Consider the following 69,701-nt stretch of genomic DNA (forward strand, 5'->3'; position numbering starts at 1 on the left):
GCGGTTTGGCGCCTGCCTTTGGCCCAGGGCGCGATCCTGGAGACCCCGGATCGAATCTCACGTCGGGCTCCCGGTGCCTGGAGCCTGCTTCTCCCTCTGCCTGTGTCTCTGCCTCTCTCTCTCTCTCTCTGTGTGTGTGACTATCATAAAATAAATAAAAATTTAAAAAAAAAATAAATAAAGCTTCAGATGTTGGTATCTTGGATATTTTCTTCCTTTCAGGTTGGTCAGATTCCTCAGATAATGCACCTTCCTGCCAGTTTTCTGAGATTCCAGGGAGCCTGGGTATCAGAATCCACCATATGATCATTTTTCAGTAAGATATTTCTGCTCTAAGTATCCTGGGGACCCTTGTCCAAAGACATTCATTCTGTTTTCCCCTCACTAGGGAGTAAGCCTTTTGCCTCGCTGTGTGGGGTAGGGGAAGAATCTGAGGATCTGACTGCTTTTTAAAAACACCTTTGACCAGTTCTCTCTATTTACTAAATCCCTTTCGTTCCTACTTCCAGAGGGAACTGGCATCACTATTTCCTGAGCCTTCTCGAAATTCTGGGGTGTAAATTGGGTGGTTATGGTTTTCCTCACCACCTGTCCCTTCTTTCTCTCTTCCACCTGCTTTCTAGCTTTCAAAGTTTTGTTGCTGTTATCTTCTTTCCTGTTCTTCCTGTCCTTGCGGGTATATACTTTTAAAAACAAAATCGAAGTGAAAGAAACATGTAAAGAGGCTTTAACTTTGTTTTAGCAGAGTTTCAGGGAAGAGCAAAGTGGACGCAAATGTTCAGGCTGCTATCTTTTCCTAGAAGTCCCTTAATCCATTATTAGAGACTTTTATTATTGTCAATTTTATGTAATCATACTAAAATAACAGACCAGGTGTGCTTTGCTCAGGTGCTAACCTGTATATTCCAAGAGTGCAGGACCTATGTCAGTTTGCTTTACTGTGGCATTTCATTCCCCTATACCGGGCTTGACATGTAAGAAAGTATCAACAAATATTTTAAATTAATTAATTAATTAATTTGAGAGAGAGAGTAAGTGAGAGGGAGAGGTAGAGAGAATCTGAAGCAGACTCTGCACTGAGCACAGAACGTGAGGTGGGGCTCTATCCCACAAACATCAGATCATGATCTGAGCCGAAACCAGGAGTTGGACGCTTTACCGACTGAGCCACCCAGGCACCCCTGAAAGCATCAATAAATATTTAGTAAATGTATAAATCAACAAATACACAAATGAGCTGCCTTCAGAGCATTTATTACATTAAAAAACTTCCTCAGTGATGTCAAGACTTCATCTTTGGGAACTGAATAGTATGTGGAAACAGCCAAAGGTTGTTTAGTGCCAAGATGTGTAAACGAGGAGAGTGAGCAAAGTTAAGCAGATAATAACAACACCTTTTTTTTTTTTTTTTGGGTCCCAAACAGGTGTGGCACCAAGTTATGAGACTGATTTCCTTGTCTGGTATACAATGAAATCTAAGGTCAATTCACAAAAGGAAGCAAATGGTATACGATTTTAGGGCAAGCCCTTAGGTTGCAGAAGACTGCCTTCCCTTTCGGAAAAAAAATAAGGCTGAAGCAGATGAGGTATGACCACCTTCTTGGCCATGAGGTTTGGTAATTCTACGGTGCTGGGGCTGACGTATGATGAGAGGAGCAAGAGAATGCAGAAGGCCAATTCTCTGGGACATGCATCCTAGTAGGCAAGAGGGAAGAGGTGTCGGGAGAAGCAGCTTCTCTGAAGCCAAAGCGGGGTCAGGAATCTAGGCACCTTCCTCTGGCTGGAAATGACAACACCAACGGCCCCAACTGTGTATTATGCACTCACTTCACGCCAGCCACTGAACTTTACACACGTTGCCTCATTAGATCTTTGCCATAGCCTTGTGGGGTTGGTAGTCTTATTACCCTCATTTTCCAGGTAAGGAAATTAAGTCACACGGAGAAGAATGTAGTGTAGATATTTCAAGTCAATTTAGCCCCAGAATAACTAGTGGTAGATGGCAAAGGAAGATGGTGACCTGAGGGGAATATATTCTCCGTGGCCAGATTTTATTATAAAAGCTGGAGATTGATGAAGCATATGCGAAAATCAGCCAGTGAGTGGCCTTCTGGTGGTTACTCCATGAGATCTTTGCTGACCGACCAGCAAATATTGATAATTAAATATTGCCCGTTTAATGATCACAAGGATGCTGAATTGATGATCAACAAAGAGAAAAAAAAAGTTTCTCCTATGATAGTTGAAAGAGAGCTAAGGTCAACTGAAACATTCTGGTGATTGAAGAATCAATCAAGGTAAGCAATTTTTCTGATTCACTCTGGGATGAGTTTTATTTTAACCTTATTTGTGCCTCTTTCTGTGATGACTGAGGCTCTCTGGCTTTACTCTGAATAGTGTGTGATGGGACCTGACCCCATTGGACTCTGATTTGAAATCCTGAAAGCGTTTGATTGAAGTTCTCGTATCACCTTGCATTCTTGTTATTTCCATCTTTGATCACAGAAAGGAAATTCTGGTTTTGGTTCTGTCTTCTATTGAAACCATAATGATTAAGAGTGCGAGCTCTGGAAAATAGACTTGAGTTTAAATCTCAGCTTTCTTGTTTATTTGCTAGATGATCGTGGGCAAGTTACTTAAATTCTCTAAGCAGTAATTTTACAAGTATAATCTATTCCATGGGGTGAACATGGGGTTAATGAGGAAATGTAGGGTGCACAGTAGGAATGCTACCAAAGGCAGCATTTACCATGAGTATCATCTACCATCATTCAGAGTCTACATATGGATGTCTAGACCTACAGGCCCGTACAAGTCCTTAGGCTAGGATATGAGGTGTACAGATCATGGAAACATATAGTTCTTCCTATATAAGTGTACTTGGAAAGACAACACACACACACACACACACACTCCTTTGCAAAGTTAAACGTATTGATTAATCAACAATTTGAAGCTGGCTTGCAAGGGATACACAGGTAGTACTATAAGAGTTTTGGGGAGATCACTGAACAGAAGTGGTCCAGGCAGTCTTACTTGAAGAGGCGAAATTTGGGACACCTGGGTGGCTCAGCAGTTGAGGGTCTGCCTTTGACTCAGGGTGTGATCCCAGGGTCTGGGATCGAGTCTCACATTGGGCTCCTTGAGGGGAGCCTGCTACTCCCTCTGCCTATGTCTTTGCCTCTCTGTGTCTCTCAAGAATAAATAAATAAATTTTAAAAAAGAAGAATAAGAGGTGAAATTTCATGGCTGGTGATGCCTAGGTAAGGATGAAGACATAAGCATTGGAGGTTGTCAGAAGTCCTGTCTGGCTGGAATGGGATGCATGGGTAGGGAGGCAGTGGGAATAAGGTTGCAAAGTAAGCTAGGGCCACACCAGACAATATTATCGATAACAGTGGGAATAGCAATCAACCTTTATTTAGTTCTTCCTGTGGGCAGACAATGTGCATGAGCACATGTCATGTGCTACAATGTGCTACACCCTTTCCGTGTATTACCTCCTTTAATCTTTACTCCAACCCCAAGGGGTATTCTTATATGTGTAGTTATTATTATCATAAGTTTTCAAGAAAACTAAGGCTTAGAGAGGTTGGGTAACTTGCCCAAGGACACATAACTAGAAATTGGCAGAACCACAATTTGGATGCACAAATACACACAGACAGTGACACAGACAAGCACACACTGGGGTCCGGGCTCAGGCGAGACAGTCGTCTCTCTCCTCTTTCTTTGTTTCCCCTCCCCTACTGCTGAGTTAGGTGCTAGTCTTTCCTTTGGGGCATCCAGTGTGGAAAAGTAACCCCTCTGCTCACCTCAGCCACCTCTGCCTCAACTATTCCTGGGGCTTTCGTCCCCAGGACAGCTCAGAGGGCAGGAGATGGGGGAAGTGAGGTGATGGGGTGCAGGAGTTATGGAGGCGCTCAGGGTTGGGGCCAATCGGGCACTTCGTGTCCTACTTGCCTCACTTGCCTGACCCTAGCTCTGACCCTACAGAGCGGGTGTGGGGGCTTTGCAGCTTTGCCACATGGGCCAAGAAGACCTTCCTTATTCCAAGGTCAGGCAGGAACTCCCAGGGCTCGCTCAGGCCACCACTCGCCTTTCTGTTCCCCAATGAACAGTGGGCTAATCTCAGATTGGTCTCAAATCATCTTTCCACTGTTTCCACGGAACCCACTCTTGTTCAGAGTGCCCCACAGCCCAGCTGGTCCCTGCATCCTCCACGCAGCTGTCCTCCTGGGTCCAGGCCCATACTCTCCTGCACCTGGCTGCAGTCTCCAGCAAGGCGTGGCCTCCCCCAGGGACAGTGGGTGGGGGCAGCTGGTTGATCCCAGAGGCCTGTTCAGAGAGTCACTGTGCTATGCCCTGGGGGCTGGGAAGTCAAGCACTGCTCTCCCACGCCCTCTAGAGGCTTGGGGTGGCACTGGGGGAGGGACCTAGGAGGGGTCCTGATTGAGGAGGGGGCCCTGCGCTTCCAAGAATGTCTGGATGGTGTCCACAGTCACACAGCCGCTTCATATGAAGCCCATTGCTGGAAGGTGCCCAGCAAGTTTGCGGTGTCAGCTCAGGAGGAAAGGGTCAAGGCCACCCACCTCGGGGTGTGGAGGGTCTGTCCTTCTATAGACCAGAGAGGAAGCTCCCTAGCCTACGCCCAGCCAGCCTTGCAGGATAGCCCCTCTCCTCATCTTACCTCCCCCTTGGGAAGCTTCAAAGGGGCTGGAAGTTACCCCTGTCAGCCCTGGGGAAGCAAAGAGACAGCTCCTCAGATAGCCAGGGGTGCCCTGAGGAGCTTTAGGTTGGGGGGTGGTTTGCAGAGGGGTGAAGAGCATATCCCAAGGTGGCTTTGTGAGGACAGAATGCAGGAAGGTGGTGGGAGAAATCTTCAACTCCTGGTTGGGTAGGACAGACAGAAAGGGAGATGAGAGGTGATGACGTGGGGAGAACAGGGGAGGATGGGAGCCTTTCTGGCCCGGGAGACAGGGTGCTGGAGACCTGGGCCTCCAGAGGAAACTGGGCAGGGCTGACCCAGCTTCCTTGTAATACACACGCATGCATAAATCATTTGCAGAGCACTGCATCTCCTTACCTGGTCCCCATCAACGCATCCCAGGCTCACCTCAAATTGTCCCTTACGTGGCTGAGGTATTTGGGGGGCTCGGCCCTACCCTCTTGCTCATCCTCTCGTTTGCCTCATCCTCACTGCAGTAGAGGAAGGACCCTCCTTCCTGGGTGGTTCTGCAGCCTCCGTTCCCTTAGGAGACCCACAGATACCTGAGTGTGAGACAGAGGAGAAATGAGTCAGTCACACAATTGTGCCAGGCCAGCCCTAGGGAAGCAAGGGGACAGCTGGCAGTAGAGCGAGAAAAGACCTTTTTTGGGCTTTACCGGCTGGTAAAGTGAGGTGAGGGGTGGGGTGGGGGTGGGGTGACGCCCAGAAGAAAAGCTGGTCTGGCCTGAGCATCCTAGCAGTGTTGGGGAAGGAAGAGCCTTTATCCTCAGACTGCCCTGTGGACACCACCAGCCTTACCTCCCCAGTGCCTGCCTGGGTCCAGGCTAGCTGTGTGTCATCCCTACTTCTCAAACTATGGCTCTGGGCTCCTCTAGCTAAGCTGATGTCACAGTGGAGGTGCAGGACCTGCCCCAGTGAGGATGCATTGTACCTGGAGAAGGACTGGGGGTGCCCAGGGCATGGAGCTGGGGGCTGAACCTCCCTCTCATCCCCTCCAACCAGGGAAGGGTCTTTCTCTCCATTTCCCACAAACACTTGCTTTGCCACTTGACAGCCTTCTCATTCCATTCCCTTACTGCTCTGCTTCTGGCCCTACCACACCCCTGACAAATTCCTTCCCCCACTTCAGCTCAAAGATTAGAATCATGGGTACCCTTCCCACCTCCCAAGGTCCCTAAAAGCTGACGCCCTGTCTCTTCTCTTTTCTCTCCCACTCCCCAACATTTATTCCCGGCCAGAAATGGGCCTAGAAGTCTCCAGATAAACATACCCCTGCTATCATTCCCTAAATTCCCCCAGAGAAGAGGAGTTTGGGGAGCCTCTGCTTAGGTAACTTAAATCCTTCTTGTGGTCATCCCAGCTGTTTTGGTTGATGGCCAGAGGCAAACGGGGGCTGGTGGTCAGATGATGGACAGGAGAGTTTGCTCCTTGCCACCCACCTCTGTTCCAGTAATCTTTATAACATCTCTAAAAGGTGGTCCCAGACTGTGCTCCCTGGTCCTCCCTCCAGACCTTTCAGTCCCGCAGGCTACAGGTCGAGTTCACAGCTTGCTCAGCCTTGCTGCTTCTTCCCTGTTCCCTATGGCTATGGCCTGGGAGCCCTAACAGGGTTCCAGAAATCAGTCTATAGAGAGGACACTGAGGCCAGAGATGAGCAGTACCTTGCTCCAGGTCACACAGCAAGGCAGCGACACTTCCTGGTTTTGAACTCAAGTGTCGGGACCCATAGCCACAAACCCATACGTGGATATCTGATGAGCTGCTTCTTGAGCAGCAGTGCTTAGTGGCCGGGCTTTAGAGATGCTATTTGTATGAGGGGCTTTCAAGGTAACTCTTGTGGTAGTTTTGGGAGAGGCTGTTCAGGGGCCGCCCAGCCTCTGCGGCCCCAGTGGGGAGGGTGCCATGACCCAGGTCGGCTTGCCTGGAGCAGGGGGGTTCTGGGAACACTCTTCTCTTCTCTATGGGGCCCTGTCATGGGTGGTGGTGGTGGTGATGTTGGTGGTGTTGGTAGTGGTGTGTGTGTGGTTGATTAGTCTCTGCCGGCTTCAGCCTAGAGAACTGAGGAGCTATGGAGAGGAGGAGATTTCGGTGGATAAGTGACAGGGTGAAGGTCACACCGTGGGGAAGGAGCAGCTCCCCTGAGCATAAGACTCACTGCGCCTACCTCTGTCCTCTTTTGAGCCCTAGGTCATGCCAAGGGCTTGGGAGAGGGGGCTTAGCACCCCTCACTGTACTCGAGGCTCTCTCTAGAGTGGCTACTTCAACTCCCCTGGCATCCAGATAGGAAAGAGTGCATCCCACCTCCTTAGAAATCTCACTTTTGCAGGTTCTCCCTTAGTCCCTGAAGGGCCAGTGGGAATTGAAGAGATGTGAAGACCACCTTTGCCCCAGCCCGTCCCCCACTGCCCAGCCTGCTGCCCCCACAGAGGATGCGGGTTAGGGAGCAGTGGGGGTTCTTATGAAGCTGAGGCTTTAGACAGCTGAGGAACACTCAGCCAACAGGACCGTCCAAGAAGCTCCCTGGGACCATGGGGACAGGCAGGAAGGATGGAGAGAGGGATGGAGATATCCAAAGAAAGAGAGAGAAGGAGAAAAGGAGAATGTTCTGATTCCTTATAACTGTCTGTGATCTGGGCCCTTGGGGTTGGGATTCCAGCCCAGGACTGGGGCTGGCCGTGTCTGCTATTTTTTTCAACAGTTGGAAGGAACCCATGAACGGTGAGGTCCCTGCCATGTTGGATGGACTCTATTTATGTATGGAGAGGTGGGGAGTCCTGGCCTGGTCTTCCTAGGAGTGGAGGAGACATGGAGGCATGTATGTAGACCAGACAGGCCTCATTCTCAGGTGGGAGCTATACATTCCAGCCTAGAGTTGAGAGCAGACTGGGGCAGGGCAGACATTTAGCTGGTGCACCCCAGCAAGGCCACCTCATTGGTAAATAGCTACTGTTCTAGCACCTGGTCTCCCCTACCTCCACAGCTCTGTGTGCCTCTCTGGCCACCCTGGTCCCTTCCTGGGTCCCCTCGACCTCCCCACAGTCCAGAACCTTTGGGGTTTATGCATGGTGAGGCCTCTACCCCCAGCTCTGTGTGAACTCGTGCCTGAGCCATAATGGATGTTCAATATTTTGGCCATCACTTTCAGTTGGGCAGTGGGGACTAGTCCCCATGGAGTCGAGCAGGGGGCCAGGTCCTGGGACTTGGGAAAGCTGGCGGCAGACATGACAGTCCAGAGTGTGCCCTACCTCCCTCTCCTGATGCCTCCAGCTACGTTTTGGAAGGACTGAGTGGGCTGACATCCAGGGAGCTATAGGCAGAACCATATCTCCAGAGGACCTCCGGGGGCCATGGTTCACACCAGCTGTGCCCTCTGCCCGTGGGCTGCCTGGAATGAGGGAATGCTGAGCCCCTCCACATGGGAAGGAAAAGCAAACAGCAAAGTCTTGGATGCAGCAGCCGACCTGCTTCAGATGCACAGGACACCTAGTGCCAGCACCCCTCTCTAGTGCTGCCTCACGTCCCAGTTGGCCAGTTGACTCCTGGGGGGCAGATGTCCTATTTCCTCCCAAGGTGCCTGGCTCAGTGCTGAGCCCCAATTAAGAGATTAAGCGGCCCTTGGAGAAACAGAAAGGGCACCAAGCTCTGAGTCAAGAGATCTGAGTTGAGGTCTTGCCTCTAGATAGCATATGGCTTCGGACAACCCTGGACCTCATTCTGCTCATCTGGCTGGTGAAGGGATTTCCAAACTTCTTTAGTCATGGAGCCTTTTCATCAAAGGAAATCTCAAATGAAACTCTGATAAGTAAGGCAGATAAAACTGAGTGTGCTGTGCCTGCCCATTCCTACAGCCTCCCCCCACCTGCCCTGCCTCTTGGGACCTCCCTAGGCTCCCAGGAACCTGGTCTGATGTTCTCCTGACATGGATACCTCTTCACTAATTGCTTCACTAATTTTCTTGAGGATATTAGGCCAGGCTGCTCCTGAAGCGGAGGGGAGGTGTCCCCCACTCCCTGCACTTCTAGGTCTGGGAAGACAGGCAGGATGGTGGGCCTGACCAATCATTAACTAACTTAATCTCTGTGAACTGTCCTGGGGGGCCTGGGTCATGGGCCAAGCTCCCGGCTCAGGCCCTGGGGGTCCCTGGGGGAGGAGGGTAGAGACCCTCTTGCTAATAGGCAAGGGCACTTTGGGTACCTGCCTCTTTTTTCCCCCCCTAGGATTTCCCCGAAGGAAAACATGAGTCTAACCTATTTCCCTAATCCTTTCTGTTTGACTTGAGCCAGATGCTTGTGGGTTTATATTCTCTGAGAGTTTGCTCACTCATGGGGGGGTTGAAACAGAGAAAGGGGAGGGAAGTAACATGTATCTGACACTCTAGACCAGGAGCTTCACTTGTATTGATAGTCTCCATTTATCTTCTCACACCACAACTCCCATTTTACAGATGAGGAAACCGAGGCTCAAGCAGATAATATGATTTGTCCAAAGTCTCTTGGCCGGGACATGGAGACTCCAAGATAGAGTTCAGCCTGCTGGGCTTTTTCTATCACATACCTCGGGGGTGGTGGGATGGGGCAGGGTAGCTGGTGGGGGCTTTTCACAGTATGGATTCACCAAGCCAGTATCTTTTCAAAAAAGACAGAGGTTCTGGTCTCCCAGGTGAGAGAGGAAGCTGTTCTGACCTGCTGGGATTTGAGGGGTTCCCCGAAACCATCTCTCCCCTCCACCACTTGGCACCATGCCCTAGATTTCACCCATCTTTGAATTAGGCATTGTCTTCTCCAGGGGCCTTTCAAAATACGAAGACCCCTGGAAGATGTGACAGCTTATATCAATGATCTGAGCTGGAGTGTTTGATGGGGTGTTACAAAGTCTTAAAGCTTAGGGAGTGTAACCTCGGGCTCTTACCTAGGAGGATCCTGAGGTCCAGAAAGGGGAGTGACTTGGCCAAGGTGACATGGCATGCAGCAGACTTGACCGCCGCTCCCCTCTGCTGTTTCCTGGTTTTCACACATCTGTGACACACAGATGGAGACCTCAGGGCACCTGTTGGGGGATAGGGAAGGAAGAAAGCTTTGTGCCCCGCCCCAGCTGAGTGGCCCTGCCCTGGTCACAGGCTGGTGTCCTCTGCCCTCTCTCTCGCTCATGGGCAAACAACAGCGCTGCTCACTGTTGCAAGCTAGGCCTATCTCTAGTGTCTGCTTGTTTGTTTAATTCTCCAGCAGAGACATGCTGTCCCAGAGGGCGGGGAAACCAGTGCTGGGGCTCACCCCCCGGAGGGAGCAGCATTGTCCCTCTGGGCTTCAGCTGGTGATGTTTCTGAAGAAGCCCTAATCCCCCCCCCCCCCCCCCCCCCCCCCCCCCCCCCCGGCTTCCAAGTCTCTATCACCCCCAGAGGAGTACTGGGAGAACTGTGTGAGCCATCAGAATCCTCCAGATCTCACTTCCCTGGCCTGTTCTTTATCCCTGTCCACTCCTCCCTCTATCCTCAAGTGTCACCTCCTCCAGGAAGCCCTCCTCTACTCCCAGCAATTGTATGGCCTCCTCAGAGTTCCAATTTTCAGTTTGCTCTTTGGCTCCTCCAGATCAGAAACCCCGTCCACATCGTGGCAGCCCCAGGGCCCAGCCAAAACAGAGCTTACTGGCTGAGTTTGATACTTGCTTATGGGATAAATGTCCTCTGCTACCTCCTGCAGAAAGCCCTTCTTGCGGCCCATCGCAGCCAGTCTGACTGCTTGCCTTGGTATTTTCACAGCACCTTGGGCTTCTCTAGGGTCGCTTTCCTGCCTCGCTTTCCAGTGTAGCTGTGCGCATAACAGTCTGCATGCGGCAATGCTCCAAGGCAGGCATTTTCACTCCTGCCTTACAGAAGAGGAGAACTGCGGGTCAGAGAGGTTGAGTAACTGGCCTGAGCTCACTCAGCAAAAGAGTGGCAGCCAGGAGTGCCATTTGTGTCCACTGGAGCCAAAGCCCCTGCACTTTCCGGTGCCCTACTTCAGGGTCCCTGTATCTCCTATAATATCAGTACAGCGCCTGATGCCTGGTAGGGGAAGTCCCGGGAAAGATCCACAGTTGGAAGGAGGCTCAGCTCCCAGGCAGGCCCAGGTCTGAAGGGAGAATACAACTTTAGGACCTTAGCTGCCACCTTGTGCCACCACTCTTCCCAGAGGAGGGCCTCCCTCCAAGACTGGGTGGGGGAGTGTGAACAGGGGCAGCAGTGGGCAGGATGGGGGTCAGACTTTGAGGGGTAGCAAGGACCGGGGTGTCAAGGAGTGAACACATCTAGGGCTGTCAGGGAGAAGCAATCCAGGGAGACAGACTGGCATTAGGGGATTAAACTGAGCTCTGTAAAGGACGGGCAGAGATTTGGCTGATAGGGCCTAGGGACGGTATGTGCAGCTGTGCTCCCCCAGTGACCCTGCCTTGCCCCTCTGCCTCTTCTCCTGCTTGCTTGCCATCCCTCTTCCCTCTGCTTTTCCTGACTGGCTTCTCTGGGAGAGGCATCCTCTGCTCCAGTCTCACTACCAATCAGCATCATTGCCTATCATCACCCCAAGTCGAACCTCCAGATCCAGATGGGAATGTGAAGCTGGCACGAGAAAAAGAGGCCTTCCTTCCTTACTTTTGCTTTGTCTTTCCACGGCTTCGTTGCAAAGACCTAGTGGTAGAGAAGACCTAGTGGTGGAGAGAGGAGGGAGGGAGAGACGCCAGCGGGAGGTTGGAGGGGTTGGCCTGGGAGACAGAGACAGAGAGGGAGAGACTGACCCTTAGCCAGAGACAGTGAATTGAGAGGAGCCAACCCAGTTCTCCCCCCTTCAATTCAACAGGTTTGTATTCCTGCTTTTCCAGTGGATCAGATCTGTGTCCGGCTAGGTGCCCGGGAGTCAGGGGATGGCATGAGGGAGGAGACATTTCTTCCATCACAGCGAAACCACTTGGAGAAATGCTTAGCCAACACAGCAAGAGTAAGCAACTCTCTCCTCACCTTTTCTTCTCCACTTCGGAGGGGCTTTGTCCCTTCATCCATGGGTTTGGAGGTTAACTGCCCACACCCACACAGGCAAGAGCTTCCCTGAACATCAGAGTGACAGGACGTTAGGACAAAGTACAACTATTGTGCCCTAGGCCTCATCACTACTTCCTTTGTCTTGGGCCACTGCTGGCTCTTGGCTACCTTTCATGCTCTTCTCTCCACTCTCCCCTCCCCAACGCTCTCCCCTCTTCCCCCTCCTCTGGAACACCTTCCCCTTCCTCCTTGGCTCCTTCTGAACTGCTTCAGAGCTATAGGCTGAGGCTGCCCTGGTCCGGAGCCCTCTGAATGGGGCCAAGGATGCCCTTGGAGGGGACCCAGCATGACCTCTGTCTGAGCGGTTGTCTGCTCCATGCCCCGCCCTCCATGTTGCTAGGAGACCTTGGGTCCTTCCTTGCACTTGGGATTCTTTGGGGGTTCAGTTTGTTCTGACACTCCCTGCCCTGCAGCGACCTGTGGAGGGAGGATGGTGGAATTGAGTCTGGTGGAGGGGAGTAAGTGTGTGGGAGGAGACAGTGCTAAAGAGACTTGATGTGGTCTTATGATTGTTGATTAGTGGTTCTGACTTCCCTTTTTTCAAGACCTAGGTATGTTCGGCTCTCAGTTTGATGGTAATGGGGGCATTGGCCGGGGGTTGTACATCAGGATAGTGTGTTGTTGGCAAAGCTGGTGACATCACCCTGGGGGTAACATGCAGAGTCAACCCTGTTCTGAGTCACCAAACTTGTCTCTGAAATGAAGGGTGGGGGTGAGAGACTCCTCCCCACCCTAGTGAAGGTGGTCCAAAGCCCCTCACGCAAGGAAGCAATTCTGCTCCTTCATTTCCTTGGTTCTCTGGGCCAAGTGCACAGAGGGAGACTCGAATAGGTAGCTGCAACACACCTTACTTAATACTACCATGGGGGATGTTTGGCTCAGGTTGGGGAAAGCTCTCGGTGGTTGTGACCATTGACGACCACCCATCTTTGGAACTTCAGGATCTTTATCTAAGACACCCTCTTCTGGCCTCTTTCAGGGCCAGGAAAGGCAGGGTTGAGGAGGGATGCAGTGCAGGGTGGCAGAGCAAGCCCCTTCTCATGCTGCTGGGAGCCTCGGTCCAGGGCTCTCTTTGCCGCAGGGCAGGGATGAGGGAGGGGAGCTCTGCCAAAGCACCAACATCTTGTGCTCTGGCGGTGCTAGACGCGGACCAGGTTGGAAGGAGGAAGTTTAATGGCTTTCCTTCCGTATCCCATACGGCAGTTTGGAGCATGGAGCCTAGGTAAGGAGGCTGGCCCGAGAGGGGCCCTGAGCCAGCAAACAAACGTTTACTAAATGGAAAAAGACCTTGTCACTGTCGCTGGGGAGCTTGCCAGGTGATGCAGGCAGGATGGGAGGCATGAATGATGGAAAGGGTAAGATGGGGTGGGGTTGGGCAGCCCCTCTGCTCATAGGGCCCTCAGGACACCAGTCCTATGGAATTGGCTATAAAAGAGGTAACCCAGCACCCTCTGCAAACCGCAGTACCATGCGCCGAGGCAAGGGGTGAGCTGAGTAACCTCCCTGGGTCGTCTGGGTCCATTTGGGGAAAGTTGCTGCGCTCGTGGCCCAGGCACTCACAGAGGCTACATCAGCCCTGGGCCAGGCCCTGGCCAGATCTGGATGAAAAATGAGACTGGTTTGGTCCCTCTCTCCCCTCAGGTATCAGAGCCCCCTCCTTGTTCTCTGGGGGAACCTGGGAGCTGCTGGGTCAAAGCCCAACCAGGAATTTTTCTAGGCTGGTTCCTATATGCCAGGGTGGGGTAGGGGGCCTTGGGGAGCACTCAGGGAAGAGCAGGGCAGTTGGGGAGAGGGGGCTTTGAAGGGAGTGGTGGTGGGGGGTTGCTGGAGGAAAGAGGAGAGGGGTTGCCAGTCAGGAGAAGTAGGCAAGGGATCCTGTGGGGGATGGGGGTCCTGAGAAGAAACCTCAACTCTGTACATACAGAAGATGAGCTGAAAGCCTGGGCTGGGGCCGATAGAAGCCTTGGCCCCCAGCCTGGTGGGAGCTCCGGGCAGCTGGCCTACAGACGTTCCTCAGTGTTGGTAAGTAGGTTTGAATCATCACTCAGGCCCTGGCCTCCATCCGCCCCCACCAGCCCCCTGGCCTCAGTTCCCTGGCAACATCTGGGGTGGGGGGGGAGAGCAGGAACAAGGGCTTCTGTCTGCCTGGCTGCCTCTCCCTTTGGGCTCTGCCAGACTCCACAGTGCATACGTGGGCTCCAACAGGTCCTCTTCCCTCTGGGCCACTGACTAACCCCAGAACCACACGGCTTCCCATTTTCAGCCCTACAAACCTGGTGCCAAATAATTTTCCCCAAGGAAGCTTTCCTGGACACTTCCCAAAGGACCCCAGTCACCCCAGTCCATTGGCTGTAGCTCACTCTGATGTCAGCAGGCCAGATGAGGTCTCCAGATGGGCACACTGTCCGCACGGGTACATCACGCCTCCTGCACCCAGCATCGGGCTCTCTGCACTTGTGTCCATTGAGTCCCTAACATGCCACTGTTTGGGGGGTCAGGAGTTCCCGCGACGAGGGGGTAGCCTCCCTCTACCCTCCTCCCCAAGCCCATTCCCTCTTGAGCCAGAGCTGGGGTGTGCAGGCAGCAGTCACTAGGGGGCGCTCGGCCACCACAAGGTTGCTGGGTGAACTTGGGAGAGCCGCGTCTGCGTGAGAGTGAGGACGCGTGTGTCAGTGTGAGTGTGTGTGTGTGGGGGGGCGGGCTGAGAGTGCTGGAGTGGGGAGAAGGCCAGGGGTCACGCCAGGATTCCAATAGGTCTGTGCGTCCTTCCTCCCAGCCGTCCCCGTCCGACTCCTTGCCCGCCCCGGCCCCCCGCCCCTCCAATGTTCCCAGTAAGGAAGGAATAGCTCGGGAGCCCTGTCCGCACATAACCTCACTTTCCTGTTCCCTTCCCCCCAAGACCGCGCGGGCGTGTATATGTCTGGGCGGGGGGGGGGGCGGATGGGCAATTTTCAGGCTGTGAACCGGGGAGGGGGTCGAGGTCCCCTTCGCTCGGGAGGGAGGGCAGGCTTCGCGACACGTCCCCGGGGAAGGCCCGAGGGGCGCGCGGGGCAGTTGGAGGAGAGGCTGCGGCCCGGGCCTGTCCCCGCCCCCAGGGCGTGCCAAGGGCGGGTCCGGGCGGGGCCTGCCTTGGTTTTAAGCGGCCGCTAGTGGTAGGAGCGCAGAGGCTTGGGGCAGCCGGGCTGCGAGGAGGCCGCGGCGCGGGGGGCGAGTGGAGCCGGCGGCAGCGGCGCTGGGTCGGGAGGCGCAGCGGCTAGGCGGACGAGCCGGCGGGGTCACCGGCCAGGGGTCTCCGCACTGGAATCTGAATTCATTTATCCAGGGTTTACCCTCCTCCTTTTTTTCTTAAGCAATTTTAAGATCCACATTCTTTCCCGTTTTAATTTATTTTTTGCTTCCCATTCCCCGCTTAAATCGGGCCGACCGTTTGGGGGAGATTGCTCCTTTACTTCCCCAAACCACTTCGGATTTTGGAAACCAGCAGAGAGAAGAAAGAGGTAGCAAGAGCTCCAGAGAGAAGTCGAGGAAGAGAGAGAGAGAGAGAGAGAGAGAGAGAGAGAGAGAGAGAGGAGAGAGAGACGGGGTCAGAGAGCGCGCGCGGGCGAGCGAGCAACGACAGGACAGGGGCAAAGTGAGTGACCTGCTTTTGGGGGTGACCGCCAGAGCGCGGCGTGAGCCCTCCCCCTCGGGATCCCGCACCGGACCAGCCGCGCTGACGGACAGACCGACAGACACCGCCCCCCGCCCCAGCGCCCACCTCCTCCCCGGCCGGCGGCCGAGGGTGGACGCGGCGGCGAGCCGCGGGCAGGAGCCGGAGCCCGAGCCCGCGCCTGGAGGCGGGGTGGAGGGGGTCGGGGCTCGCGGCGTTGCAGTGAAACTTTTCGTCCAACTTCTGGGCTGTTCTCGCTCCGGAGGAGCCGTGGTCCGCGCCGGGGCGGCAGAGCCGAGCGGAACCGGGAGAAGTGCGAGCCCGGGCCGGGAGGAGCCGCAGTCGGAGGAGGGGGAGGAGGAAGAAGAGAAGGAAGAGGAGAGGGGGCCGCGGTGGCGACTCGGCGCTCGGAAGCCGGGCTCATGGACGGGTGAGGCGGCTGTGTGCGCAGACAGTGCTCCAGCCGCGCGCGCGCCCCAGGCCCTGGCCCGGGCCTCGGCTCCGGGAGGAAGAGGAGCCCGCCTAGGCGCCGCGGAGAGCGGGCCGCCCCGCAGCCCGAGCGGGAGAGGGAGCGCGAGCCGCGCCGGCTCCGGCCGGGCCTCCGAAACCATGAACTTTCTGCTCTCCTGGGTGCATTGGAGCCTTGCCTTGCTGCTCTACCTCCACCATGCCAAGGTAAGCGGCCGTGCCCACCAGGCGTCGCGGGCCGCTGCGAGCGCCTCTCCCGGCTGGGGACGTGCGTGCGAGCGAGCGCGCGCGTGGGGGCTCCGAACCCCACGCGGGTCCTTGCGCTCCGGGCGCGCGGCTGCCCCCTAGATCCTCGTTCGCGTGGGGGGAGGGGGCGCGCGCTAGGTGGGAGGGCACCGGGGAGAATCTCACCGCCCACGCGGGCCCTGCCCACCCACTAGAGTCACCGCACGTACGATCTGGGCCGACCGGCGGAGGGCGGGAGCCGGAGGAGGAGGCCGAGGGGGCTGGGCTTGCGCTGCCGCGGGCGGCCGAAGTTTGCTCCTGGCCGCTGGTCCCCGACGAACTGGAAGCCCGGGCAGCGGGGGCGGGAGCCGGAGCCCAGTGGGCAGGGGGGTGCCCGGACCTTGGACCAAGGGAGGGCAGAGAGCGTGGAGGGGGCAGGGCGCGGGCCAGAGAGGGGGTTGCTGTCACTGCCGCTCGCCCTCTTAGGCCCTCGCCACGAGTTTGAGAAAAGTTTCGGGGTGGATCGCCGAGGGGACCCCCGGTCTCCGCCGGGCCACCTGCGCGGAGGCACCCCCGCCCGTCCCCGCTAGCGTCCCGCTCGGTGCCCGCCCTCCCCCGCCCGGCCGGGCGCGCGCGGCGCGGAGCCGATTACATCAGCCCGGGCCTGGCCGGCCGCGTGTTCCCGGAGCCTCGGCGGCCCCGAGCCGGGAGCCCCCGGGCGGCGAGCGGCGCCCCTCCCCCCGCGGGCCCTCCGCGGGAAGGTGACCTCCCGAGGTATCCCTAGCCGGAGGTCTCGGAGAAGCACCCCGCACCCCTCCCCGCCGTCCCCAGCCGCTAGCCCCTTCCTGGGCGAGGGCGGATTTCTTGACGCCCCTTCCCCACTTCCTCCCTACCGCGGAGAGAAGCCCCTGCCACCCTTCTGTTTTTCTTCCCTCCCCTCTGCCGAGAAGAGCCGTGTAGCCCCTCTCCGACCCCAGAGGCCGGGGCAAGGATGATCGCTGTCAGGGGTCAGGGTGCAGGGGCCCACTCCGGGGCTTTGTCAGACTGCCTAAAGTCCCGACTTGGTGACAGTCTGCTGTGCTCCCCTCCCCCACACTTCCGAGCCCTGCTTTAGCCTTTATGGGGGGTGGGCTAAGGGAGGATTCAAGAGCCTCCTCAGTCCACTTTACACTTTTTGGAAAAATGGCTTAAAATTTGCCGTGGCATGGGCATTGTGGGACTAGCTTCCTCCCCCCCTACCCCCACTTTAGGAAGGAGCTCCTGCCAGCCTTGCAAACACTTTGTCCTGGTGAAATGGGGTGTTGGAGCGGGAGCAGGTGGTTTTCTGGAACTCCAAAACTTGCCCACCCAACTTGCTTTTCAGAGCCACTAAGGGGTCCTTCATGCTCTTCCCTTATGCCTTCCCTCAGCCACGGAGTCCCCCCTTGAAGAGAGGTAGAAGGGAAATGGGCCGGGGTCCCTGCTGCCACTCTGAGTGCCTCAGACCCTGGCACAAAGGCCTTGGCTCCCGGCCTCCAAGGGGAGGGGGGGAGGGGGGGAGGGAGGAGTGGCCGCCTGGCCACAGTGTGACCTTCAGAGGCCCCCAGAGAAGGGCACCTGGCCCCTCCCTGCCCTGAACAGCCTCTCCCAGTGCCCCCTGGCCTTGGAGGGGTTTATATTTCTGTCCCCTTTCCTCGTTGGGGCCCAGGAGGAGTGGAGGGCATAGGGAGAATTTTGGCATTAGGCAGCCAAGGGGTATCCTGGAGATGGGCCAGGGCCTAAGGTGGAGACCCCCCGGGGGTCCCCGAGGGAGCCACAGTGGGAGGCTGCCCAGCTGGGATCCTGGAAACTGTTATCTGACCTTGGCCCTAAGGGGCAAGGCTGGGGGATCCGGCATCCGGTATTGGGGGTGTGTGGGAAGGAGACAGACAGACTTTGGGGCCGGTGTACAGTTCTGCTGCGCAGGATCTGCCCCCAATGAGGGGCAGGTGGGGTGGGCAGCTGGTAAGAACCGAAGGCCCTCTGGAAGGCCTGGGAGAAGCTGTTGCCTGCTAGGAGCTGTCAGGTCCACATGGTTGGGCATGTTGACCTTCACAGCTTCTGGGGAGGGGAGAAATGATCTGGTGGGGGTGGGGAGGGATAGGAGGGAGAGGGGAGGCCTCAGGCCTGGGTAGTGCAGGGGGCCCCCTAGGGGCTAGGCAGTGCTAAGGCATAAAGGCTTTCCTGGTTGAATTTGCGGAAAGTGCCCAGCTCCCTGAGAGGGGCTTGGGATCCCCGCAGTCTGGGCAGGTGAAGAAACTAGGGAACAGGGAAGGAGCTCAGTGAGGCTCAGGGCTTTGGAGATACATTCGGGCTCCTGGGAGGTCTGCGTGCTGGGAGACAAGGGGTTCTCGCCTCCCAGAGGGTTTTCTCCCTGGTTTTACCTTCTAGGCAACCTGTGGGGTTTGCTGAATATACCTGAGGATATTTGCTGAGTATTCCGGAGGCCAGAGGAGTTTGGGTGGGGGAGGGTGGTTGGTGTCCTTCGGTCCTCCGCACCCCCCTCGTTCCCTAGCACCAGCTCACCCTGGTATTTGTCATGTCAGCAGGAGAAGGTCACCATGTTGTTCTTCTCGCCCCCTGTCCTTCCTTCCTGCCCCAGTCCAAATCTGTCCTCCTATGTGACCTTACTACTTACCCGTGGCTTTGGACCAGGGAGTCAGGGGAGCTGAGAAAATTCACTTAACTCAGCAATGGGCTGGTGGGGGGTGGGGAGGAAACTGTGGGGAAGGGGTGGGCACCTGGACAGCACAGCCTTCTAGTATTTTCTTCCTGTGCTTTCGGTTCTCCAACCCCCAACATCTGGTCATTCTTTCTCTTCCTTCACAACTGGAGCAGCACAGGGGTGGTGGGCATGCTCTCTGCTGTGGGGAGCTGGGCAGGTGCCTTGTTCCACTCAGAAGTCTTGGAGAAGCCACAGGCTGCTGGTCAGTGGGTGGCCGGGCCTCTGCACCCCTGCTCATGCCCATACCTTGCTCTTTGTTTTGTCCTCAGTGGTCCCAGGCTGCACCTATGGCAGGAGGAGAGCACAAACCCCACGAAGGTGAGTCCCTGTAGCTCTGGGATAGGTACCCTGTCTCCCCAGGGCATGGGTGGGGAGGCCTGATTCCTTTCTTTCAGGTCTGTGGGGGTAGGGGGTGGGGGAGGAAGGGTACCGGAATGGAAATCAAGAATGGAAGAGGGGAGCACCATGAGAGTAACCCTTCATTCTGGAGGACTCTCTTTCCTACTCAGGCCTCTGCTAGAATTAAAACTTGTTGCCTTTTCCTTCTGCTCTTTCCAGTAAAATTTTAGTTGGACAGGGAGCCATGAGCACAGACCAGGAAGACAGTGTTCAAGATCCCAGGTGTCGAGGGCGGTGTCTCTTGTCCCATCTGCCCCCAGGGGAGGATGGATATTCTGTGTCACATCCAGCCCAGCTCTGTCGTACCTGTGGGGTCTGTGTGGAGGGGGCCGTGACCCTTGCCTGTTCAGCACACTGGCTGTACATGAGCTGGAGGTGCAGAGGGCCCAACCTCCTGAGACCCCTCCCTCCCCACAGTATGTACTCCTTTAGGAGGTAGGAGAGAAGGCCCTGCAGGCTCCCTCTGCCCTCTGGGTGGGATAGGTTTGGGTGCTATGAACTTCCCTTCTGGACCAGCAAAGCTGTAGCTCCCAGGTGCCCTGCCCCCTGCCCAACTAAGAGTCCACCTGCCTTTTGTTCCTCTGTGGTTTGCAGTAGGGATCCTCCCATTTCTCTAGGGAAGGAAGCCCTGGCTCCCCACCCACCCACCCAAATGAATTTGACCTCTGCTCCAAAGTAGGGGAGGAGTGCCCAATGCCACTCCCCTAGCTCCCCACCTTTGAGGAGGCAAGGGCCTGGTCTTCCCTCCAGGCCAGTTTTCCAGACCCAAACCCAGTGTGGCCCAGGGTAGTGACCAAGGGCAGTGTTTACACTCCTGGGCCAGTGGTGATGCCCAGCTGGTTCTGCTTCCCTACGCCCTAGAGCCCTTTCCTTGGCCCCGGGGCCTGGCTTCCCAGCCGCTCCACAGCCTGTACCACCCATAGGCTCCTGGATCCCAGGATATGATCAGCCCTCATCAGCCTCCTGGTGGTCTCTGTGGTCTGGGAGAGGCAAGACAAATGTTTTTTTTGTTTGCTGGGGAAGGATTGTCTTCAAGAAATAAGGAAAAGCAAAAAAACTTGCTGTGGTAGATGCATGTCCATGGCCTGAGCAAAAGCAGGCCAGCTTTCCTTGGAGGCAGTGGCTGGGGTACAAAGGGTATAGGGGAAGTTGTCCCCTCACCTTCCTTCCTATGGCCTTGGGAATTGCAGGCAGCTTTTCAAGGGAATTCCTAGTCTGTGTCTTTTTACCCTTAGCTACCAACTGCCACGGCCCAGGCCCATACCTCTCTGCTTTCCTGTCCTGGGCTGGGCCTTGTGCCTCCGAAGCCTAGGTCACCTCTGTCCCCAGCCATGACAAAATGTCAGGTCAAGAATTCTTGATTAGTCATCTTTGATATAGACTTGGCTTGAAAAAGGGCTTCTTCATCATTTGTACTCTTTTTGACAGAGCTTTACCGTAACCCTTTTGAGGGTGGAGGAGAATTCTGTGCCTGTTGTCTGCATAGGGGACGTAGACCTCAGGCAAGGCCAGGGACTGGCTTGGGAGCTGCCCCCTGCTCTCCTTGCTGTTTTCACACCTATGGCCTTCCCCTCCCTTGCCCTCAGCTCCCCAAATTCTCCTCAACCCACCAATTGTATACATGCCCACTCCCCCCAGGATCGTCTTCCTTCACCCTCTGGAGGGAGGAGGAGACTCAGCTATAGTTTCTGGGGAGAGGTAGGCTAGGGGGTTGCACTTCAGATGCCTTGGTGAGGTTCCAAACTTTGTGTTGCCTGGGCTGAGAAAGAGCGCTTATTCTCGGGGGGCCGGAAACAGAGACAAAACCCCAAATTTCGGTCTCAGTTTCTGTAGCGATCTTTAGAGATCCACCCAACCCACTACTACAGATGTGCAGTGTGAGGCTAGAGAGGGAGGGACTGGCCCAAGGTCACACCAAGTCATGGCCAGGTTCTGGACCTCTTCATGGGCTGGATGCTGCCTCTTTCTGCTGTGTGGAGGAAAAGCATTTCAGGGAGAGGATTACTATGTGGTAGTGGTTGTGTGTGTGTGTGTGTGTGTGTGTGTGTGTGTGTGTGTGTGTGTGTGTTCATGCGCACACGTGCTTGTGTGCACCCTGGAGTGGGACAGGCTGGGCCATAATTTAGAGTCATCACCCCAGGTCCTGAGTGTCTCTTCCCAGGAGCCCCGCCTCTGTGGCCTAGAATTACCCCTTCATGCTCCAGTGCACCCCGGGCTCCACGGCCAGCCTGGGAAGCTGTCTTTACCCTGCCCTCCCTCCAGATCAGCTTCTAGAAATGCTCCGTGGCTGCAGTGGCAGCACCGTTTTTTCCATGATGCAAGCAGTTTGCCCTCTTGGGCGGGGTTATCGGTGGCTGGCAGGGCCTGCATAGTGTGCCCACCCACTGCCACCTGCTGATGCCAGGCAGGCCCAGCCCCTGTGCTGGTGTTCACTGTCTCCCCAGCCCGTGTCTGGGGAGGGGTCTGGCAGGTGGCGAAGTGTCCCCCCCACCCCCACCATGCTTCCACATGATTTGCCTTGGGAAGACTTTGATGTCAGGACCGATTTTAACTGTACCACTTAGTGGAAGTGCAGCCTTGGGGCAAATTCCTCAGCCTCTCTGAACCTCCAGTTCCCCCTTTGTAAAATGAGGTTCCTACTGGAATGTCATAGTGTCATGTGGGGAGAACTGTTGGCGACGAAAACTGGACTCCTGTACACAATGCCCAGCAGATACTAAGTCCTCATTAAATGGTTGTTGGTATAGTGGATGGTATGGCAGAGGTTGTAGGGAAACCGGGAGTAGGTTTACCAAGCGGGCTCTTCTACCTTTCATGGGAAACTCAGACCACCCCCCAGCAAGGGTACTGATACCTGAATTGTCCTCTGGCCTCAAGGTTGACCTGGGAGTTGGCTCAGCTGTCATGACAATGCAGGGGGATCAGATGTGACTGACCATCTCCCCCAGAACCTGACAGCCTCATGTGATCTTTGGAATAAAACCAGACCTTCATCAGTGCCAGTAGTGGAAAGCTTAGGGAAGGCTGTCAACCACAGCTGGACGGACTTGAGCTAGAGTTTTGGAAGGACTGACTGGCCCAGTAGTGGGTACCTCTCCCAGGGAACCCTGAGTGGTTGCCCTACAAAGCTGGGTGGAGAGAGGGGCTGGCCATCTCTCACGTGACCTGCTGGCCTCATGTCTCACCCCATCCCATGCAGTGGTGAAGTTCATGGACGTCTACCAGCGCAGCTACTGCCGTCCCATTGAGACCCTGGTGGACATCTTCCAGGAGTACCCCGACGAGATCGAGTACATCTTCAAGCCATCCTGCGTGCCCCTGATGCGGTGTGGGGGCTGCTGTAATGATGAGGGCCTAGAGTGTGTGCCCACTGAGGAGTTCAACATCACCATGCAGGTGGGCATCTGTGGGGAGAGGGGGTGGGAGCGGGCTGAGATGTGGGGAAACAGGTGGTCCCCAGCCCTTTCCTGGGCAACTCTTCAGAGAAGGAACCAGGCTTGCCTTTGCTCAGCTCCTGTCCCTGAGTCAGTCAGGGGGAGGCATGAGGAGTCTTGCCCTCTTGGGAGAAAAAGATGCCTGCATTTCCTGATCTGGGGTTCCCCACAAGTCCCTACTGCCACAGTCCCCTCTGTGACCTTTCCCCCTGGGCTCAGAAGGAGCTGACACCTGTGACAGGAGTCCTTCTCTTCTTCTCTTGGAAGAGGAGGGCCCTTACTCTTAGGGGCTCTGTTTGGGGTGCCAGATGAGCCTGGTACATGGAAAGTTTTAAAAGCCAGTCATTTGGTGCTGCCCAGTGACGGGACCCATCTCAGCCTGGATAGGGTGGGAGGGAGCTCTGACACCCCAGGGAAGATGGCTCTTGGGTAGCTGCTAGGGGTCAGGGGAAGGCCTAAAGGGGATAAAAGGAGGGGAGGGATGGGGACTGGCAAGAACCCAGGACCTGAATTCCCAGCCTGGCCAACCCGTGCAGAAGAGCAGGGGCTCCTTGAGGTCAGCAGGGTTGGGAGTTGGGGTGGACCTGAGGCTCTTTCTGGGAGAGCCCCTGGTCCCTTCTGCTTCTACCACCCTCCTCTGCTCAGTAGAACCCCTGGGTGCTGAGTGGCAAGAGCCACAGGGTGTCCCATCTGGGTATGGCTGGCTGGGTCACTAACCTCTGTGATCTGCTTCCTTTCCCTCTAGATTATGCGGATCAAACCTCATCAAGGCCAGCACATAGGGGAGATGAGTTTCCTGCAGCATAGCAAATGTGAATGCAGGTGAGGATGGTGTCACAGATTCATTGGTTCAGCAGAGCGGCGGGAGGGTTAAACATGCCCCACTTGTTAGCCATTTCTGCCTTCCGTCTGTCTTCCAGCTGACTTTGGGCATTTTAATTTTACTGCACCGTGCCTCAGTTTCTACATCTGTCATATGGGCACAATAGTAGTACATATCTCATAGCACTGCTGGAGGGATTAAATGATTTATGTTACATTAAGGGGATTGATACTGCATTGATAAGTCATAAATAGTATGGTGCTACTCCTGTTAGCATTGCCATCTGAACATCTTTCTGTTTTGTTCTTTTTCTCTACCTGCTGCAGACCAAAGAAAGATAGAGCAAGGCAAGAAAAGTAAGTGGCCATGACTTTAGCTCCTCTCCCTCTCCTTGGCCAGTTATCTTGGTTTGGGGCTCTTGGCTTCTTCTGTCAGGGGATCTGATGGCTTCATTGGGTGGGGGAATTGGCCTCATGAAGAACTGGTGGTGGTAGTAGTGGGATGGAGCAAACTCAAGGATTATGGCTCTTGAATTAGGGGCAAAACCCAGCCTGGAGCCCGGAGCTTCCTTTGGAAGAGACGATGCATTCCAGGTCTCCAGGTCATTCCTGTCCAGGATTTGCAGTTTTAGTGTGCCAGAGGGGGTGGGGGGCAGGTGGCTCCCTGGCTTGGTCTAGTCTCCCGTCACCCACAGCAGGGAGAGGGTGAGGGTGGCAGAGAGGCCAGCTTTTGCGTGTCAGAGGAAACGGCCTCTTGTGGTGGTTGCTGTGGTGGTGCAAATTGGACTCGGGACTGGCTGAGGTGTTTTCTTGATGATACCCTCCTGCAGGGGTGAGGCAGGCCCAAGCCACTCAGCCCTCCTGGCCAGGGAGGAAGGAGTTGACTGTTGGTCCATTTCTGAGGCTTCTAGTTGCTTAGTGTGGCCAGTTGGGTCAGAATGGAGCAGGGGGTGCCGTCTGGGGGCAGTGAGCCTTCAGGACCTGGTGAGCAGCTGGCCGGGGTAGGGGTGTGTGGGGGACAAGCCTGCAGGGAAAGAGAATGAGAGAGAGCACCTGTGTCCTTTCCTCCCCCTCACCATCCTGTCTGTTCCCAGACCTCTGGGGGACAGAGAAGCCCTAACCCCTTGCCTCTTCCCTAAGTCCCCAGCTTCCAAGATTGCTATGGCTCCCAGAGAAGTGATTTGGGACAGTAGGCTCAGAGAGAGAGAGAGAGAGAGAGAGAGAGAGAGAGAGAGAGAGCGCGAGCGCACACCCGCACAGGCACAGACCTTTCTCCCTCCAGTGCTTTCTCCTAGAGAGAGAGCAGACTTGCCCCTCTCACTCCCTCCCCTCTTATTTCTTCCCCTGTGGCACACATTCTGGGCATCCTCTGGCCTGGCAGGTGTGGAGAGTGCTGGTTCCCTGGAGGAGAACAGGCTTCAGCCTGCCCCCCCTTGCCTGTTTCCCAAATGCCTGCTTTGCCCACAGGGAGAGTGGGGGGCTCGCCTGGGCTCGGAAGAGAGTCTGGTGAGATGGTGTAGCAGGCTTTGACAGGCTGGGGAGGGAACTCCCTGCCAAGTGACGCCCAGGCCCCTCCTCCCGTGCCTCCCTAACTCCCACCCCACCCTACCGCCTGCCTGGGGCTCTGAGGACACCCATCTCCACCTCTCAGCCCAGGTTATGGCCAGGCAGGCTGACGCCTTTCATGTGCCGCCCCTGGTTCTGTGCCAGCTCCCAGTGTAGCTGCTCTCCCACCCCGGGATTGGCAGAGGCAGGAGCCCAGAAGGGACCCCTTTGCTACTATACTTGGAAATGAAGGTGGAAGGTGCCCGAAGCACAGCCTGGACGCCCTCCCGCCCCCTGCCCCGCTCTCACCCCCATTTAGTCAGGTCTCTCCAAACTCTGGCCTGCCTTTTACAGCCCCCGGCCTTCAGGGTCAGACTTTTACAGGGTTGCTGGCCAAAGAGCCTGCCGACAGGGCTTTACCCCCTGCCTGGGCCCGGGAGCTGCTGCAAGCACCCTGAGCAGGCCTTTGGGTCCTGTGTCCCCCACTCACCCTCTGCTCCCCAGCCAAAGCATTGTCAGTGGCTGGGTGGGCTACCCCAGGGTGGCCGAAGGGAGAAGAGGGAGCCGTTGAGCGCCTGCTGCCCCGGCCTGCGCATTTTCCTTGAGTCCGCCAGCCTCCTGATGCCTCGTTGCAGGGAGTGTGCCCTGAACCCTATCCTCCTCACTGCTTCTTGTCCTTTCCCCTTCCCCCTTGCTCTCTCTTTGTCTGTCTCTGTTTTTTTATTTTCCAGAAAATCAATTCGAGGAAAGGGGAAGGGGCAAAAAAGAAAGCGCAAGAAATCCCGGTATAAACCCTGGAGCGTGTACGTGGTGCCTCCGCTGTTTCATTGCCTGGAGCCTCCCTGGCCCCCAGTCAGACTCCCACCGGCGGGACCCCCTAACCCTCCCCCCCCGCCCCCCCAGCTCTTCTGGCTCTCCCCACCGCCCCAGTGTCTCTCTCTCACTCTCACTCCACTAATTGGCACCAGTGGCTAGATTTGGTGATGGCGTGGCTGGTCCAGGGTCGGGTGGGGTGGGTGGACAGAGTGGACCTGGAGGATTCGGGGTGGGGACTCTGGCTTGGCTGGGCACCGCCTTTCTCTCACCTACTGGGCACTGGTGGCGGGCCCATTTGGCACGGGTGCCGGGCACTGGTGCCTGCTCGCCCGACTGGTTTCCACTGCTCTGGGCTTTTGCACTTGTCTGGAAGCAGAGGGTGGTGGGGAGGGCAGACGTGGCGTGAGGAAAGGGTGCGAAGGATGCGAGGCAGTGTGTTGTCAGCGGAAGGAGGAGAGATTGGGTGGGGTCAGGCACTGTATGGCAGTCCCTCCTCGTGGCCCTGGGGCCTCTGGAGGGGAGCCTGCAACTCTGGTTCAATCCCCGGCCCCCACATAAACCTCCCCTGAGGTCTGGAGGCTCTTCCTCTGGGTTGGAGGCTGTGCTGGGCGTTCTGGTCACCAGTGGCCTAGCTGTGGACACCACCTTTGGGCTTGGCTGACTGTGATGCCCTACTTCAGTCTGTCCCTGGTGGTGGGGCCTGGGCGCGAGCCCTTGCCCATGGGGAAGGTGGCCCTGATTGCCATCCCAGCAGGTGAAGGAGAGTCTGGGTGTGCTCTCTCTGGGGTGATAGCTGTTGGGGCCCTGTGGCCCAAGACTTGTTCTTGTTCCCACGGGACAGCTCTCCCCCTTCCAGTGGTCCTCTCCTTGCACTCTGCCCCTGTGTCTGCCTCTTCCTGCAGGCAGGCTTCCTAGCCAGTGCTGCCTTTTCCTGCCGCGCGCTCTGTCTTCCGCTGCAGCACTTGGATCCTTCCAGGGCATGGAAGGGTAGGGGGAGCAGCCAATGAGCTGGGGGGGTGCAGCTGCGGACTGTTAGGGGGTGTTGCATGTTTTTTTTTTTTTTTTTCTCTCTCTCTGCTGACGCTCTAGCTTAGATGTCTTTCCTTTTGCCTTTTTGCAGTCCCTGTGGGCCTTGCTCAGAGCGGAGAAAGCATTTGTTTGTACAAGATCCGCAGACGTGTAAATGTTCCTGCAAAAACACAGACTCGCGTTGCAAGGCGAGGCAGCTTGAGTTAAACGAACGTACTTGCAGGTTGGTTCCCAGAGGGCAAGTGAGTCAGAGAGGGGCTTCACACAGAGATGGGGAGAGAGAGAGAGAAAAAGAGAGAGAGAGAACGAGCTCTTGTGCACGCGCATCCGAGAGGGGCCAGCTGCTTGCTCGGCTTCTAGCTACCTGCCTGGTGATTGATGGCTGCCTTCTCTGCTCGCGAGGCCCCTGCGGTGGGCGGCAGGCGCTGGCCTGGCCTGGCGGTGCCTGTTCAGAGGTTTCCCTGGTTGCCTGAGGGGGTAGACTGGTGTGGCTTCATGTGATGGTGTGGACGCAGGCTGAGTGTTGTGTCCTGTGGTCCCGCGGTGTCCTGTGGTGGCTGTTGGTCCTGACGTTGTTATTACTACCTTGCTACTAATATCGAGGGCCCTTCTCAGTGTGGGGGGTGCTGCCATCTATAAAGCTTGAACACCCTTGGGGGCCTGGCCACCACTCTCTGACGTCTGCACCGCTTGGGATTCTCTTCCCCTCAGGGTCTCTCATGGGGGCAGGGGGTGTGTCCCTCTTAGGCTGGGGTCCCCCAGGGCCTGGGCTCCTGCTGTTGGTTTAGGGCGAGTAGGAGATTTAACATTTGGGGACACTAGATACTTTTAATACTCCAGTACCCATGGTGACAACCCCAGATGGCTCACATAATTCCAGATGCCTCCAGGATGGACGGGTTGGGGGACATGCCCTCTTTCCTGACATTAGATTGTGAACTCCTCCAGCAGAGCCTGGCTTTTATTCACCCGTGTGACCCTCCAGGCATCTGTACCTCTGTCCTTTGACCACAGCGAGGCCTCAGAAAGTGTCGAGTATGTAAGTGAATACATGACTGAGGTCAGGGGATGAGGTCAGGAGCACAGAGCCGTGACAGGTTGGCTGGCAATCTTTTGATGCCTTGAATGGTGTTTATACCCGCCTGGCCTTTGCTCAAAGACTGGAAGCCCTCTGGGCCAGCCTGTTTCAGCCAGGGAGGGGGGCTTATATGGGGATTCCCAGGCAGGATCAGGGTGCCCCCAGCTAGTCCGGATGCTCCATTAACAAAGTCCTTGGAATGTGGCTGCCTTCCCCACCCCCACGATCCTGTGCCTCTTGATGTTCAAGGGATACTGGGGACCAGGCCCTGGGGTGTTGGCGTGGGCTTCTGTCTGTCTTGGTGGTACGTGCAGATAGGAAGTGTATGTGAATGCTGGGCTTGGGCTCTGCCTAACACTAGGGCCCAGTGAGGGGTCTCCACGTGTCCTGGGGGCTTCGGGGAAGGTCAAGGATTTATCATTCTGGGATTTATGTGGTGATTATTTTGCAGAGAGACTGGGACGGGGTGTGTGAAGTGATCTTGGGGCTTCTAGAAGTTACCCCAACCTCAAGAAACCGCCCCCCGTATGGAGGAGTTTCAATACCCCAAATTGGGGGCTTAGGATCCCCATTCCCAGGCTCTCAGAAGGGCAGGGCCTGCTCTGACCTCTCACAGTAGAGAAGGTAAAAGGCCATCAGTCCCAGGGGCTGGGGCATGACAAGACAGTTATTGGAGTCCCCTCTGCTCCAAGAGGAGCAGCACAGTGAGTGATCGCCTCTCCCCACCGCAAATGACACAGCACATGTAAGAGGCAGCCTGGTACCCGGGGCCAGCCTCTGCCAGCCTGTTGGAGAAAGACGAGGCCCTAGCCAGGGCCTGGAGGGAGGGCATGGTGACGGGAGACGTGTCCTTCAGCGCCTTGCTGCCTTCCACTCCCTGCCCCGGGAGCAGCCCCTCCCTTTCAGCCGGCCGGAGCCCTGGGTCAGGGTGCTTTCCCCACTCTCTTCCCCATGCCTGTCCCACAGGCAGAGCTGAAGCATGCCTTTCTGCAGGGGCTCTTGCCTAACTAACTCGGCTCAACTCTGGTCACCATCAGCTCTTAAGTGTCAAGTTCTTTAGTACGTGTTCATTTGTCGCCTATGATGACATGTCCCCACGTCCTCATCTTGTCTCAACTAGACTGTAAGCTCTAAATGGCAGTGGGAACCCTGAATGCAGCTCCTGCTCTGGCGCCTTAATCAACCCCCCATCCCTGCTGCCACCCATGGGCAGGGGCCGGCTGTCCCCTCACATTGGGCTTCTTGAGGCAGGGCCATGCTTTTGCTGTCATCTCTGCAGCAGGGATTCACAGCAGGGACTCGGGCCCCCAAGATGGGGAGGCTACCTGCCTCACCACTGTGTCCCCGTGCCTGGACCTAACCCCTGGCCTCTGATTCCCACAGATGTGACAAGCCCAGGCGGTGAGCCGGGCTGGAAGAAGGAGCCTCCCTCAGGGTTTCGGGAACCAGACCTCTCACCAGGAAAGCCTGATTCAGAATGACCGCTACAGAAACCACGCCGCCGCCACCACCACCACACCACCATCACCAGAACAATCCTTAATCCAGAAACCTGAAATGAAGGAAGAGGAGACTCTGCGCAGAGCACTTTGGGTCCGGAGGGCGCAACTCCGGCAGAAGCATTCCCGGGCAGGTGACCAAGCACGGTCCCTCTTGGAATTGGATCGCCATTGTATTTTTCTTGCTGCTAAATCACCGAGCCCGGAAGATTAGAGAGTTTTATTTCTGGGATTCCTGTAGACACACCCACCCACATACATACTTTTATATATATATATAAAATATATATATAAAAATAAATATATATATTTTATATATACGTAAAATATATATATTCTTTTTTTTTAAATTAACATTGCTAATGTTATTGGTGTCTTCACTGGATATATTTGACTGCTGTGGACTTAAGTTGGGAGGAGGCTGTCCCCACCCAGATCCCAACAGGGAAGAGGATGGGAGGGGAGACTCTGGCATTATCTTTTGGTCCCTCGTAGGAAGGCCAGGGTCCCCTTTCCTTCCCAGGAACGTGCTTGGCCAGGGCACGGGGGCAAATTTGGCCTGCTTTTGGGGACACTGACAAACCCAGCCCTGGCCCCAAGCCTCTACCCCGAGTCAAATGGACAGACGACAGGTACAGGGACGAGGACACTGGCTCTGACTAGGAGTTCGGGGAGCCTCAGGACACTGCTGTACTTTGAGGATCCTCTCCACATGCTGCACGGGCATCTTGCCCCCAGGGGCACTGCCTGGAAGATTCAGGAGACTGGGCAGCCTTCACCTACTCTTCACTTGCTCCTGACAAGCCCAGGGTGCCGTCAACAGAGGTCTTGGCGAAAAGAAGAGAGACATTGGTGGAGGAAGGGCCGCCTGGTGGCAGCTTGTCCTCCGAGGGAAGGGCCCCCTGCCTTGGCCATCTCCCAGCTCTACTTCCCTGGTGCAGCCCAAGAGGGCCTGACGTCCTCAGACCATTGAAACCACTAGTTCTGTCCCCCCAGGAGACCTGGCTGCGTGTGTGTGAGTGGTTCACCCTCCTCTGTCCCCAGACCCGACCCTTCCCGCGGCACAGAGAGACAGGGCAGGATCCACGTGCCCACCATGGAGGCAGAGAAAGTGTTTTATATACGATAATTATTTAATATCCCTTTTTAATTAGAAATTAAAACAGTTAATTTAATTAAAGAGTAGGGTTTTTTTCAGTATTCTTGGTTAATATTTAATTTCAACTATTTATGAGATGTATCTCTCTATTGCTCTCTCTTGCGCTCTTATATGTACCGGTCTTTGTGTTTAAGATTCATGTTTCCAATCTCTCTCTCCCTGATCGGTGACAGTCACTAGCTTGTCCTGAGCAGATATTTAATTTTGCTAACACTCAGCTCTGCCCTCCCCTTGCCCCCGGCTCCCCACCACACATTCCTTTGAAATAAGGTTTCAATATACATCTACAGACTATATATATATTTGGCAACTTGCGTTTGTGTGTATATATATATATATATATATATATATATGTTTATGTATATATGTGATTCTGATAAAATAGACATTGCTATTCTGTTTTTTATATGTAAAAACAAAACAAGAAAAAATAGAGAATTCTACATACTAAATCTCTCTCCTTTTTTAATTTTAATATTTGTTATCATTTATTTATTGGTGCTACTGTTTATCCGTAATAATTGTGGGGGAAAAAGATATTAACATCACATCTTTGTCTCTAGTACAGTTTTTCGAGATATTCCGTAGTACATATTTATTTTTAAACAACAACAAAGAAATACAGATATATCTTAAAAAAAAAAAAGCATTTTGTATTAAAGAATTTAATTCTGATCTCAAAGCTCCTCCTGGTTTCTCCTTCTCCATTGGGTCTTTGTTCCAGACTCCTTCCTGCTGCCCCCTTTCCTTCCTCCCTTTGGGGAAAAAATGGCATTTTTCTTAGGTTCGGGAAAGGAGTCCCAGGTATGTAGGCAATGGAGCAGCCCACCTTATGTGTTGGGGTCCACAGTGCTCCAGTTCTGGCTGAACTGATCCTGGGGGACCCCATCTACCCTCTGCCATGACATGGGGGAGGGGCTCTGAAATGGGGGAGGGAGTGTCTTAGGAGCCAGGGCCTGCCATGAGCAGTTCTGCCTTCAAGAATCACGTGATCCAGGCCCTGTCCCTTGGTAGAGAAAGGAACCGGCCACACGTACTGGAGAGGGTACTGGAGAGGGCTGGGTCTGGCTATGGGGCCTTGGCTGCAGCAGGCTGGGAGTGGTAAGGGGGTGCTTATGGGGACCTGTGTCCTCAGGGTGTAATTAAGTTTTACATAGTGGGTCCTGGAGTTCCTTGAGCCCTTGGAAGATGGATGCACAGCTCTGGTTGCCCCTGAGAGGGTTCCCTGCCCCTCCTTGTTGGGTAGGCCCTTCTCTCCTGTGGTCCTAGTGAGGGTAGAAGCTATCTAGGTCTTTGGCATTTGTGAGCAATGCTTCCAAATCCACTTCCTCTTGCCTTTTACTCCCTCAAACCATATTTATTGGGCCAGCCACCACGTTAGGGCAAAGGATGCTGTTATATATAAGACGATTTCGCTCCTCAAGGATCTGGTGAGGGTGGGTGGCTGAGGAATCACAGAAATGATAAATCCATGAATAGAAAGATACGTAAAATGTGAGGGAGCATCTGTTCATCCTGAGATGTATCGGGGGTGGCGGAGTCGGGGGTTCTTGACATTACCTCTTGGTAGCCCCTTAAAGAATGGGTAGGAGAAGATAGAACTGGGAGGAGGGGGTGGTTGAAGCAGATATTCCAGGCAGAAGGGGCGGTATGAGCAAAGGTATAAGGGGGACTCTCTAGTGGGTGGTGGTGAGGAGTAGAGGCAGGAGAGAGGCAGGGTTAGCTCACAGGGAGCTTGCAATGCCATGTCAAGAGCTTCTGGCCTATCAGAGATGAGCAACAATTGAGAGGTTTTAAAAGGAGCACCTAGTAGTGTGGCAGGCAGGAGGCAGCGAGGCCAAAAGGAGGCTGTTGCATCCCTCCAGGTGGAGGTGCTGTGGGTGTGGTGGCGACTTCTGCCTCTCCTGGCTACACTGTGGGGAGGGGAGGCAAGGTCCCTGACCCTGACTGAGCATTTGGTCTAGTAGGCACTTTGCACCTGCTGGCTCTTCCATTGGTTAACACGGAATCCACACCACAGCCCTGTGTAGTAAGGACTCTTGTCATCCCAATTGGGTATTTGCTGGAGCCTCCGAACTGGCCTCCCAATTCTCTTACCCTCACCACCCCCCTTAAGTTGATTCTCACACCATAGCCAGAGTGAGCCTGTGAATCTGTGGGCCAAATCATGTCACCATTTGGCTCAAAACAATGCAGAGACTCTATTTTACTCAGAGGAAAAACAAAAGTTTATACGATGGCCTGGAAAGGCCTGGAACCATCTGGGCTGTCTACCTCCCTGGCTCTATGACTTCTGACCACTCCCTTGGTCACTCAGCAACAGTCACTATGGCCTCTCTGTTCCCAGGCTGTGGGCTCTCTCCCACCTCAGGGCCTTTGCACTGGTGGTCTCCTCTTCCTGGAGCACTCTTCTAGACATGGCAACGTGGGGCTCTCTTACCTTCAAGTCCTGTTACCTTCTCAGGGCAGCTACCTTGGCCAGTGCGTTTACAATTGACACTGCTTCCTCACTCTGCACTTGGATCTTCCTTCTCACCTCCCTTCTTTTTCCCCATAATATGTGCCATCATCTTCTCACCCGTTCTAGAATAGCGGTGTCCAGTAGAGCTGTCGTGTGAGCCACACATGTAATTTGAAATTTTCTAGGAGTCAGATTTAGGGAGATAAAAAGAAACAAGTGAAAATAATTTTAATAATACATTTTACTTAACCCCAACATATCTAAAAATACCATTCCAGCCTCTAATCTCTATAAAAATTATTAAGGAGAGATTTTCCTTTTGTTTGAAATCTTTGAATCTGATGCATTTTTTAAAAGATTTTATTTATTTATTTGACAGAGAGAGCACAAGCAGGGGGAGAGGGAGAAGCAGACCCCTGCTAAGCAGGGAGCCTGATGTGGGGCTCGATCCCGGGACTCTGGGATCAGGACCTGAGCTGAAGCCTTAACTGACTGAGCCACCCAGGTGCCGCATGTGTTTTGTTCTTATGGTGCCTCTCAGTTGGGAGCAGCCACATTACAAGTGCTTGGTATACACATGTAGCTAGTGGCTAATATTTTGGACAATGTAGCTCTAAAGCTTACTTTCCCTTTTGTCTGTCTCTCTGCCCTCTACCTCTGACCCCACTAGAATGCTGGCAAGGTGTGGGCAGGCAGAGATTTTTTCTGTTTCCTTCATTGCTGTACCTCCAGCTCCTAGAACAGTGCCTGGAACATAATACGTGCTTAATTAACGTTTGTCAAATGATTGAAATTGAGAACCTGAGGCCTGGTGACTGAAGGGTTCATCCCAAGGTCATGGAGGTGGGTGAGGCCAGCAGTGGCAGTGGGGGTTGGAGGGGGCTCACTGACAGGTGGAGACACTTGAACAGGCTTGGACAAAGAGGGGACTCAGAGCCAGCAGTAGGGATTAGGGACAGAGAGGCCTCTCGGTCAGTGCCAGGCACCATTTCCCCCTGCGGATGGGGCTCATGGTTTCTGCTTGCCAGTTGGGAAGTAGGAGGCTCAGAGAGGGCAAATAACGAGCCCGAATTTATGCACAGCCAGGAAATGGCCAAGCCAGAATTTAAACCAGCTTTCCAGACTGCAGTTCTAGTGCTTGGTCCACCATACCGTGGTTGCCCCGGGGCTAGGGCAGAGCATCAACAAGTAAAAATGAATTGTCTAGACTGAATACAAACAGCCAGAAGAAAAGTGGGACAGGGGGAGGATGTGGTGGTGGCCAAACCCAAGGCTGAAATCCAGAGTCCCCAAGTGTGGTAAGGCAAGGCAAGAGATGTCTCCAGGGGCTGGGGCTTGTCAGTGGAAGATCCGAAACCTAAGCATGAAAGAAATTGCAACATGCAGCCTTGGAGGAGAGAAACAGTCTTTAAATAGACTATGGGGAAAAGAAGGATAAAATGAAAACGTTGCATCCTCTGGTTGTATAAGACCTGCTCATCCCCCACCCTGGAGGGAGGCCCAGCGCCGAGCTGTCCCAGCTCATCTCTCCCTCTGTGGGACTCACACCCTCCCCTCTGGCCTGGCCACTTTCCCCCCCTGGAGATACACAGTGCTCCTTCTCAACTCCGATCTGCCCGGCCTGAGTCCCTTTCTTTTTTTCCTAAGCAGGGAAAGATCCTGGCCCTAGCCCCAAAGGCCTTGGGAGTACTTGCTTCTCCAAGGAACCTGCCAGCCGACTCTTTTCCCTCCTGCAGTGAAGCTGGGCAGATCCACACAGACCTTGGTGGTGCTGGATCTGTTTAATATGTGAGGACCATTGTGGTGGCCTGTGGGCAGCCACGGCTGCCAACTGTTCTTCCCATCCCTGGGCACACGTGCCATCCTCTCATCAAGAAGTAGAGTCTATTTTTCCTCCTTTGCATCTGGGCTGGCAGGAGAACCTGCTTTGACTAAGAGAACATGGCAGAAGGGCTGTTCTGGGACTTCTTGGCCTGCATCTTCAGGGACAATGTGGTTTCCATTTTGCCCTCCTGAAAGGCAGCTGCCATGTTGTAAGGAAGTCCAACTTCCCTTGGAGAGAGCCATGCAGAGAGAAGGAGAGAGGCTCAGGGCAGGAACAGCTCCCAGCTGTTCCAATCATCCCGGGTTGAGGCACCAGATGTGCGAGTGAGGTCATTTTGGATTCTCTAGGCCCAATGGATCTGCTCTTGCCAACAACACATAGAATGAGAAGCTATCTGTTGCCCAAACACACACAGTCATGAGCAAATGCACCAACTATTGCTGTTTCAAGCTATGAAGTTTTGGGAAGATTGTTACCTAGCAATCATAACTAAATCACCGAACTAAGTGGTCACTTCCCTGGGGCTAGGACCTTTGTCTCTTCTCAACCATAGTGTTTTATTGGCATGTGGGGGGTAGAGTGAAGTTTGAAGAAGGAAGGACATGTATATTATAGACTCAAAGACCAGGGGTCTGTCTTGGTGGGAAGTCTGGTGGGAAGATCAGGACAAGGCAGTATTGTCCAAAGTTTTGGAGTGAGGAAAGCAAGTCAGTTCTATGGAGGTCTCATCAGGAGAAAGTGGGCCTTACCTACAGCATGAGTCGGGGAGGCTAGAAGCTAAGAAGAACTGGCCGAGAGAGAAGTGTAAGGAATTTGGAGGAAAAACCTATGGAATCTTTTTCCCCTCCCTTCCTCCTCTCTTCCTCCCATCCTCCAGCATTTATGGACTACCAGCTATATGTGCCGTGCCCTGGTATAGAATGACTTCTCCTTTTATAGGGGTGGCTTTAGCACACCCCAGCCTAGAGACGGGGACGGGGGGGGGGGGGGGGGGCGTGGCTAGTGGAGGAGGTAATCTCCAAGCCCTCTGGGTTGGCCTCAGAATTGTTGGGGGAGAGAATATGCAGCCACCTGCACAGGCCACCACCCATCAGGACTTGGGGAGTAGGGGAGGGGAACCGGTAAATATTTATAATCTGCTTGGAAAGGGAAAAGGCAGAGATAGGGCCTGGCGGAGGGCTGCAGAGGAGGGGATGGAAGCCACTCAGAAGGGGGAAGAGCTGGAAGGGAGGGGAGCGGGAGTTCATGGGAAAAGGACCCCTCAGGCTGAGGTGCCTATGGGTGGAGGGCGGGGTCTGGGTCTCCTCAGGACGAGGGGGCTGGGATCCCAAACAGCTTTTAAAAGCTTGCATCTGCCTTTGGTGGTGGTGGGATGCAGGGGAGGTAGTCTGTTAACAAAAGAAATAAAGTCCTGCCCTCAGGTGGCTCCCCCCTGAGGGGGTGATGTAGCCTCTGCCCTCAGGTTGTTCCCTGTCCTCACAGAGGCTCTAGTCTGAGGGAGGAGCCAGAAGCCTGGCCAGCAGATATCTCTTTGTTGATTAAGATGGAAACCACTCTTAAGAAAGCACTCCCTTGCCTTCATTTGGCTCTGGCAGATGTTTAGAATCACAGGGTACGGGTGCTTGACGAGCCCTGTTGGGGGCCTGCACCCCCATCCTTCCCTCTTCTTCCAGCACACATTTACAGGCCCTGCAGGGCTTCTCACTCCATTTGTTAAGAGCTGAGCACAGCTCATCAGTCTGAGCCTTGACACACATCCCCTGACGGCCTCTGGGTCTGGCTCCAAGTGGGACAAAAGCCAATATGTGTCCCCCTCCTGGGGCCCTGCCTGTTCCCTCTGCTGGGGAGGTCTGAGCGCCCCATTCATCACCTCCTCAGGCTCCCTGCAGGGAGACCATGTCCCCACTCCCCACCCTGTGTTGGCTAAGCCATCAGCCTAGGACTGGGAGTCTCCCAGGCAACGGGGTGACGGCCTGCAGGGCCCTGCCTGGTGCCTCTGCAGAGCCAGTCTGGGCTGCCCTGAGCCCCACCAAGGTTGCAAAGGCAGATTTCTGACAGATCTAGGCTAGGACCCCGGGTCAGCCACTGGCTAAATTCCCTCTCTGGGCCTTGACTTTCTCTTCTCTGAAATGGGGACAATCACACTAGCATTGTGAGCTTGTGGGGAAGAGGTGATGTTGACATGTGGAGGTACCTAATACAGTGCCTGGTACGTAGGATGTACTCAAAACCAGTCTTTATAATTATGTTGTTATGTCTAGTCCCCACATCAATGTCTTTTTCTTCTCTGAATTCCTCCTTTGGTATAATTTGGTTGGTTTTTTGCCGCCTCAGTTAAAAAAATTTTTTTTTAAGACTTCATCTATTTATTTGTGAGAGAGAGCACACACATGCACATACATGCATGCACATAAACACAAGGGTGGGGTGGAAGGAGGGGCAGAGTGGAAGGCAGGTTGGGGACATGCAGACTCTGCAGTGAGGCCAGAGCCCCACAAGGGGCTCAATCCCACACCCCTGAGACCGTGACCTGAGCTGAAATCAAGAGTCTGCTCCTTAACCGACTGAGCCATCCAGGCACCCCCCTCACTTTAAAAATTTTAAACTGAAATACCATGACTGGGTTTTATACAGAACTTTGTGAGGGTAGATCCTTCCTCTCTTGCCGAGAAGTAAGGCAAGCCACGGTAGGTTCAGCCTTGGAGCCCAGGAGTGAGGAAGAGGGGTCAAATTGAGGGGAGGGGTTGTGGAGAGAGCCCTCTTGGTCAGGGATGATGCCCTGTGGCTCTTAACCCAGGGTCGGGCACAAGGCATGCCATGAGCATTTGAGAAATTAATGAACAAATGAGCAGGGCCAGAACACGAGGCTATTCTCTTCTCCTAGTCCCCCCAAACACACCGGGAGTCCCCAGTCTGAAAGAGGAGGCCTTGCATCTACCCTTCTATACACAGCTGGGCCTTGGACAGAAAACCTAGAGACCTGAGACAGGGCTGCCTGGGCCAGCTGCTCTCAGACAGTTCCCAGCTTCCATCTGATGCACCCAGAGTGGAGGAAGCTCTCAGGGGGTCCATCTCAGAAGTCTCCCAGGACTGAAGTCCTATTGTTTGGCAGAGAAGTTTTGTGGTATAGGTCTAGTCCTCTGGGACTGGGGCAGGGAGAAGGAGGCTTTCCCTGGAAATTTGACAGCTGGAAGTTTCCATTTCGGTGGCAGGGGTGGGGGGGTGTCTTCTGGGGAAATATTCTGGGAGGGTGTTTACATATATTTTTCTTCTGGTACAGGAATCCCCATGTCTACTTTAGCTCTCTCTGCTTCACTCCCCATGGCTTCTTCTCTGGTTGATCCACACTCACTCCCCTCCATCCAGCTTGAGAAAGAGAGAAGGTGGCCGGGCCTCCATTTAGGGCTGGGCTCCTGAAGCTGGGATCCTTGGGGGAAAGCCTGCCCCTAGCAGTCACCCTTGAGGCCTCCCCTCACCCAGGGCAAGACAGGTCTTCTTTCACACGAGCACACCCACAGGCTTGCACACATGCAAGTATGACAGGGGTCACTGCTCCCAGTCACGGGGCTGCCTCCTGGTTGGGTAAGGGCTCCCAGGGCAGGGGCTGTGAGGCTCAGCTGAGGGCTCCATCTTCTCAGGATGACCCCCCATGGGGCTTGGGGCAGGGGGTGGGTGCTGACCTGGCTATTGCCCATGACCCAGAGCTGCCCTCTGGGAGCTGCGGATTATTCTGCAATAACCACCTCATGGATATTAATAACCCTCTGTCTGGCAGCCACAGGCTTGATAACACCAGGTCACTTCTGGTCTGGCCTGGCCTAACGGCCTGGGTTCAAATCCCAGCTGCTAATTCTGGGTCCCCGATGTCTAAAACCCAAACCTACAACACAGCTCCAACCATGACAGCTTCTAAACCACGTCTTAGGGCAAAATTAGCTTTTTGAGTCTTAGTCGTTGTTTGTTAAACGGGTACCATGACACCCAAGGATGCGGGAAATTAGGATGGGCCTAATGTGGTGACTGGCATGTAGTAAGTAAGTGCCCAGAAAAGGTCAGCAATTGTCTCTGTTGTGACTGGGCACAGGGTGGTGGGAAGAGAGGATTTGGGATCCAACAGAGCTGGGCTCTACTTTTCACATAAGTAGAGTTTTCTGGCTCTCTGAACCCCGGGGCAAGTTACTTGACCTCTCTGTGCCTCATTGCCTTTATCTGTGAAATGGGTGTGATAACACCTATCTCCCAGGTGTTAATGTGGATTAAGTTAGATAATGAATATAAAATCATTGCCACCTAAGAGAGGGGCTCAATAAATATAGTATATGTTGCAGGAAAGAATGAACGTTAGCCACATCCCTCTGTCAGGGTCTCTAGGGGCTGGGACAGAGTCTCTGTCATTGGTCTGGGTGCTCCCTGAGGATGGGGGTGCAACTCCAGGCTTGCTTCCTTGAGGCCGATCTACAGAGCCCAACAAAGCCTCAGCATCTCAGATGATTTATTCCCATGGTCGGTATGGAATGTGGAAACAGCCAGTGTAGAAACCCACAAGGGAAGACAGAAAAAGCTTTTCCTTTCCTTTCAGTAATGGGAGACAGGCAGGGCCTGGGACCCAGCACTAAGCCCTGCTCCTGGGCCTGGGAGAGGGGATGTTTGTGCCCACAGAGGTTACGAGAACTCAGAGAAGGCCCTCTGGTGAGGCCAGTGGGCTTACCCCCACCCCCCATCCTTCTGGCTATGGCCACCCTTGGCCCTACCCAACTCTGGAGGCCAAAACAAAAGCCCAATCTGTGGGTTTGTGTGTTGGGGGGTGCAGGGAGAAAGGAGAGCAGAAGAGACATCAGTTGGGGGAAGACCTCTGCTTGATGCTAGTAAAACCCTCCCCCAGGCCCCATGACTTCAGAGAAACTGCCCACAGATGTCAGTGGTGTGCCAGGCCCAGCCGTTGGTTTTTGTCTAAAAGGAAGTTTGCATGAAGACTCTCTTATCTCAACCGGCCTGATGTGGCTGCTGAGGAGTGAAGGAAGCCATCGGCTCCCTTGCCCACCACCACGTGCCCACTCCAAAGGCTTTTCCCAGCCATCTCCATCCTGGCCACACTTCTGGGGGAAGGAGGGGAGGTGGTTCCTCAAGCTAGGGGTGTCTGTGGATCTGAGGGGGTGCCTGCTGGGGCTCAGGGGGTTTTAGAGACTCTCATTTCTGCCCCCCTCCCCTGCCCCTGTCCTGGGTATTTGGATACCTGAGCTTCTGCTGCTATTAGTTCATGTGAGCCTCCTGGTCAGCCTGACCCTTATAGGTATGAAGAGGAAATGTCCTGGAGGTAAGGTTGACAGGCACAGCAAATAAAAATACAGGACACCCAGTTAAATTTTCATTGTTTGTCTGAAATTTGAATCTAGCTAAGCATCCTGGTAACCCTACCTGAAAGGAGTGATTCCTACGTGATTCCTTAAGGTGCTTTGAAGATTTATTTATTTATTTCAGAAAGACAGAAAGAGAGAGACAGATAGAGAGTGTGTGCACATGTGCCTGCGTGGGGTGGGAGGGGCAGAAGGAGAGGGAGAGAGAGAATCTGAAGCAGACTCCTCTCCGAGTACAGAGCTCCACTCAGGGCTTGATATCACGACCCTGAGATCATGACTCAAGGGGAAATCAATAGTCCAACGCTTAACCAACTGAGCCACCCAGGCACCCCCCTTCAGGTGCTCTGAGGCTTCTCTCCCTTCTCCTCATCCTTCTTGCTGCCCTGCCAGTGAGGTTCCCAGTGTAGATACTGCATTTGGCCCCCTGCTCCAGGTATGTCCATAATTTCTGGCTGCAGCAGAAATGTGAAACAAATTAGGAGCCTTCTGAGAGCACAGGCAAGGTCTCCCTGCCCAAGACTGGGGGCTTCCTGAGGGGAGGTGCTTTGTTCCTCACCACCCCAAGACTGGAACCTCTGTTTCTCCTCCCAGTCATGATTGAGACCATTCTCTGGAGGAAATGAACCTGACCCCCAAGCCTGACCTTTTCCATAGGCTCAAAAAAGTCTTGAGTGCTGGGACCTGGGGGAGTCCTAGAAGAGCCTGCTTCTCAGCAAACCTCCTTCTCCTCTTTTCTGATGGTCAGCCAGTGTGGGAGCCACCTGAACTCTGGATGGGGCTCAGTCCCCGATCAGCCCTGTGACCCTAGGCAGGCTCTGGGTCCCCTCCGGGCCTCAGTGTCCCTCTACGTACAATGGCAACACATCCAGCTTACTGATCTTGCAGCAGTGTTTTCCAAACTGCAAACTGTGACGTGTCAGTGGGTCAGGGGGTCAGATCAGTGGTCTGCAGCCAGCATGATGCTTTGTCTTAATTATGAAAGAGAACAGAAAATATTAGGAGAGGCTTACATGTAGTGCAGGTAAATATGATTTCTTGCAGCTCTCGGGGTATGTGTTCATATGTGTTCAGCGGTCATAGGGCAGGATGTACTTTTTTCACATGAGTTATGGTAAAACAAAAATGTCAGGAAGAAGCTATCTCAGAATCGGTGCCAAAAGGTGGCAGGGGCTGCTGGAGACCCTGAAATCGGTGTCTGCTACTTCTCTACCTGATGGATGCCAGGCCCTCTCAGGGGTTCTCCTTCACTCTCCCAGGTGGTGTAGTCCTGTCTTCCTGCCCTGCTTCTGTGGGTGCGGACAGACCCTTCACAGAGACCAGGTCTCACCCCGCTGACAGCCCTCAGGAGCTGGGGCCCGTTCCTCAGCCAGTGCAGCAAAAGAAGGTGCTGGGATCCTCAGCTCTGCAGTGCCAGCCTGCCCAGCCGCCTGACTCTGCCCGACAGTAATGCTGTATTGGGAAACCGGAGCCCCGGCCAAGTGGAGAAGCACTGCTGCCTCCCTAGCTTTCCCAACTGCCCTCCACCCTGCCAGCGCTAAAGCTTATTAACCCCTTCGTGGGGCCTGGGGGAGGGGCCCTCTCTAGGAGTTGTGGGGTCTGGGTGGGTGGACATGACGGAGAGGGTGAGGGCCTGGGGACCCTCTGCTGGGTGACCTGACGAGTTTCTGGCTTTCTGAAACTCACTGCCCTGTCTTTCCTCTGGAGAATAAGATCCAGGTGTGACCCACATTCTGGGGAGGATTTGAGGATAAAATGGGAGGAAGTTGGGAAAGACCTGGTGGATTGCTAGATTGTTCTATCACTACTTGCCTCTATCTCTGTGGGTGCTGTCATCTTGCGGTCCAACTCATGTGTGGTAAAACAGGCGGAAGGGGAATAGGCCCTGGAGTTGGGTCAGACTCACTCAGGGAGGGGAAGATTTCGTGTGGGGAGAAAAAGGTAAAGTCAAAAGTTCTTGATCTGTTTGCTTGCAGTCTGAGGGAAAGAATAGCCTTGTCTCAGAAACCCCCGTCTGAGGGAGAGAGACACAGCCCTGTCCTCAGGGAGCCCCAGTCTGAGGGGAGGCCTGTGGGAGCCTACCTCCTTGACCCTTTTCCTTGGGGTGGTGGCTACAGTAGGGCCCTAGAGGCGCTGAGCAGCTGGTTTGTGAGAGTTGGCCAGGGCATTACCATCCCTTTCCCTGCAGCTTTTGCCTGTAGCCCTAGGTATAGTATGGTCTGGAGAGTACCAGGGAAGAGTCCTTTCCCTCAGCCATGCCAACCTTCACCCTGCTAGCTCTCTCTCTCTCTCTCTCTCTCTCTCTCTCTCTCTGGCTGACCATAGGTCTGAAATCACTTCCTTAAATCCCTCTTTAGATTTAGGGCTAGAAGGGATGTTAGAGGTCTGTGAGTCCCAGATCAGAGGAGCAAGTGGAGGCCTGGAAAGAGAAAGAATCCTACCTGAGGTCATACAGGGACATAAGTGCAGACCCTAACTCCCAGACCTGTGCTCTGGGCCAGCTGGAGATGTGGGTCAACTCAACACATGTGTAACTGAGAAGTCACTGTGAGGGAGTGGAGGGAGCGCGTGTGTGCATATGTGTGCATGCATGTGTGTGCATGTGTACAGGGGTGGTGGGAGGGCTCCGGTACAAGGCACTCTGGGTCCTGTGTGAGCAGATGTGTGTTGACGTGGTGTCCTCTGTGAGGGGTCTGACTATCTCTGTCTCAGTGCCGGGAGGACAGGGACAAGCCTGCCTGTACCAGGGATATTGGACAGGTCTTATTCCATCCCCATGCCAAGTCCACCCGGCCCATCCCTCTTGGGACCGAGGGCAGAGGGCAATGAGTCACAGATGACTCAGGTGCTGGAGGCCACAGCCACGCGTGGCACATGATAGCCAAGAAGAGCTGGGCCTGTTCCTGGACAGATGAGTGACCCGGGAAGATGACACTATGAGTCTTCTTTCCTAGAGGACAAAAGGGTTCCATTCAGAGCTTTGAACCTGGGCCCTTGTGGTGGGGCTTTCCTTTCTCCCTGCATCTTTGATCCACCGGCTGGCTAAGCGGTCCTCTTCATCCTGTCCTCTCCCGGGGCAGAGGTGGAGCTGTGCTGAGCCATCCCCGCTCCCTCAGAGGTGTGGGATCAGGTTCACTCACAATGGGAAAGAGTTTTCCTCGGTCCTTTGGAGATAGCATCCAGCAGCACACTGCCCTGCCCTGCCCTGCCCTGCCCTGCCCTTAGACAGTGTCTGATAGCCCTGTCTTCTTTGCCTGAGGCAAAAACACCAAAGCCTTGACCTGCTGCTTGATCCTAAAGCCTGGCCCACAGGATGAGCCATTCTGGGGTGTGGACAGCGTTCTGGGTTTGAATCTTACTATGCAACCTGGAGCTGCACTGTTTCAAAAGCTTGGATGTTTCTTTTAGCTTCTCTCCCTATCGAGGCTTGCGGGCTGGGTTGAGGGAAGACCTGGAAGATGCCCCCTCTCTTTCCCCTCTGCTGGAGGTGGGGGATTGGAAAGGAGTGGACTCGGGATGGGAAGCCCCGGCCTGGCAGGCCGTGCTCCATCCAGGGTCCCTGTCCACCTGAGACACCCTGATGATTACAGGGTGAGCAGCCACGACCAGACACTGTAATCTGCCATCCTCCCTCCTGCCAAGGGCCTGCTGCAGTCTTTCCCAGTGCTTTTTACATCTGTTTCCTACCAACCCTGGGAAGGGGGAAGCCCTTATCCCCATGGGGTGAGCTGAAGACCCAAAGAGGGGAGGAGAAGGAGGGAGATGAGAAGAGAAGGAGGCGGGGAGACACTGAGGGGGCAGAAAGGAGATGTGAGGGGAGAAGGGTGAGGTGTCGTTTGACAGCAGAAGCCTTTTCCTGGTTGACAGACTGAGGAAGAGGAGGGGGAGGAAGGGTTGGCATTCAATCTCTGTCCCTCAGACCCCAGCTTGGATGCTCTTCCTCAGAGACCCACTGACCTCATTACTTCAAGCAGCGGCCTCCTCCTTCATCACCTTCTACGATTATGCTATTTGGTGAGGAAAAAGGGTAGTTCAGATCATGTCACTTTCGGGCTCAAATCCCTGCAGCAGCTCCTCATTTCCCTCAGAATAAAAACCAAAGCCCTCACACGGCCCACAGGCCTCCATGATGCCTTCCCAGTCTGGCCACCTCCCTGACTTCCATCTCGAGCTCTCCCCCTCCACTGCATTAACCCCACTGGCCTTCTTGCTGTCCTTCAAACATATGCGGCCTGATCCTGCACCGGGGCCTTTGTGTGACCTTTCTCCTTGTTCCTGGAATGTTCTTTCTCCAGGTATCTACTCTCTCACTTTCTTTGAGTTTTTACTCAAATACCACCTTCAAAATTGAGGCCTCCCCTGAGCTCCCTGTTTAAGATGGCAACACTGGCCCCGCACTCTCATCTCTTACCTTACTCTTTTCCTAAATGCTGATCACTTTCTAATGCCCTCACCTTATACAATGCACTTATTTGTTATGAGCGCTATGTATGGGTGGTTTCCCCGCCACCAACTAGAATTTAACTTCCACACGAGCAAGTGTCTTTGTTGTGTTCACTGATATATCGTAAGTCTCTGGAACAGCATCCAATGCGTAGCAGGTGCCCATTTTGTTGAGAGAGGTATTAGCACCTATCCCTGTTGGAGAGACCTCTCCTCTCTACTTCTCTCTACTACTTACCCACTCCCAATGCCTCCATCAATGTCTCTGTTTATAATCTGTCCCCCCACCTAAAAAATAACAGTTCTATGACAGCTGGGGCTTTGTTTACCTTCTTCACTGGTGTGTTCCCAGCACTTCTCTGGCTCAGAGTAGGCTTTCAGTAAATATTTGTTGGCTGGATATAAGGGACCTGAGGCAGAGACCAGGAAGAGTAGGAAGGCAGGACAGTGGCCAGGAAAAGGCCTATATGGGGGGTTCCTGCAGAGGAAGATTAGAGGGTGTCTGCTGGTCACTCTGAGGCCCCTTAAGATTCCCCAGTCTGGGTGGGAGACATGCTCATCCAAGCCTCAGTACAGAGCAGAGAGGGAAAGAAAAGGCCAGAAACTGTCCTGCCAGGTTGATGATGGCATCAGCTTAACCACTTAACCTCCTTTCTGGAGGAGGTAGCCTAGTGCTAGAGCGGTACAATGAGGAAGACCATCTGACCCCACCAGTCAGAAGTAGCAAGGACCATGTGGAGGGACTGGGATGAGGTGGAAAGATGAAGGATGTGGTAGGGGTCAGCAGAGGCCCAGATGAGAGGCAGGGCTGAGCTGGCCAGTCAAGACCTCAAGGGCTTGGCGGGGTGGAGGGGGAGGTGGGGGCATCCAATGGGATCTTATAGGATACAGGAAGGAAGAGGCTGGGTTTCTCACCCGGAATCCCTAGAGGAAGAATCTGTCGCCTTTCTCTGGGGGTCTGCAGTAACAGACACAGGGGAGATGGTCAGTGTCACCCCACAGCCCAGGAGGCCCCTAGTGGGAGCTCTGGCTGCAGGGTCTAATGGCTGTGCTTCCCTTAGAAGGTGGCACTGAGAGTGTGGTTTTATATTTGCTCCCAGCTGGTAGTTTTTTTTTCCAACAAAAAGAAACTCTTGGCTTATGAAAAAGAACCATGCCCAAATCCAATGATTGCATTTGTGTAACATGAAAATGGGCTGAGAGAATGAACAAAAGTTAAAGAACCACAAACAGCAGGCACGAGGCCACCCTGCCAGCCCCACTGTCCCTGGCCACACAACCCTGTCCTTTGGCCCAAGGGAGAGGCCTGGCCGCCTGCCGCACGGTGTAGAAAACCCAGAAGGAAAACCATTTTGAAATTCTACCGTGATGGATACACTTCTAGATGTTTGGGCCATTTTCAGAGCTGGGCCTCCGCTTTTCTCCATCCTCTGTCACAACCTCCTTTGAATTCTTTAAAAGGCTCTATCTTTTGTTGTCAGGTGAGCACACTGTTATATAGGACATTAAACGGAAAGGTCGTGAGCAAAGGACATTAAGCTTTTTTCCTGAAATACCACTGGTAACCCTTGGCTTCTCTTGTAACCTGTTACTTTCCTATACCCGTGAGTGGTAGTGCTGCTCCCATGGTTGCTCAGGCCCTACGCCTGGCTTTCCTATTTGATCTCCACTTTTGCTTAAGCCCCACATCCAAATCCATTAGCAATCCTGGGGCCTGTTCTACTTCAAAAATATTTCCATCCCTTGCCCTGCTCTTCCCACCATCTCTCCTGGGATCTATGGCTTCCTCCTTCCTCTCCTGTCCCTTCCATTTGTGTGTGCTCCTCCCGGCAGCCAGGATGAGCTCTGACACCGATCATGCTGCCTCTCAGCCTAAACCCTCCCTATTTGCAGCATAAAGCCTGCCCTCCTTACCTGCCTCTTGACCACCTCTTCTGCCTCCTGAAGTCCCCTCTCACCCCCTGGACACACTGATCTCTCCGTTCCTTGAACAGTTTCATGTTTGCCATAAGAATTCTGAACTTGCTATTCCCCTCCTTCTAGAACATTCTAGCTCCACGCCTTTGCATGGATGCCTCCTCCTCACCTTTTAGGACTTGGCTCAAACATCATCTCCTCCAAGAGGCCACCCTTGGGCACCTCCCGTTGACAATATCAGTCACATCAACAATTACATCATGTTTTATTTTCTTCACAGTATTCATCACTAGCTAAATTTATTTTATTTGTTTACATGTTGATTGTCTTTCTCCCTTTCTAGGATTCCAGGAGAGCAGGGACTTTGGGTGGTTTACCACTTCATGCCCATGCCTAGTGTTTGGGGTTTGATCCATATTTGAATGAGTGGATGGATGGGTGGATGGATGTTCCAACTCTGCCTTTGCTAAACTTATAGAGGTTTTGCAACTTCTCTTACATAATCAGGAGCTTGGTAACCTGTTTGCACTCTCATTCCAAGGATTTTAGGCTTGGTTGGCCAATCGAGTTGCAGCTCATCAATTCTTGGCGGCCCCACCCCTGCCAGCAGGGCCCAGAACACACAGTAGGTTCTTGGTGCACACCTGGGGGACTGAGCTGGTTAGTTCAGCTTGGCTCCTGTGCTGATTATCCAGGTGACTTCAAGCAAGTCCGTCTATCTTTTGTTGTTTATATTCCCCATCTGGAAAGATAAAGAGGTTTGCACAGAGTGTCTCTAAGATTCTGTTTGACTTTCCAGGACCAGAATGGAATGAACTAGTTCAGGGGCTTTTTGTGGATTGGGAGTGTGTGAGGGGAGGGAAGGATAGCTAGTGGTTTGGGGGGGGGGTCAGATAGAACTTCTTTCCCAGGGCCTTGAGGACTGTTTTGGGGGGATCCTTTGGCTGACGTTTGCTCCCCAAAGTTTAGGATTTGCCCCTTGTCGTTTCTTGCTTCCTCAGAGTTGTGACCATGGGAGCATGGCCTGAGGACTGTGGCAGCCTCTCTTTCTGGTCTGTCACAGAGGAAGCATCCCCAACCTGAAGCAAATGAAGTGCCTGAAATTACTCACATGGACTTGGGGGTATGCCAATGACTGCATCTGGGGGAGAGAAAGTTCTTTGCTTTTGTGTTCTCCAACAGATCCGTGCCCCCTAAAGTTGAGGAACCCATATTTAGAAGGCCAGGCTGACTAAGATGAGTAATAAAAGGAAGAGGAGGAGGAAGAAGAGAGAGCACCCTCTTCCTCAATTTTTCCATGTCTTTTCTGGACCTGTTCCCTCCCCAGTAAATTAGAAGTTTGGATGATGCTAGAGTACCATCCAGCATTTAGAATAATGATGCTTACTTCATGTGCATTATCTCATTTATTTTTTCTGAAAGCATTCCCTGCCAGCATCTCTGTTTTCCAGATGACAAAGCCAGAGTTTGGGGAGGTTAGGTGACTTGCCCGAGGTCATACAGCCTGTGGGAGGCAGAGTGGGCCTGGAACCCAGCTGTTGGCTCTAGGGTTCTCCCACTGGGCCCCCGTCTGGGCCAAGGGGAGTAAAGAGAAAAGAGGAGGAGATCCAGGGGGATCTGGATCATGCCCAGACAGAAATCCTCAGTTTCTTCCGTTGAATTCAGAAGGCTTCCCTGCAAAGGGGGCGCTTGGTGAGCTGGGGAGCTGGGTTGTGGAGTTGGGGAGGGGAGGAAGTCCCAGGCAGCTGAAAGCATCTTTTCTGGTGGGTGCTCAGGTATTTATGGCCTCCTCGGCTGGCTGGAATGCAGGTGTGAGTTTGCTCTCGGACTTTGGGCTCTGCCACAGGCCTCCGGTTGGGGAGACTTTTCGGAATGTGCCCCTTGCCTTCCTGAGCCACCTTTGGCCTCACCTGCTATTTACCCTCCTCTTCCTCCCCCTCTACCCCCCCCTTGGCAGCCTGAACCAGTGCCAGGAAATTGTTGGTCAAAGGTGAGGTCACCAAGAACCTGGAAAAACAACAGGTCCTCATTAACCTTGTTTATCTGACAGGTACCTGTTGCCTTATAAGCTTCCTCCTGCCCCTTCTCATTAACTGTGTGTCCTGCTCCCTTAGAAGCTCAGATTCTCCCAGCAGATTTGGGTATTTCTTCTGGGCTGACCCTATCGAGGTGCTCTCCACTCTTCCCGTTTCTGGTATGTGGTATCTATATCTGTCAGGTCACATCCCAGATGGTGTGGTCACCTGGGTTTAGATGCTGGCTTCTTAGTGAGACCGTGAGCTGCTGGAAGGAAGGACAGTGTTTGTGTACCATTGTATCCTCAAAGCCTGGTGACAATGTCTGTTCCACAGATGGGTGAATGGAAGAATGACACTCATGTGCTGGTCTACAGTTCAGAGCTCACCTCCTCTAGGAGACCTCCTGGGATTACTTCCACCCTGCTCTCATCATCTTCTCCTTTCTATCTTTGGTCTGCCTGTCTATCCTGTCCTGACTTCTGCTGTTGCTCTTATTTTTTTTTTAATTTTTATTTATTTATGATAGTCACACACACACACACACACACAGAGAGAGAGAGAGAGGCAGAGACATAGGCAGAGGGAGAAGCAGGCTCCATGCACCGGGAGCCCGACGTGGGATTCGATCCCGGGTCTCCAGGATCGCGCCCTGGGCCAAAGGCAGGCGCTAAACCGCTGTGCCACCCAGGGATCCCTGTTGCTCTTATTTTTGATGTGCGTTTTACCACAAGTGAGCTCTGTGAAGGCAGAAACAGTGTCTTCTAATTCTCTTGTGTGGCTCCCTGACCCCACTCCCACTCCAGTGCCGTGCACACAGCAGATCCCTAATTGATGCTTACTAACTGACCCATGGGATCTGGGCCGGGTAGGGGGGGCAGGAAGATTAGATTATTTCTCAAGGTCTCCCAGCTTTTTAGTGAAAGAGCTTGGGCCTGGGACACCTGGGTGGCTCAGCGGTTGAGCATCTGCCTTCCTCTTAGGTTGTGATCCTGGGGTCCGGGATCAAGTCCTACATCAGGCTCCCTGTGAGGGGCCCGCTTCTCCCTCTGCCTATGTCTCTGCCTCTCTCTGTGTGTCTCTCATAAATAAATAAAATAATAAAATAAAAATCTTTTAAAAAGAAAGAAAGAAAAAGAAACAAAGAAAGAAAGAAAGAAAAAGAAAAAAAAAAGAAGAAAGAAAGAAAGAAAGAAAGAAAGAAAGAAAGAAAGAAAGAAAACGAACGAGCTTGAGCCTGTCCTGGCCCAACCTGTGCATCATTCCTCAGACCCAGGGCTCCTTTTGTGTGCAGTGCTGGTATTTTAAAACCATCGACGTTTATCCATTTTTTCACTCAAAAGACATTTGGCCAGAGCTTTCAATGTGCCAGGCACAGTGCTCATTGTGGTTCTCAGAGTTGGAGGTGGTATGGTTCCTGACCTCAAGGAGGTGAGATTATTTACCAGAGGAGGCCTCAGCATTGGAGCCAAACAATGGGGGCAGTCAGAAAGCTTCCCTGAGGAGCGGCACATGAGACCCTTACAATATTTTTACACAACCATTCATTTGGTGCAAGCTGGCTAAGAGAAGTCTTGCCCAGCTCCGTTAGTCCTAGGTATGCCAGTGGCCCACCTGTGGGCCTGGTTCATGGAGAGGGGGAGAATGCAGGCCATCCCTAGTACCAGCAAGGCCTGGAGCCACAGACACCAGTAAGCAGCAGGGAGAGGGACTGTTGCCTGCCTGCTAGCAGACATGCTGACTCAGAGGTGAGCAGAGATACTCCCGAGGCCCTGCAGTGACTCGGGGCAGATCTGGGTCCAGTATCCAAGTGTCCACACTCCCACCCCTGTGCTGTTTCCCGGAGATTGCCCACGTCCCTTCGCCTTCACAAGGCCAGTGCCTCTGGGGGGAAGCACCCCAGGCTCTGGTCTGGGTGCCACTCGTGGATAGAGTGCTCCTTACCAGGGTCCCCTCCTCTCCCAGTGGCAGATGGGCATTGACAAGATGGCCCAGGCCGGGATACCTGTTGGAAGAAGGTGGGTGTGAAGGAAGCCTAGCAATCAGGGGCAGAGAGGATGGCCATCAGAGAGAGTAGGCCTCCTGGAGACATGTGTGCACAGCAGAGGCCCCATTTCTCACAAGCAGGGCAAACCCATCAGAGGAAGGGAGAAGGCAAAGGACTTGTTGGCCACCAGCCTTCAGGAGCAGGCTGCACACACGCAGCTCCCAGGCCTTGTTTTCCCCAGCAGCTCCAGGGCACAAAGTCCAGTGGGGTGATTTTGTCATCTCTTCCCAGGGTAGCCTTAAAGGGCCAGCACCTTCACTTGGGGTTAATAGGTCACCAATAGCCCGGGATGTGAGTGTGCATAACAATGGGTGGGAGAGGTGGTGACAGAGGGGCTGGGAAGACACCTGCAGGGGAGGAGAGTGGCTCCTTTAAACACCTCTTCTCAGGGGCTGCCTCCTCTCCCGGCTGGGTCATGTGTGTCTTTAAGGGCAGACAGCCCAGGGAACTTGTGAGTGCAAAAGGGAGGGTAAAGTCCGGGGTGCAGCTCCCCTCAGCTCTGACAGGAGAGCAGTTTGGGAGAGGAAAAAAAAACCTGGCTTAGATTCCCACAGTAGGGTTGGGAGGTCTTCTAGCCAAACGAGAGGGAAGAGCAGGTCTTGGGACCTCAGGAGGTCAGGCCTTGGCTAGGCAGGTCCCCGGGGCCCCTCACGCCCACTCCCCATGAGACAGACTCCTATCCCATACACTCTGAAGGTACACCAACATCACCCCATCCTGACCCGGCAGCTCCCTGGTCCTTCCATTCTCCATCTCGGTCCTGCCTCCCAGTTTGGGAAGCAGAATAATTGTAATAATATTGATAATAAGGGCCACCCTTTGTTGGGCCCTGAGGCTATATATAGATTCTTTTGTAATCCTTCCATCAGTCCTGTGTGAGGGTACAAATTTCACCCCCATGTCTAACAGAGTGTAAAAGGGAGCCTTGAGCTATGTAACTGCTCAAGATCATGCAAAGAGCCCGGGGCAGAGTGGGTCTTGACCCCTGGTCTGTGCTGCATCAAAGTTTCGTGCTTTTTACCACTGTGGGTGATAGACTGTGGCCCTTCTGTTTGTCCAGCAGACTGGCTCAGCCAAGCCTTCAGAAGGCTTTTATGATTTGCCCCATCCAGCCTGGGAATGGATGAATGAATGAGTAAAATGCAGTCTGTACATACAACGGAATATTATTCAGCCCTCCAAAGGAAGGAAGTGCTAACGTACACCACAACATGGTTCAAACCTGAGGACGTTTTTCTAAGGGCAATAAGCCAGTCACAAAAAAAACAAATCCACGGGAAGAGCAGGATTGGGTCACAATAGTCCCTGATGTCAGTCTGTGTGAGCATCGGTGCAAAGAGGTGGGAATCTAGGGCTCTCGAGTTTGGCTGTGTTGGATCGTCTGTCACTGCCTCAGCCTCTGTGGCTGCAAGTGGCTGTGGCCTCCCTGTAACCTGGGGGCTCCCCAGGGGCAGAGCCAGAGGCTCTGGGGGGCTTGTCCAGTAGCAGAGGCCTGGAGGAGGCAGAGAGAAGGACAAGGTGACCCTTCCAGGAAAGCCTGCTGTGGCCAGGCTGTCCCTACTTCTGCGAAGGCTTTATCTCAAGCTTGCTCTGCTTTCCTACTCGCGGGTCACAGAGCAATTCATGACCACTTTTGTCTGTTTTCAGGCATTTAAATCTAATGACTTCCACCAGATTCCTGCCTGTGGCTTTTAACTCTTATCATCTGGCTCAGAGACCACACGCCGGCTGCTTATCCTTTCTTAAGCCCTTTGCACACACAATTTCTTGGGGGCTTGGGAGAGCGGGTTTTATTAACCCCACTAGACAGATGAGATCACTGAGCCGTGGAGAGGAAGTGCCTCATCTGGAGCCTAGCAAGGCCTGGCGGCAGAGCCCATCCAGGCCCTCAGCCTGGGCCTCAAGCAGCTTCCCTTAGCCTGGGCCTCACGCAGCTTCCTGCTGTGCTGCTTCTCTGGGCCCTGTGCCTCAGAGAACTTTCTCATCTCAGGCTTGGCATGCTCTGGAGTTACACTTTGCTTCTAATTCTTTTACTTAATTTTTGTTTATTGTGGTAAAGTACACTTCACATAAAATTTACTGTTGCAACCACTTTAAAGTGTACAGTTCAGTGGCATTAAGTATATTCATACTGTTGTGTAACCATCTCCACCATCCTTCTCTAGAGCTTTCTCCTCTTTTCCAACAGCAACTCTTCACCCATTAAGCACTCACAGCCGACCCCTCACCCCCCCACACACTGAGCTTAGCCCCTGGCGGCCGCCATCCTACTTCCTGTTTCTATGAACTGGACTACCCTAGGTACCTCACGTAAGTGGAGTATTTGTCTTTTTGTGACTGGCTTATTGCACTTAGCAAAATGTCCTCAAGTTTCATCCATGTTGTGGCGTTATGTTAGGGTTTCCTCCCTTTTGAAGGCTGAGTGATACTCCCCTGTATGTGGAGACTACATTTGGCTTATCCATTCATCCATTAAATAGGCACTTGGGTTGCTTCCACGTTTTAACTAGTGGGAATAATGTTCACCGTGTCCCTGCTATGAACTCGGGTATACAAATATCTCTTTGAAATCCTGCTTTCAATTCTCTGGGGTAATATAACCAGATGTGAAGTTGCTGGATCATGCAGTAAGTCCATTTTTAATTTTCTGAGGAGCCATCAAACTGTTTTCCACAAAGGCTGCATCATTTCCTGTTCCCACCAGCAGTGCCAATTTCTCCGAATCCTGGTCAGCACTTGTGATTTTCAGGTTTTCTGATAGTGGCCATCCTGATGGGTATGGTGTGGTACCTCATTCTAGTTTTGATTTGCATTTCTCTGATGGTAGGTGATGTTGAGCATCTTCTTATGTGCCTATTGGCCATCCGTATGTCTTCTTTGGGGAAATGTCTCTTCAAGTCCTTTGCCTGTTTTTGAATTGGGTTATTTTGTTTTGTTGTTGCGTTTTGGGAGTTCTCTCTATATTCTGGGTATTAATCCCTTATTGGGTATCAGATACATGATTTGTAAATATTTTCTCCCATTCTGGGGGTGGCCTTTTTATTCTGTTGATAGTATCTTTTTTAAAAAAAGATCTTTTTAAATTTATTTTTTTAAGCAATCTCTGCACCCAACGTGGGCCTTGAACTCAGCACCCTGCGATCAGGAGCCGCATGCTCTACTGACTGAGCCCACCAGGTGTCCCGATGCACAAAAGATTATAAGTTTTACAAACATATAGGACTCTTCTTCCTGATGCTGTCATGCTCGAAGCTGGCTACTTCACCTGAGATACCAGAGTCACGTACCTATGTCCCCTCTAGACCTGTCTCCTCAAGTTCACAGCTGGACCACCTGGCTGACCTCACTGACCAACCACATAGCTCCTTAGAGGTCGGGCCCTGGCCTGGTTGAGGTCTATTTGAGTAGCACCAGCACAGGGTGGGCACACAGCAGGTGCTCTGTGTGTGTTTGGTGAAAGGATGAAGGTGATCTTTAGTGACACGTGATTTGGACTGGGGTAGCATGGTGGAAGAGATGGAGGGCTTCTGGTGCGTGGAGAATGGGTGTGAGATGACCATCCAGGAGGCGGAAAGCAAGATGGAAGGGAGCACAGACTCTGGAGCCTGAGTGCCTAGTTCAAATCCTCTTCTTGGCTGTGCAGGCTTGAGCAGGTTACTTAACCTCTAGGCCTCAATTTCTTTGTCATCTTTGAAATGGAAGTCATAACAGTATCTAGCTTAGAAGGTTAGTTATGAGAATCAGATGACTCATAAAACACTTAGGGCTTAACATATCATCAACATGATACAGATGCTGGCTGCTATTATTATTGCTTTATTATAGTCTCAGCTCTTTGAGGTCAGAGAACACATTGGTGTGTTCTCAGGTCTTGGTGTCTCTAGCACCTAGCACAGTGCCCAGTGGTACTTGGTCGCTCTTTATGAATTGAATGAAAGTGTCTTTTGTCAACAAGGCAGTCTTTTCCTCTTTCTTTGGTTTCTCCTACTGTGGTTCTCTGGCAAGTTTTGTCTTGTTCTCAAGTGTTCTGCTTCACAGTTAGGTCTTGGTATCCCTGATAGGCCTCTTCTGATGGCCTCCTCAGCATTGTTGTTACTCCCAGAGGTCCCTGGGAGCCAAGTCTTGGAGGGAGGGTGAAGGATGATCCCTGATCCTTCCCTGGGTCCACTGGCATTGGGGCAATGGCTCCTCTGTGGACTGCCCTGCTACCCTCCATTTATGGGCACTGATGCCCTGACCAGCTGAGGTCCAGGGGTGCCAGAGCTCTGTGCTCTGCCCAGGGTTCATCCCTCCCTGGGTTCTTGATGTCCCAAGTCCCCTGACGTCACCTTAGGTCCTATGACTTGCCCCGCCCCACTCAGGAGGGACCTTGTCCCTGAAGACTTTGGCCTTTCTTCGGGTATTCCTGGGCAGTGTGGCAGGTAGGTCAGGTGCCAGTGGACAGTGGGGAGACTTGGAGGTTGGCTTGGGGCTGGGGTGGGGGTACCACTTTGCCCTGCATGGCTGGCTCTGGGTGTAAGAGCAGTGAGTCACACCTTTCAGACAGTGGTGAGGAGAGAGAGCAGGGCATGAGCACTGGGTATGTGTGGGTGTGGAGGGTGGGGAGCCCAGGTTGTTCCCATCTCCTGAGAACCCTGGTAGCTGCCTTGCTTCTCTGTGCGTGTGAGGTGGGCTTATGTAGGAAGGTGTGATTTGTGAGTGTGAGTGCAGGGACCCAGGAAGGGGGTCACATGAGGTGTGGGTACAGTGAGGGTGTGTGTATGTGTGTGTGTGTGCATATGCAGTGAGTGAGGTGGGCTGTGTTGTCGATGGAGTGAGTACTGAGTGTGCTGCTGGGCTTGGGGGCTGTATGGAGGCCAGAGTAGAGAGTGACCACAAAATTACAATGTACCTTGATCTCTCTTTATTTTAATTTAACCTCAGCCTCTGCCAGGGGTCAGGTTGCTGGGTAACTGTTGGCAGTGAGGGGAGAATTTAGGGCCTCCTGTTGCCACCCCAGCTGCTGATTATCATCTGATGATGTCTTAGAAGAAGAGGGACTTGGGCAGCCCAGGTGGCTCAGCAGTTTAGTGCTGCCTTCAGTCCAGGGCGTGATCCTGGGGACCCACGATCGAGTCCCATGTCGAGCTCCCTGCATGGAGCCTGCTTCTCCTCCTGCCTGTGTCTCTGCCTCTCTCTCTCTCTCTCTGTGTCTTTCATGAATAAATAAATAAAATCTTAAAAAAAAAAAAAAAGGAGAAGAGGGACTTGCCACTCTCAGCAATCACACCTCTAGTGGGAGGGCCAACTTTCGTGGGGGGTGCTCACACCTTGACCCCGGCCTCTGTGTGTTTATGACTCTGTTTGTGTATGATGTGTATGCGTCTGGTGTATCTTTGTGTATGTACATATGTGAGTCTGTGACCTGTGATGGGCTCTGCATGTCAGTTTTGAGGTATGTGTGTTTATGGGTGTGTATGTAAGAGCGGTGCCATTGTATATGATTGTACTGTTTGAGTGGGGGGAACACATCAGAATCACATTTTCAAAATTATGCAAACGGAAACAACATCTAGAACTAAATTTTAGGGATCCCTGGGTGGCTCAGCGGTTTAGTGCCTGCCTTTGGCCCAGGGCATGATCCTGGAGACCCGGGATCAAATCCCTCATCAGGCTCCCTGCATAGAGCCTGCTTCTCCCTCTGCCTGTGTCTCTGCCTCTCTCTCTCTCTGTGTGTGTGTGTCTATCATGAATAAATAAATAAATAATATCTTTAAAAAAAATAAACAAAAATATTGAAAAAGAAAAAAAAGAACTAAATTTTAACAGTCATTGTGAAATTACTATATGTATAATGCCTTTGATATATTGTTGAAACTTAGTTTTCTTAAACAAATAAAAAATATAATTTTTTCTAACAGTTTGTTTCTCCTGATAATAAAATGAATCTTGTTTTGATCAGATGCATTTATTATCACTACCTGAAAATATTATTTAGTTGTTTATTATCTTTCTTTCACATTAGAATATCATCTTTATGAGGGCAGGGATTTTTGTCTGCCTTGCTCATGTTGTATTCCCAATAGCCAGAACAGTGCCTTACACGTAGGAGGTGCTGAATAAACATTTTTTGTGTAAGTGAAAGAGAAAGTATTCCCAAGAATATGGAATTTAAGTGGAAGCCTGAAGGGTAAGGAGGTATTTATCAGGTCAAGAAGGGGTAAGGACTGTTCTAGGTGGCAGGCAGTATGTACAAAGGTCCTGAGGCAGGAGGGGGCAGAGTGCATTTCTGAGGAGCAGACCCGTGGCTGGTGCAGCTGGAGTGCTCTGCGCGTGCTTGCATGCGTGTGCATACATACACGCCTGCATGAGTATGTGTAGGGCTTTCTCAGCCATTTGAAGGAGTTTGGAAAGTCACTTATGGTTTAAGTGAAGGAGCGATGTGGTCAGATTTGTGTTTTAAAAACAGCCCTTTCGTTGCTGTAGGAGGCTGGAATCTGAGGTGGGGAGAATGGAAGCAGCAGGACTCGGTGGGGACCCGGTGTTGTCCTTTGGGGCAGAGATGGTGCAGATTCCATGCTGGTAGTTGCAGTGGGGATGGGGCCCCTAGGACAGGGTCAGGAGGTTTTCAGCAGCAGACGGCGTGGGGTAGCCAGGGTCAGCTGGGTGGCGTTGGGATGTGTGGGAGAGGGAGCTGCCTGGAGTGGGTCTGAGATTTCTCGCTTGCTTAATTGGTTCGCTGGTGTGCTGAGTGCTTACTATGTGCTGGGTGCTCCACTAACCGCTTCACTCTCCCAGTTAATCTTCCTAGCCTTCTGAGGCGGGTCAGATATCATCCACGGGGGAAACGAAGGCTCAGAGTAATAAGTCCTCTGCTGTAGGGTTTGTGCTTGGCACAGGGAAGCCCTCCTAAGCCTCATACCATCAAGGCTGGCAGTTGGCTGGATAGCACGGGGATCATAGACATATCTGGGGTAAATATTTCATTTTAACTGGAGACCTATGGATGTGCTAACATCTGCTAGCTTTTTGGTGTGTGGCAGAGGCCTCCCCAGGGCATAGGCCCACCGCGTCCCTGAATGTTCTCTCTTGTATAAACCACCCTGTGACGCTCTATCTTCTCTGGATTCCAGTTTTGGTTTAAAGTAGAGCAAGGACTTCATACTCTTAAGAGCCACTCAAAGGCAGGGTTCCTCCAGATTTTTAGCATGCCCAGCCACCTGGCCTGCCGGCCCCACTCTTTACACTCTGCCTTTTTCACATCCAACCCAATGGCAATGTTTTCAGTGGTTTACTGTTACCAGATTCTTCCAAACATTCAACTTGGATTTTTGAGAAGACAAGAAAACTCTTCTCTTCACAGTCATATTTCATTGTTTTATGTTGTATTGAACTAAATTGTGTAATTAGAGTAACAAGTGCCACAAACAGGTTTGGGGATGAACACAGTGGCTCCTGGGGCACATGTGGTTTGGCTGTGGGAGCAGAAGTGGGCGGGCACATTGGTGATCTCCCAGGGTGGGCAGTGGTCTGCAGGCTTCTCAGAGAGAGTGAAGGGGTATCACATGAAGCCCTGGGCTAGGTCAGTTACCCGACAAGAATGTGGGCAAGGTGGAGAACTGACCTGGAGTGATGCTCTCTGTTATGTTTTACCAAAAGACGAAGTCCATATTCAGTATTCAGTACACATAGCTGGAGCCCTTGGGAATCAACAGGAAATGCTATCAGTGGTTTAAATGTTCAGCATCTGGGGATGCCTGGTAGCTCAGTGGTTTAGTGCCTGCCTTTGGCCCAGGGCGTGATCCTGGAGACCCGGGATCAGTCGGGCTCCCTGCATGGAACCTGCTTCTCCCTCTGCCTGTGTCTCTGCCCCCCTCTCTCTCTCTGTGTGTGTCTTTCATGAATAAATAAATAAAAATTAAAAAAAATAATAAATGTTCAGCATCAATTTTTATTTTTTATTTTTATTTTTTTTAGCATCAATTAGTTTTTAAAAAGTATGCTTCATACCTTAAATAATTGATCCCCTTAAGAATGAGCCAGACTGGGGCACTGGACTGGCAGTTTATTCTGGAACTCATATTTTCCTGAGCTCTGTGCGAGGCAGTAGGTAGTGCAGTTGGGGGTGGTGGATGCAGTGTCCTCTTTGTGTATCTACACTTTTGTCGGCTGGGGTCCATCTTGAAAGCCAGGCTTCAGGGTTCGAAGAACTTCTGTTCCTAAAGAGAGTGAAGAGGAGGGCAGCCTGGGTGGCTCAGTGTTTAGCGCCTGACTTCAGCCCAGGGTGTGATCCTGGAGACCCAGGATCGAGTCCCATGCTGGGCTCCCTACATCTGGCTCCCTGCATGGAGCCTGCTTCTCCCTCTGCCTGTGTCTCTGCCTCTCTCTCTGTGTCTCTCACGAATAAATAAATAAAATTTAAAAAAAGAGAAAGAGAGAGAGAGAGTGAAGAGGAGATATCCTGAGCTGGTCAAGATCTGGAACAGGAGGCCAGGAAGGAGTGACCTCCTGGTCAGAGCTGACAGGGTGAGTCCTGCCTACCTGTAAGGGCAGCAGGAGGACAGAGATGGTGCTTTCTTGATACATGGTGACCCCTTGGCCCAGGGCAGGACCCAGTGGGTTAGACACCTAATCTGTGAAGACTTGCCAGGCATCTGACTAGTTTTTGACTGGTTCTGGGGATCATTTCATATCTCAGAGGATCAGGGGAAGTGAGTGAAGGAAACAGAATTGGTTGAAAGAATGGATCAGCAGAGTGGCAGTGATCAGGGAAACGTGGGATAAAGTGAACCTGTTTCCTTATTCAGAATCGTCAGGGAAGGGAATTTGATCCAATTCAGTTGAACTGTCATTTCTTGAGTCATTGTGTTAGGTTCCGGAAATGCCAAGAGGAATAAGACACCATTCCTATCCTCAAGAGCTTATCATACAGCTGTGGAGGCCGACTCCAACAAGATCATCTCCTATAACATGTTATGGCTCCAGATTTGATGAAAGAACTCAGTGAAGTTATCAAAAACTCAGGCTTTTCCTATCTTTCTGCTCTGCTCTCCTGAACACATTAGCTTATTGTCCACATGCTTATTGCCCCAGGGTTACAAGATGGTGGCCACGGAGCCTCCTACAATTGTATTCAAGGCAGAAAACAAAAAGGCCAAGGAGAAAATGGGGCTGCATTTTTTAAAAAAGATTTTATTTATTTATTCATCACACACACACACAGAGGCAGAGGGAGAAGCAGGCTCCATGCAGGAAGCTGTGGGACTCCATTCCAGGACTCTGGGATCATGCCCTGAGCCAAAGGCAGACGCTCAACCGCTGAGCCACCCAGGCGTCCCTGCAATTTTTTAAAAATATTTTATTTATTTATTCATGAGAGACACAGAGAGAGAGGCAGAGACACAGGCAGAGGGAGAAGCAGGCTCCCCACAAGGAACCCAGTGCCAGACTTGATCCCAGGATCCCAGGATCATGACCTGATGATCAACTACTGAGCCAACCAGGCGTCCTTGAGGCTGCATTTTTATCAGGGAGGAAAAGTGTTTCCCAGAACCTCCGTCAGAAAATGACCTCTTGTGTCTCATTGGCCAGGACTGAAAGGCGGTGCTGCAAGGGAGACTGGGAAAGTAAGGGTCAGGTGGTGAGCAGAGGGTAGGGGAAAGGGGGGAGGGGATGCTCGAGATAGCTTGGATGAGCCCTGATTCATCTCCGGGGCCTGGATACATGGCCACCTGAAAGGTGGGGGTTCTGGAGGAAGGGGTGGGGCAGAATGGCTGTTAGGTAGAAGGAAAACAGTGTTCGCCACATGCAATAAGAACTAAGATCAGGTCTGGGATGTGGAGAGAAACCAGAGGAGGCTTCCTGGGGGTAGGGGGCTGGTGGGAGTCAGAGAAAGTTTCCTGGAAGAGGCGATCCTTGAGCGAGGCCTCGAGCACCCCTGTCAAGACCAGCTGGAAGGGGGACCTAGGTAGATGAATAGATAGCAGGAGAAGCACAGAGATGTGCAATAGTACAGTGCTTCCAGGGACGTGTGCACAGTTAGATAATTAGTTGAAGGATGAAGTTAGAGAGGTAGAGGTGGATGCAGGTGGAGACGTGACAAGAAACCAGACCACAGTGGGCCTTGCAAGTCCTGCTAACTTGGCTTCTACCCTGCAGGGTCTTGAATGGCTTTCGGCAGAGGAGGGGCATGATGAACTGGGATTTTGGAAAGGTGCTGGCACAGAGAATGGATGGGAGAGGCTGGGAGAAGCTCAGACTGCAGCAGGGAGGTTCTTGCGCCATCCAGACAAGAGCTGCCCAGGGCCTGTAGTAAGATTTTCCAAATCCGCCTGCCAATATTTCAGCGACAAGATAGGAAGGATTCCATGGCACGAATCTCTGGAGGGACAGATGTCTCAAGAGGGCTGGGAAGCTCCCAGAAATGTACATCAGATTGTGCAATCGCACACAGGGTAGTCTGTGTCCCGGTGCCGAAGGAAGAGGAGCAGTGGCTGAGGAGATCAGTGGGCGGCATGGCAGCTCTTCCGGGGGTGCTGTTTTAGGAAGGCTTGAGCAGAGGAGGGAAGGGCAAATACGAGACAGGGCTACGAGCCGCGAACACAGTGCCTGGAAGACAAAAATAGGCAGAACTTTGTGAGAGATACTAGGGGCAACAGAGGCTCGTACAGCCAGGGATCAGCCTGTGCAGACCAGGCCGGGAGGGGGCTGTGTCTGCGCCTGCGCAATGGGGAGTGGAGAAAGGGGTGCTCCTGGGGTTGTGTTGTCGCTGCCCTTCTGCCAGAGACCAGCAAGGGGCCCACATTGGGAGAGGAAGGAGAAGCCTGGGGCCCCTGGAGGTGGGAGGAGCCCACCTGAGGGCTGCTCCTCGACGAGGTGTGCAGGGGGGGGGCCTCTCCCCATAACACCACAGTTCAGGCACAAAGGAAGCTTCTGGATAGGACCACTGGGTCTTCTCGGTCCCCTCTGAGGAAGCTCGGAGCAAGACGCTGGGTGCAAGGAAAATGTGGCTCTGAGTTTCAGAGAGAGGAGGAGTTTGGAATCTGTAACCACACAGCTGAGGGCAGTCCTGGGCCAGGATCCCTGCAGCCTGGGAAAGGCATGGCTCATGAGCATTTAGTGAAGGGAAGGGGGGCGTCTGGGAGCCAGCATGGCGAGCACGTCAGGCCCATTAAAAACAAGAGTATTGTGAAATAGATAAGAAGCGCCCATGGAATAAAATTCAAAAAGCACCCAAGAATATACAGTGGAAAGTCCGCCTCTCACTCCTGCCTACTAGCCCCCCAGATGCGCTCTTGAAAGGGAACCGGTGTTACCGCTGTTCATGTATATGATCCATCTATCCATCTACCCTTTAAAAAAAAGGCAAATCTGGTGTATTTCACTTGCCACGTTTTATTCTAACTTTCTTTTCCTCTAATTATTAGATTTCAGAGATTTTTATAACAGTGAAAATGGGGCTACCTTATTTTTTTTCCGCTCTGGGAGTATCATAATACAATGCCCTGTCATTTATTACACCAGCCCCCCACAGTCCCCAGGCTTCCTTTCTCATCGTTGTCATATCTACAATGAATAACTTTGCATGCATAGCACTTTCTGCATGTTTGATATGTGTGATATGTATGCATTTCTATAGAATACTTAGAGAGGGAGTTGTTGAGCAAAGGATTTGCACACATTGAATTTTGATAGATACCGTCAAATTGTCCAACTCTGTAGAAGTTGTGTCGATTCATGTCTCCACCCTCATAAAGGGGAGGGTCTGTTTCCCCATATTTTGGCTAACAGTGTGTTTTCCAGCCTTCAGTTCTAACTGGTGCTGGGTGACCAGATAGAAGGAATCTCTAGTTTTATTTTATGTAAAGATTTTATTTGTTTATTCATGAGAGACACACAGAGAGAGGCAGAGACATAGGTAGAGGCAGAAGCAGGTTCCCTGTGGGGACCCCAATGCAGGATTCAATCCCAGGACCTCAGGATCATGCCTTGAGCCAAAGGAAGACACTCAACCACTGAGCCACCCATGTGTCCCAGAATCTCTAGATTTAATATGCAGTTCTCTTATTAAGATTTCTGACTGATAGATTCTCTGGCTCTCAAAAGGATGGGCAACTGATAGGTGCAGAAATTGTGGGAAGTGTGAGAACTCCACGAAGTTCTTGATAAGGTCTCTCAGGTGTTTTGATGGTTAAGATGGAAAAATACAGCTGTGATCCTGAGGTAGTTTTATGGGTCAGTAGCTGGAAAAATGGTCATCCACTCATTGAACAAACATTCACGGAGCTTACATTCTATAGGAGGAGACAGGCAATGAATGAAAACCAGGATAAATAAGGAAATTATATGGTATATTAGAAGGCCATATGCCAAGGGTATTACTTAATAAATCCACATTGGTCTGGAAAAGGACAATAGATGCCATGGGGGCTCTGTCATTAGTCCCATCCTGTCCATTCAACAAGTAGTGATTGAATATCCACTATGTGTCAGGCGCCACTTTAGGAACTAGGGATACAGCTGTGAAAAAATCAGACAGAAATCCCCACCCTCCTGGAGCTGATACTCCATTGGTGTCAGAATGACAACGGCAACGTAAATAAGAAAAGTATATAGCGTATTAGAAAGAAAAAAAGAAGATGGGGAAGGATGAAAAAGGCTGGGGGGGGCAGTGGTCAGTCATGATTCCAAACAGGGTGGTTGGGAAAGGCTTCACTCAGAAGGTGGCATCTGAGCACCTGAAAGAAGGAGGAGGAGAGCCCTGAGGCTTTCTGGAGAGGGAATGCTGTTGCAAAGCCTGGGAGGCTGAAGCAATGCTTGGAATATTGGAGGAACAGAGAGAGGGCAGGTGTGTGGAGGAGAAGAGACAGAGGGAAAGGGGGGGCTGGATTGTGGGGAGCTTGGGGAAGCCCTTGTGAAGTCTGCAGCTTTTACCTGAGTGAGGCAGTTGCCATTGGAGAGTCTGAGCACAGAAGAGTTAGCTTCAGAATTGTTTGGGGTTTTTTAAAGATTTTATTTATTTATTCATGAGACACACAGAGGCAGAGACATAGGCAGAGGGAGAAGCAGGCTCCCTGGGGGGAGCCTGACGCAGGACTCGATCCCAAGACCCTGGGATCACAACCTGAGCCAAAGGCAGATGCTCAACCACTGAGCCATCCAGGCGCCTCTGGAATTGGGTTTTAACAGGCTGATTCTGGCTGCTGTGTTGAGAATAGACTCAGGGCAGAGCAGGGAAACTGTAGTGATCCAAAGAGCAAGGGCAAAAGTCATGCGGCTCTTGCAAAAATCCAAGCGAGAAATGACGGTGGTTTGAACCTGACTGGAAGTGACAGAGAAATGGTTGGATTGTGATGTGCTCTGTAGATAGAGCCAATAGGAGTTGCTGACACATTGGCCAGGAGACATGAAAGAAAGGGATGCATGAAATAGGACGGCAAAGGTATTTAGTCTGAGCAACTGGAAGGATGGAGTTGACCTGGCCAGAGATCCTGAGATAGTGGGGCCTGTGGGTGAGTGGGATGGCTGGGATGGGGCAGACGGGAAGGCTGGGTTTAGAATGCTGAGTCTGAGATGCCTGTGAGACATCAGGTGGCAATGAAGGGGGACAATGGGACATGTGAGTCCTGGAATCAGAGGGGAAGGCTGGGCTGGAGACTTAAGTCTGGGAGCCAGCAATTTATAAATCATATTTAAAGCCTCTCACCTGGATGAGATCGCCCAGGGAGTGAGTGAAGACAAGGATGAGAAGGTGTCCCAGTGCTAGCCATGGGGCTTTCTGATCACAGAGTTGGGTAACAGAGAAGTAGCAGCAAAGGAGGCTGAGAAGGAGTGGCCAGGAGGTGGGCGGGGGTGGGGTAGGGGGGTGGCGGCAACCAGGAGGTACCTTGAAAATAAAGTGAAAGAAAGGTTTCAGTAAGAGGCATGACTAACTGTTCCAAATGATGCCAAGGGGTGACTGGGGATGAGGACTGTGGATAGACTTTGGGAGGGGCCGGAGCACCAGGGGGTGGCGTGGGGGCCGGGGAATCCCACCTATCACTAGCTAGGACTTGGCAGAGGCCTGAATGTTACACTGGTCCCATTGGGAGGAGAAGTGAACACCAGGGAGAGAGTTGGGACCCAGAAGGGCCACAATAGGTGGCCATGAAGGATCTAATGATACAAGGTGGCATTTGGCAGTCTCTGCATGGGGGCGGGGGGGGGGTCCCCCACACCAGCGTCTAAGAACAAAAGACTTGGAGGCTTGTTGACAGCTCCCAGTGTGTCAGCAGTGACGGTTAGTGATCCGAAGAGCAAGGCAATTATAGGCTGGGTTAATGGACATATCATATCCAGAACGAGGGAGGTGAATGACCTGCTGGGTTCAGCAGCACAAGGCACCCAGGGGAACTGGGTTTAGCTGGGGGAGGGGAGGTGGGAGTAGACACGGCAAGTGTGTGTGGGGAGGGCACAGGGGTTGGGGCCTGGAGAGGAGTGGACTTGGGGGCGGTGAGTGGCGTCCACCATTCCAGGAAGAGCTCTCCCATGAAGGTATGTCTCAAAGTGGTGGAACAAAGCTGAGTGAGTGGAGGCTGAAATGTGCCAGACTTGGTGCTGTGACTTTTTCTCTATTTATCGTGGCTTCTCCATGAAATTTTATAATTTGTGAGCATTTCAAACCATTTCTGACCTAGGAGTGACCCACAACTTGCTGAATGCCTAAATCTCAAGTCTTGGGAAAAACAATGCTTCCTCTCAAGATCAGCTGAATGAAACGAGCAACTTCTAATCTGATCGTCAAGCATGGCAGAGGAGGTTTACAGTGGTAGGCCACAGGGCTGGGGGCTTGGCCTTCCTGGGAACATGCTGTCACTGACTTAGCAGAAGGCATGGGCAGCTGGCTCCCACAGAGCCACCTCTCATCCCTCCCAAGTCTGGGCAGCAGCGCGAAACTAGGAGAGAGCAGAGTACTGGCTCCTGGCTTCACAGGGCCCCCAGTCTGATGGGGACATGATGGTGGAACAGGCTCCAGGGACTGGAAGGAGGTGGTATGACCATACCCCACACCTGGCGGTGAGGAGGGGTACAGCCTCTAAGACAATTCCTATAACCTTCCCGGTCAGTGCCATCCCACAAACTATAATATGAGCCACATCCATATTTAAAGATTTTTCCAGCAATTCACATTAAAAGAGTAAAATGAACAGGTGAGAAACATTTTAATATATTGTACATAGTCATATGTGTATTTATTGTACCTAAAATATCCTCAACTATTCTCATTTCAACGGGTAATCAAGGCATGAAACCTTAATGAGATCATTTAGATGATTTTTTCATACTAAGTCTTCACAATCCATGTGCATTCTTTATGTATCTCAATTTTTTTTATTATTTATTTTTTTATTTATTCATGAGAGACAGAGAGAGAGAGAGAGAGAGGCGGAGACACAGGCAGAGGGAGAAGCAGGCTCCATGCAGGGAGCCGGACGTGGGACTTGATCCCGGGTCTCCAGGATCAGGCCCTGGGCTGAAGGCGGCACTAAACTGCTGAACCACCCGGGCTGCCTGCCTATCTGGATTTGGACCAGCCACGTGTGCTGGGCAGTGAGGGCTCAGTTACCAGTCTCATGTTTTTCCCTGTGCCTGAAGGAGCCAAGGCTGCCATGGGTGTGCGGGGATGTGGAGCTGGTGCCTGCCTGGCTGTGGAAGGGGCCCTCTGTGCACCCTGGGACACGATCTGCTGTGCGTCGTGTTGGCACGTCCCCATGCATGTTACTGGGTGGTAGGTGGCCTGTGCCTTGTGTGCCCACTGTTTTCTAGCTGTGGTAAATGTTAACGAAGAGGTGGGAGGCAGGCCCTCTGGGAGGCCTGGGCTCTCCCCACAGGAGGAATGGAGATAACGCTGTGTACCTTAGATAGGGCTTTGGGCCTGGCCTATGAGGCTGCTGGGCCCTGAGCTGCCGGGGAAACACAGGCTGGCCTTCTGTTCCCAGGACCAGGATGCCTCGCTGGGAGAGTCTCAAAACCCGCAGATCTCAGAAGTGCCACTTGCCTTGACGTGTGCATTGGCCTCGCCCCACTCCTTGGTCCCTCTCACAAACCACCTCTTCACTTGAAGACCTCTTCTCTCCAAATCCACTTGCCAACAAGCCCAGCTAAGTTCGTTAAGATTTAAGGACATGGGGAACACATGGAGTTCAGATAATATTTTCTTAAAAAAAGAAAAAACCAAACAACCCAAACCAATCGCACTCACTTGTTGAGCACTTGCTGTATACCGGGCCATTACATAGGCTGCCTTCTTCCTGAGGCATGCGGGCCTCAGGTTGTCACCTACCCTCCACGCCCTCCAGGAAAGAGACTTGCAAATCAAATAGGTCATTCACAACCGGGATACAAACCTGAGCTTTTGATTGGACTAGTTGTAGCTACCAGAGAGTTCTCTCTGGGGACGGGAAAGCAGGAATAGTTACTTGTATTTGCATAAGCAAACACTGGAAGGACACTTAGAAGCTAATATCATTACATATGGCAGCGGGAGTGGGGAGGAATGGAGGTTTTGGGGGTGAGAACTCTCAAAGTATATCCTCCCATATTACTTTGATCTTCGAACCATTTAGATCTATTACCTAATTTTTAAAACAAATGAGATGAAATTTTAACTGTTCACTTTTTTCCCTCCTGATAGAGGAAAATGAGTAGATGAGCTTGATGGCTGAGCTGAAAATTTTTTGATGTCCAGAATGTGTGTGGGCCTTATTTTCCATAAAGATCAATTAATTAATTTGGATGTCAAAAAAGTGACTTCTTTCTATGATTTGGAATTGGTCTTCTTTAACTTATATCCTTGGTGCCCATTTCCTATTCTATAAGTTTCCAGTCTGAAGAGGAAAATAATCAATTTCTATCCCTCAAACAAGCCCCAGTCTGTGATGGAGACACAGCCCTGTCCTCAGGGAGCTCCAGTCTGAGGGGAGACACAGTCGTGTCCTCAGGGAGCCCCAGTGTGAGGGGAGACACAGCCCCGTCCTCAGGGAGCCCCAGTCTGAGGGGAGACACAGCCCTGCCCTCAGGGAGCCCCAGTCTGAGGGGAGACACAGCCCTGCCCCCACGGAGCCCCAGTCTGAGGGAAGACACAGCCCCGTCCTCAGGGAGCCCCAGTCTGAGGGGAGACACAGCCCCGTCCTCAGGGAGCCCCAGTCTGAGGGGAGACACAGCCCTGTCCTTAGGGAGCCCAGTCTGAGGGGAGACACAGCCCTGCCCTCAGGGAGCCCCAGTCTGAGGGGAGACACAGCCCTGTCCTCAGGGAGCCCCAGTCTGAGGGGAGACACAGCCCTGTCCTCAGGGAGACCCAGTCTGAGGGGAGACACAGCCCTGCCCTCAGGGAGACCCAGTCTGAGGGGAGACACAGCCCTGCCCTCAGGGAGACCCAGTCTGACGGGAGACACAGCCCTGCCCCCAGGGAGCCCCAGTCTGAGGGGAGACACAGCCCTGTCCTCAGGGAGCCCCGGTGTGAGGGGAGACACAGCCCTGTCCTCAGGGAGCCCCAGTCTGAGGGGAGACACAGCCCTGCCCTCAGGGAGCCCCAGTCTGAGGGAGACACAGCCCTGCCCCCAGGGAGCCCCAGTCTGAGGGGAGACACAGCCCCGTCCTCAGGGAGCCCCAGTCTGAGGGGAGACACAGCCCTGTCCTCAGGGAGCCCCAGTGTGAGGGGAGACACAGCCCTGTCCTTAGGGAGCCCAGTCTGAGGGGAGACACAGCCCTGCCCTCAGGGAGACCCAGTCTGAGGGGAGACACAGCCCTGCCCCCAGGGAGACCCAGTCTGAGGGGAGACACAGCCCTGCCCCCAGGGAGCGTCAGTCTGAGGGGAGACACAGCCCTGCCCCCAGGGAGCCCCAGTGTGAGGGGAGACACAGCCCTGTCCTCAAGGAGCCCCAGTCTGAGGGGAGACACAGTCCTGTCCTCAGGGAGCCCCAGTCTGAGGGGAGACACAGCCCTGTCCTCAGGGAGCCCCAGTCTGAGGGGAGACACAGCCCTGCCCCCAGGGAGCCCCAGTGTGAGGGGAGACACAGCCCTGCCCCCAGGGAGCCCCAGTCTGAGGGGAGACACAGCCCTGTCCTCAGGGAGCCCCAGTCTGAGGGGAGACACAGCCCCGTCCTCAGGGAGCCCCGGTGTGAGGGGAGACACAGCCCGGAGACAGCCCTGTGTTCACAGAGTTCCCAAAGTCCAGCTCCTTTGGCCTATGTCAGGGAAATGAAGAGGTTCCTCTGTGCTCTAAAGCACCGACTTCTGCCCTGGGCCTGGCTCCTATTTCCCAGCAGGAAACCTCTCTCATTCTTGGCCTGCTCAGTGTGTCAACACTTGATTAATTTCCCCTGAGTGCTGTCTGTGGTTCCCCAGAGGTGTCTGTGTGTCCTTCATTGCTTCCAGTCTCTCCTGGAACCGGGGAGTGCGTGGCGTGAGGGCATGCAGGAGGTGGGTGGCTTGCAAGGCACAGATTCTATGCTATCACTCAGACTGAGCCGCGCTGAGCGAGGGTGGGCCACAGTGCTGGTCTGTGTGGGGATCTGGGGGCTGCCCTGCCCTTTGCTCAAGTAGCATGTGGGCAGTGAGAACTGGAGAGAGGGCCCGGGAAGTTTCTCTTTCCTTGGGCATCTCATTCAGTGAGTCTGACCTGGAACAGGCAGAAGGATGGGAGGCTCTGAGTGTGCTCAGAGTTCCAGAGGTCATTGACCTGGGAAGGCAAGGGTGAGCCTGGGGTGGAGCAGGCCAGGGTGTGGGCACATGCACACACACGCGCACCCCCCCCCCTCACACACAAGAGGCTGTGTTTCCTTCTAAGCAGAAGGCACTGCCCTTGGCAGAACTGTCGGGGCCCGTCCCATTTCCAGCCAGGGTTCCTCAGCATCCCTGAGGGGAGGCCAGGCTGTGAGGCCAGTGGGCTACCACCAACTGCACCCCACCCTGCCCTGGGAAGGTGCTCACTCCACCCCGCCCCAGCCTACATTCCCTTTT

The 69,701-nt window shown here is 53.1% G+C and overlaps 1 protein-coding gene and 1 long non-coding RNA gene across 2 annotated transcripts; both read left to right on the top strand.

Annotated features, from left to right (window-relative positions):
* Positions 1–13,134: 13,134 nt before the first annotated feature.
* VEGFA (vascular endothelial growth factor A) lies at positions 13,135–31,336 on the top strand. Its single transcript, XM_055330410.1, has 9 exons — positions 13,135–13,150; positions 15,146–16,119; positions 19,150–19,198; positions 22,479–22,675; positions 23,459–23,535; positions 23,863–23,892; positions 25,812–25,883; positions 27,017–27,148; positions 29,387–31,336. The coding sequence occupies exons 1-9, from the start codon at positions 13,135–13,137 to the stop codon at positions 29,406–29,408; spliced, it is 1,569 nt and encodes a 522-aa protein (XP_055186385.1). The 3' UTR covers positions 29,409–31,336.
* A 32,756-nt stretch (positions 31,337–64,092) lies between these two features.
* LOC129512812 (uncharacterized) lies at positions 64,093–67,457 on the top strand. Its single transcript, XR_008665096.1, has 4 exons — positions 64,093–64,213; positions 65,378–65,508; positions 66,336–66,468; positions 66,680–67,457. It is a non-coding gene; the product is annotated as an uncharacterized LOC129512812 (long non-coding RNA).
* Positions 67,458–69,701: the final 2,244 nt, after the last annotated feature.

The sequence above is a fragment of the Nyctereutes procyonoides genome, unplaced genomic scaffold, assembly GCF_905146905.1.
Source record: "Nyctereutes procyonoides isolate TBG_1078 unplaced genomic scaffold, NYPRO_anot_genome, whole genome shotgun sequence".
NCBI lineage: Eukaryota > Metazoa > Chordata > Mammalia > Carnivora > Canidae > Nyctereutes > Nyctereutes procyonoides.

What these genes read in the sequence shown, in the direction of transcription:
- VEGFA (XM_055330410.1), top strand. An exon ending in AGAGCACAAACCCCACGAAG is followed by an intron (nt 19,199 to 22,478) that starts GTGAGTCCCTGT and finishes CATCCCATGCAG; the next exon opens with TGGTGAAGTTCATGGACGTC. An exon ending in AGTTCAACATCACCATGCAG is followed by an intron (nt 22,676 to 23,458) that starts GTGGGCATCTGT and finishes CTTTCCCTCTAG; the next exon opens with ATTATGCGGATCAAACCTCA.